The following is a 52,364-nucleotide window of genomic DNA, read 5'->3' on the forward strand; positions in this document are numbered from 1 at the left end:
TCCCTGATGTATTGTTATAAACTTCTAATTAGTCTCCTAGAATCCAATCTTTTTCTCCTCTCCAATCCAAAACAAATACTATTATAAAAAAAATCACAGGATAATTGTATGATTTTACATCTCACTTGTCTAAAGAACCTGACACAATGCAATTGTTATAAGCTAGCATAATAACTGTTGCTAACCATGACAACCTTGAGTTGAAAATGAAGGCTAAATATCTTCTATTCAAAAAAGAGAAGTATAAAGAACATTTTCAGGAAAAATAAGTATTTGAAATTTTTAACTTGGGAATAAGATTCAGTTTTCTCATGTATTCAGTTATATGAAATGTCACTTAAATGTTCTGCTTTCTATCCCAGGTTTCAATATAAGCTCCTTTGAGGACTGAGATTCTAAATTGTACATTATTGTATCCCTCACAGTGCCTGAGCATATAGGAAGAAAAATGTAATGGGTGGGACTCTATTCTCAGAATCTCATAACCAGTTGAAATTCTATTGTGGTTCAGTCATGTCTTTGTGACCCCATTTGATCTTTTCTTGGTAAAGATACTAGAGTAATTTGCCATTTCCTTTTCCAGCTCATTTTACAGATGAGGAAACTGAAGCAAATAGGATTAACCTACTTACCCAGGCTTACATAGTTAATAAAAAGTGGTATAGGAAGGATCTGAATCACATAGGTCCTTCAACTGTAAATCTAGCCCACTTTCTGTATTAGTTAAAATCATCAGTTCCTTAAATCAGTTTTTGCATAGCATGATATTGACTCTTACCACCATTCTGGTTATATCACTGTAGATGCCTGAAATAAATATAATATTCAAGATGTGTTCTAACTAGAGAAAGATTGCAATGAGATCTGTAAATACCACCTTACCCTTCGCCGTGGATACAGTATGTTTTGACTGCCTAAAATTCCATTAGCTTTTTTTGTTGTTAGATCTTGCTGTAGACTCATACTGAGCTTGCAAGGGACTTGTTTTCATGGCATATGAACTAGTTCCTGGTTGTGTCTCCCTCATCCTAATTTGTAGAATTGATTTTTTGAACACAAGCATAAGGATTTACAATTTTTCACTTTTAAATGTCTTCCAACTAGCTTCTATTGTTCTACCGTGATCAGGTTAGATCTTTAGGGATCTAGTTTTTTGTCATCCAAGTATAGACAGGTGGTCCAGAACACAGAATGGTGGGGCTAGAGTTAGGAAGAGCTGGGTTCAAAGCTTGCTCAGATATTTACTAGCTGTATGATCCTGGGCAAGGTTTCTCAGATAACTCAATTATAAAAGTAGATACAAATAGTACCTTGCCTAGTGATTGTAAGGATCAAATGGGATGGCATCAAGAAAGCACTTTAAACATAAAAGTACTATATACATGTTTTTTGTGATCCCTCTTAGTTTTTTGTGTTGTCCAGAAATTTGCTCATTCTGCTAAGTGACATAATAGATAGAGAACTGGTCCTGGAGTTAGGAAAAATTGAATTAAAATTATTCTTGAACACTTATTATGTGACCCTGTGCAAATTACTTACCCTCTATGTGTCTTAGTTTCCTCATCTGTAAAATGAGAATAATAACAGTATCTACTTCCCAGAGATGGTGTGATGATAAAATGGGATGTTTATAAAGTGCAAACATTAAAAAACACTACATAAATACCAACTATCCAAACAACATCGTCACATTATCAGCTATTCAAGTCGCTGGAAAAATTTTTGACCAGAATTAGAGAAAAGAAAAGGCTAGGAGTACCCTCCAAGTTGATTTTTGTTCTCTTATAAGAGCACTCTTTATGCTCAATCACTGGGGCAAAAGGTTTGCACAGTGGATAGAATGTCAGGTCTAGAGTGAGGAAGGTTCAAATCTGACCTCAAATGTGACCCTGGGCAAATCACTTAACCTTTTTTGCCTCAGCTTTTTCATCTGTAAAATGAACTAGGGAAGGAAAAAATTGCAAACTATTTCAGTATCTTTGCCAAGAAAACCTCAAATGCAGTCCTGAAGAATCACATTATTCAACAAGTTCAATCATTAAGCCAGACATTGTCAAATTTCAGCATCCCATATTCCCTGGATCTACCAGATCTATTTGTAATGAATGATGACTCAGAGTGACAGCAAATTTACTGGTCCATAATCTGAATTATCTGTCTTTCTTCCCCTTTGTGAAAATCAAGAATTTGCCTATCTCCAGTTCCTTGGTACTTTAAACTCTTTGTTTGGTTTACACAATAGCTGAACTATCCTTCTCTCTATTCATATGGTCACCATCCCAGTTCAGGCACACATCACCCTTTGCCAGATCTATTGAAATCACTGGACTCTTGTAACAAATTCTAATTAGTCTCCCAGTATCCATTCTTTTCCTATCTTATTCTCTACAACAAATACAATGATCAAAAATAAAATAAAATAAAAAATGTTTTATGATTTTTTTTTCAGAATCTCTACCAGTTTGGAAAGCTGGAGGTAAATCATTTATTGCCTAGAAGGAACTGCTTACATTGCCTGTATTCATCCCCTCACAAATATAAAATATTTTATGCTTTACCAGAATCTCCATCTGAGATTGGAAAGCTAGAGGTAAAAGTCACTTATTGCCTAGAAGGAGCAGCTTATATTTCCTATCATCCCCTTCTCCTATACCATTATGTCATTATAGACTAGAAATAAAGCATGGAAAAACATGGAATTGAAGTTTCTGGTATATGAAATTAACCTACACAGGTATATCTGTAATAATCTCCATTTCCCCCCTAATTCTTCTTTTTCTATCAAGAACTTAACAAACACCAAGAAACATAAATCTTTCGGACATGGGAATTATACTTGCAGTCCTGGATCCTCACCTCTGCTGAAACAATGAGAGAATTTCAGGCTCTCAGTTGGTTTTTCTGGTCTGGGAACCAGAGAAAGGCAGACACACATAGGCCAGAACTCCTGCTGTGAGATAGGAACATTTGAAAGGAAGTGACCCCCTCCTGGAACTCCCTAGTTTCAAGGCAGTAATAAATGTTGGCTGGTTGTGCTGTGTGAATAACTGTCCTTTGGGGGTGGGGGGATTTTAGCAACATAGAATTTGTCATTAAACCACAGAACCAACCCAGATATATGGTTGATTGGACCCATTTCTACTTGCCCCAATTCCCTTGAAGAAAAACAAAAGCTGTGGTATAACTCCCAGATACTTTTGGGAATGTTACCTCTACCATTTACTGGTTTGAAGATTCTCCAGGCAAAATAAATGGGAGTCTGAAGTACCCATTATCTATAGAATAAAGGATCTACAATGAGACCTGTACTTTATGAGTCCACAGAGAATAAACGCATTGGAAAAATAGAATGGTATAGTGGAGAGAACACTTGTTACAAGAGTCCAATTATTTCAACAGATCTGGCAAAGGGTGATGTGTACCTGAACTGGGATGGTGACCATATGAATATGATTAAGAATTGAAAGACCTCTATTCAAATTTCAATTCTGCCACTCGTGACTTGTGGCAACTTTAATACGTCACTTAAATTTTCTCTGGGTCTCAGTTTCTTCTTTTGCCAAAGATAGAATCAATAAAGGTCTATAAAAGGGCCGCTAGGTGGCGTGGTGGATAAAGCACCAGCCTTGGAGTCAGGAGTACCTGGGTTCAAAACTGGTCTCAGACACTTAATAATGACCTAGCTGTGTGGCCTTGGGCAAGCCACTTAACCCCATTTGCCTTGCAAAAAACCTAAAAAAAAAAAATAAAGGTCTATAAGGTTCTGTCCAGTAATAGATCCTATAGTCTTTTGAGTTGAATGTACCCACCTGAATTGGTTTGACTTCCTAGATTAGTGTGGTTTGTGCATTTTCCTCAAATATAGATATCTGGAATTTCAACAAGGCAGATTAAAAAGGAGTGATGCAGGGGTAGCTAGGTGGTGCAGTAGATAGAGCATCGACCCTGGAGTCAGGAGTACCTGAGCTCAAATGCTACCTCAGATACTTAATAATTACCTAGCTGTATGGCCTTGGGCAAACCACTTAAGCCCATTTGCCTTACAAAAAAAAAAAAAAACACAAACAAAAAAAAACAAAAAGAGGAGTGATACAGTAAGGAGACTTAGGTTCAAATCCCATCCCAGGATTGCATGGCCTTGACTAAACACTGAATTTTTCTGGACCTAATGGTCTAATCTATAAAATGAAAAGGGGCAACTAGGCAACTAGGTGACTTGCCTGGGGTCATACAGTAAATGCCTGAGGCTGGATTTGAAATCATAAAAGTAACATTTCCTGACTCTAATATCAGCATTCTATCCACTGAACCACTCAATTGTCCATCACCTGAGATATTATTTTACCTGACAGTAGAGTTAAACTCAGGTCTTCCTGACTGCAGGTCCAGTATTTTAACATTGTCAGCTAGCCGCCTCTGAAGGATTAAATTCAATGATTTCTGAGATTCATTCTAAAGTCTATGATCTTTGACCCTTCCATAAAAATCATGTCTTAATACTGAAGTATAGGTCCTATAGTACCTGTCCTATTTTTATGTCTCTAGACTCTCCTATCTGCTTGGGACACCAGCACCTTCCCATATGAAGTTATGATTCACCTAAGGCTCTTTGAAAGATAAAATTTCCCTTAGTCAAAATATATGAATATATGATTAAAATCCATGTTTCAGATAACATTATAAGGATTTCTGGCCTTTGTTGTTAAAGTATTTTTCTGTAAATATGGCATTCAGCTTATAACTTTAGTGTATTTATTCTATATATACTTATAAGTGTCCATGTTATCGTTCACATTAGAATGTAAGCTCCTTGAGGGGAAGACACTGGTATTTTTTTGTGTCTTTGCTTCCCCAGATCTCAGCCCTAGGTTTTAGACATCTTTGACATCAACAAGCATGTTGATGGATTGATTGTCATTCTTATGGAGATGTATTTTATAGGAAGATGTATAGGAAGATGCCGTCAAACAAAGCCATGAAAATAATATTCACTATGGTTATGATAATGATACCAGTAGAACTATTATCACAATAGAAATATGATTACTTTTTAATAAACCATCTCAGTTGTGAAGAACTGGGGATGACTCACATCCTCTTCACAGAGACTTAGCAGGTTAGGACTATGGAATATAGAATATATCTGTCAGGTAAGGTCTCTCAGGTCATTCATGATTGTTTTTACAAAAGAGGATTCGATGGTGAAGGGGTGTGTGTGGACATAGAAGTTAAGTGAGAATAATGATGTGAAAATAATCGACAACAATAAAATTAAGGAAATAATTAAAAACACAAAATGAAATAAAGCCAAATAAAACAAAGAGATAATTTACATGACATTCCTGTGTGGTGATTCTCTGTACAAAAGCCGCCAGTTCTAGTGCTTCAGAACTCAACATGGCCCTGTGGTCCATGAAATCTTTCACTGATCTAGATGGCACCTTTCATTGAGATTTCATTTTTTCCAAATGCCAAAAAGGACAGTCAAAAGGCTGTCAATAAATCAATCTATCAATGTTTATTAAGCACCCATCATTTGCCAAACACTGAACTAAGTGCTGAGTATGTTTTTGATTCTGTTAGTAAGAAACATGCTCATGAGTGGAATTAAATTCTGGAAATTTTAATGTGAATAATGTGCCTTAAAGTGAAAATCAGCTTCACCCAAAGTACAGAGATGTCAGGTTTTCAAATCATTGATTCAAAGTCGGTCTTTGGAATGAAATTAACTTAATTCCCTTTCTGGATCCTGCAGCCTCACCTAATGGCCAAGTATTGAATGAGGAAAGGGAGCCAAGTTGATAAAAGCAAGAACCATAAATAACACCCAGAAAAGGGCAAGTGCTTTTGTTTGTTTGTTTTTATTCAAGCCTTCAAAGAATCAATTCCCTTTCACACAGAAGATGGAAGCAGAGGTATTGTGGCAGTCTACATTATGTAATTCTGAACACAGACAACCTTGGAGTTCTATATGCCATAACGAGGGTTCTGTACCATTATTTGTTGAGCAGATATTGGCCCTGAGAAAATCACCAAGGTTGCTGCTATCTTTCCTCTTCATTCTCCAATAACTGGGTACGGTTCTGATGGGAACCAATTTTGAGGCACAGGTTAGTCAAATCAGAGTTCATAAGGTTTTTTGGTGAGAGGAAAAACAGAAAACTCTGGTAGGTTCCCTGAGATAAAAAAGCCTAATCACCTGGGCCATAGATCTAAGGGTAAGCTAAGTGGTCATCCCCCAGACTCCATAAGTAACCTCAGAGCTTGCTACCTGTAAGGACACTTCAGCAGAATGTAGTATAGGGGACAGATTTTGGGGATCCCAAGTTAGGGAATGTCAACTCTGGGACACTAGCACTAACAAGAATGCATTCTGGAAGACTAGGCAGTTTCCATAAATAAATGCAGGAGAAGTAGAAGGGTGGGGACAAGGAGAGAGAAATCCATAAAATATGGAGAGTTAGGCATATTACTTTGACACCATGAAAAGATCTCACACTTCCCCAAGAGAGAATGAAAATGCATGAGACAGAGTGGATTGACAACCTTAAACCAATTTACAGAGTAATACGTTTCTTGGTCCAGGCTGGTCAATCTCCAGGGCAAGGAAAGCCAATTTTGAAAGCAATGAATGAATCCCGCCCCGCCCCCCCCAATGTGATCAGCAAGAAGCTACCTCCTGAGACTGGTTGGTGTGGATACTGGGTCTTTTTTTTTCCTTTTCTGATTTGTTTTCTTTCTTTCTAAAGGGCACAATAGACCCATTGTGTTTCCTAGTAAGGGCTTTCCTTTTGAAATATAAACAGGCAGAGTTTTCCAGATCTGACCTAGATTCAACTGTGGGAGGGGGAATTGTTGCTAGGGTGGGGAGAGTGGGAAAGGAAGTTAGTATTGTAAGTCAGGCTTTAAGACTAGCATGAATAAGGAAGACATGGTAGTTCTCTGGAATAGAAGGAAAATAAGGCAAGGTTGACTTGGTGTCACTAGGACCTAAGCATGCAGTGGTCATTGTTCATGGAAAAGAAACTAAAGCTGCCTCCTATTTTTTTTTTTTGATTTTTTGGTTTTTTTGCAAGGTAGGTGGGGTTAAGAGGCTTGCCCAAGGCCACATAGCTAAGTTTGAATTCAGGTACTCCTGACTCCAGGGCTGGTGCTCTATCCACTGCACCACCTAGCTGCCCCTCCTATTTTCTTCTGGGATAGTTTCGACAGGCCTCCTGGATATCTTTCAAGAAGTTTGGAACACCATTCTGTGAAAGAAAATTAAACTCATCAGTTTTCCATTCTCATGCACAAGTTTATACAATTATTCTGATTTTTACAAGAGAGACCCAAAGTCTATGTAAGGCAAAAGTTCCCAGAGGGCCACCCCCCCCCCCCAGGGAGATTTCAATATATCATGACTACAGATTATAGCAAAAGCATAATGGAAAGAACATATGCTTGGAGTCAGAATATCTAGGTTCGAATCATTTCCTATTATGAGATGTCAGTGTAAACAAAAACTCTCACAGCTTTCATCTCCTCATTTTTAAAATGGTAAAGATGGGCTGGAAAACTTAGAAGGTGTCTTCCAGATCTAGGTTTATGACAACATGCACCTAAACTCTGGCAGACTGGTCTATAGTCAAGTATTATGAGAACTGCCCAACCTGCTTTGTTGGCATCAATATACTGGCTAAAGGAGTCGTTCAATTGCTTCTAATAGTAAATTTGAAAAGTATGAAATTTCCACCAAAATATCATAATTTTTGAATTAAATTGTATTATTTTCACTATTTGTTTTCCTGAAGTTGAATCACATTTCCCTACCTAGTTTAATTTTATTAGAGTAAGGTATTTTTTGTTTTGCTTGGGGGAGATTAGATATATAACTATAATCTTCTTACTAGAATTTTATTAAACATTGCTACCAAAAAAATCATCATTGATATTGCTCTATAAGCAGTGATTCTCAAAGTATATTCTAGGGACCCTGTTGGGACCCCCTCAAGAACCTTTCAGGATGACTGAAGTTAAAACCATTTTCATAATAATATGAAGAAGATTTAATTTTAAATATAGTAGCCATCAATGAATATAACCCACATAAAAAAGCTTTTAGGGTCCTCAATAATTTTTTGAAATGTAAATGAATCCTGAGTCCAAAAAGATTAAGAACCAGTGGTCTATAGTACTCTCTTTGCTTTAATATCTTCCAGGTTTAGCTAATAGGATCACAATTGTTTCATCAGAAGAAGGTGGGGTTATCACCAACTGGTGATTATTAGTACTTTTTCAGTTCCTGAGAATAAATATATGATAGAATTTACTTCTTAAAATATCTATACACTAGTTCTATTATGCCTCACTCTCCCCCACACCTTCTAGGTAGTTTATTTATGATTTAGTCAATTTCACTTTCTGAACTTGAGGGAGTTTAAGATCTCAGTTTCTGACTTTGTAAAATCTGAATTTTTTTCCATAAATTTGGTTTTATCAGCATACAATTATATAGAATTGATTCATTTATGATCTTTACTTTTTTTTGTTGTGATTTTTACCTGGCTAATTTTTTATTACTTAGATTTTCTTTTCTTTTTTGAATTAGGTTAGCTAAAGGTTTGTTGATTTTATTAGTATAAGTGTATATGCATACACATATGCACACACATTCACATATATGTGTATGTTAATTTTTAAATCAAAGTTATTTTAATCTGTCAAAATATTTTTTATATTTTGCTGTTACATTGCCTGACTTTCTCTTTATCCATTCTTGAGATTCATCCCACATAACAAATATTTTTAAATTAAAAAAAGAAGAGAAAGAAATCAGCAAAATAAATCAATGTATCAAAAAATTCTGAAAAACAAATGCTACCATAATATTTCAATGCATATGGAGATTTGCTTTTTTTTAATCTTTTACCTCCTTAAGTATATGCTTAGTAAAGGAATATCTAGGTCAAAATATGTATTTTAAATCACTTTTTTGCATAATGCAAAAGTGTTTCCAAAATGGCTCTACCTATTAACAATTTCATCAACAATACATTAGTATATTTATCTTCCCACAATCCATCCAACATTGTTATACTCATTTCATGTCATTTTTGACAGTTACTGAGTATGAGGTGTTGTTTTTTTAAATTTTAATTTCTTTTATTATTAATGATTTGGATCATTCTTTCTTATGCTATTTGATAACTTGCAATTCTTCTTTTGAGAGCTGCTTATATTCCTTGAAAGATTCTTTTGATACACACATACGTGTTTGTGTATGTGTGCAGCTTTATAGTTTCAAAATGAATATATGACTTTAATATTAAAGATCATAGCATAAAAATAAATAGTAGTGAAGCAGATCACATAACTTTCATGGTTATAAGTAGAAGCTGTATGCTTTTCTTTTCTTTTTGAGGATTTTGCAAGGCAAATGGGTTTAAGTGGCTTGCCCAAGGCCACACAGGTAGGTAATTATTATTAAGTGTCTGAGGTTGGATTTGAACTCAGGTTCTCCTGACTCCAGGGCCGGTGCTCTATCCACTGAGCCACCTAGCTGCCCCAGAAGCTGTATTCTTAACTAAATAAGAGAGGCAGATTCATTGCTGAATCTTGATCTCTGTGTTTTGTTAGTGCTCCCTAGGCTAATTAAATTTTTTTTTTTTTGCCAAGTATGTGGTTGCTCTTTCTCCCTTTTTACATTAATTTCCAGTATTATGTGCCATAATACATTTTGTAAGTGGTATTGAGAAAAACATATATTCTTCTGCTTTCCCATTTAGAAGATGCCATTAGTCATTTAGGTTTTTCCAGAAAATATGATGAATCCTAAATTTTCCCTTTTGCTTATTTTTTTTGTTTGGATTTGTCTAAGAGAGGGAAGAGAGAGAGGGGAGGGGAGGGGAGGGGAGGGAGAGGGAGAGGGAGAGGGAGAGGAGACAGAGGGAGAGAGAGAGATAAAGAGAGAGATGAAGAGAGAGAGAGGAAGGGAAAGACAGAATAAGAGAGAAAAGAAAACAGAAGGAAAGTGAGAGAGAGAAAGAGAAGAGAGAGGAGAGAAGCAAAGAGAGAGAAAGAGAAAGGGACAAGAAAAGGGAGAGACAACATGAGAGAAAGAAAGAGAGAGAGAGTCATCCTCTATTATTGTGTTGCTGTTTATATCTTTTGTAATTCAAAGTATTGTTACATTCCATGCTCCAGCCCTGAATACACCTCTTATTATTCCCTATATGAATTTACCCCTGATTCTGGTCTCACAAAAGCAGTAGCAGCAGCAGCAACAGGGACTGTCTTTTCCTTATTTGTAATCTTAGTCCTTATCATAGTGTCAGGCACACAGAAAGCATTTATTAAGTGGTTTTTTTTTATTGAATGGTATGTGACCTACTCTGGTGTAAACACAAACACATGCACACATACACACATACATATATATGTATATGTACATATACACTTCAGTATCATATATACACTCCAGTGGTCACCAACTTGTACTCTGATTCTAGTTACTCAAAAGGATAACTTCCCCAGAAAGGTCTCCCTGAGTTGAAGATGACCAGTTTTCTGAGATTTCAAAGACTGCTGTTGATTGTTGAACATGTTCTCTTCAGCAATTTGGAAACTTACCTTTGCTGCCCAGTTAATAAGCCAGGATGGAATCATGCCTTCAGGGTTATCATGGTAGAACATGGAAACTGGGGTGGGTGGGGGAGTAAAAAGAACAATTCAGAAAGGCAAGAAAAATAGAGGAAAGTATGGAAACAAAAATCTGTGAAATGACTCTCCAAAATGGATACTGATATTACAAAAGAAGGAAACATCCAGGGACAGAGATTACTCTCCAATAGTTTCTCCAAATTTAGTCCTTATATATGATCTCAGAGTCTGTAAGACCAAGTCTCACCTCTGACATACATTGGCATGTGGAGCTAGATAAATCATTTCATCTCTCCATTCTATTAGGCAACTCTGAGATTTTAAGTTGAAAAATTTAATAATAAAGAAATGTAGATCAATATTGGTAGAGGGGAAATTCTTCATGGAAAGGTCCCTTCACCAATAAAACCATAGTTTCAACCACCTCCTCCCCCCAAAAAACCCCAAAACAAACCTAAACCAAACACTTTTTAGTTAAATCTGGTTTAGACTTTTGATTTCATCAGTGAAATTTCTTAATCTGACCAACCAAAGTGATTTTTTTAATCTGACCAACAAGGCAACATTGTGTGATATCACCAATATGATAGAATTAACTTTTCTCAGCAATGCAGCCATCAAAGACAGTCCTAAAAGACCTGCAATGGAATATGTCAGCTATATCGAGAGAAAGAACTATTAAATCTGAATGCAAATGAAAGCATCTTATTTTCACCTTTTTAAAATTTGGTTGGACTCTTTTTTATTTGCTTTTTCCTTCTTGTGATTTTTTTTCCCTTTCACAGCATGACCAATATGGAAATATATGTAATACAATTGTAATGTACAAACTAAACCAGATTACTTGCTATCCTAGAATGGAGGAAGGAATGGGAGGGAGGAAGAAAGATTTACAAAAATGATTGTTGAAAATTATCTTTATATATAATTGGAAAATATTTAATTAAAAAAAAAGACATTTAAAACCCAGTCCTAGAGAGGTGCCTTGGCCACTAAGAGTGTAACGAATTTGTCTGGGCCAGTATGCATCAGATATAGAACTTAAACCCAATTCTCCCTTATATCAAGGCTAGCCCTCAAATCATGCATTTAAACATATATGCATATACACATACATAAAAATATAAATAGATGCCTACATAGATAAATATATAGATACATAGAAATAGAGAGAGATGTTTTTCAGACATTTCAATCATATTCAACTGTTTGTGACCCCATTTGGTGTTTTCTTGGCAAAGATACCAGAGTATCTAGCTCACTTTACAGATGAGGAAACTTAGACAAGGTTGAATGCCTTGCCCAGGTCACACACCTAGTGTCTGAGGTCAGATTTCAACACAGAAAGAAAATCTTCCTGACTCCAAGCTGTGCACTCTCACCATACCTGCCTGAGAAATAGATACAGAAAACTAGGTTTCAATAGAATTGATTTATTTTATAATCCTTTGGATTTTATTTTAAGCACTTAGAAACATCATATTGAGAAGGGATCTCGAAGCATTATTAGACAACAAAAAGGATGCATGATTCAATAAAAGGTTAAGAATCCTTATATTATACCATGCTGTAATCAGTGTTAAAATCAATCAGCATTTTGGACAAATTCAGCATAATCCTAATTCATATCCCCATATCTTCACTTTGAAAATTTAGCAATGAGGCCAGCAGAACTAGAAACAGTCCTAGCCTGCATTTTTAGGGTAGACCAAGCTGGAGCTAAACATCTGGTAGTGATGTGATATAGCAGGGGGGGAAAAAAAAGAAAAAGTAGATCTTGAGTCAGGGACCTGGGTCTGAATCCTAACAATACTATTTCCTGCTTATGTAAACGTGGGCAAATCACTTTACCTTTGTAGATCTTAGCTTCGTACACAGTATAAAGAAGGAGTTGGGATAGATCAGGTCTACCTGACTCAGACTTGGTGCTTTAAGCACTGGACCACCTAACTGACCCAAAATTCATCTTACTGAGTTCTAATGTGGTCTCAGATATTTACCAGTTGTGTCATCCTGGACAAATCATTTCACCCTATTTGCCTCAATTTCCTCATCTGTACAAAGGACATTAGAAGGGAATGCCAAACTAATCCTGTTTCTTTGCCAAGAAAACTCCAAATGGGAATCACAAAAGTCAGACATGTGAAAACAACTGAACAACAACAAAATTTTAAAGTAAAGCTTAGTTGCCAACTTTTAAAATTTAAGTTTGTTGAGTTTAAGGAATAAAAGTAATGTCCTTAATGGTTGACTATTCCATACATGTCTATGCTAAAAGAATAAAATAAAATAAAAATAAATTAAAACTTCTAATGAGTTGTATGATGCACATTTATAATGCTAGAAGATAGAAGAAGATGATAGACTAGACTACAGATTAAGACATACATTTTCAGATATAGTAATTGTGTTTATTTATTTGCTTTTTGCATCACTATACAATGGGAGGAAGAGACATGAGAGAGGGATGAAGGAAATTAATAAAATATATAAAATACACCATTTAAACAAAGACATTCCAAAGAGGTTATAAACATTAGTTTGTGGTTTTTTTAGGTTTTTTGCAAGGCAAATGGGGTTAAGTGGCTTGCCCAAGGCCACACAGCTAGATAATTATTAAGTGTCTGAGACTGGATTTGAACCCAGGTACTCCTGACTCCAGGGCCGGTGCTTTATCCTCTGCACCACCTAGCCACCCTTAAACACTAGTTTTTTACATTATATTTAATATGAACTTAAAACTAATAGGTACCAGAAGGTCACAGTTTTATCATAATCTAAATATCCATGCTTGTGACTAAGTTTATTTAAAAAAGAAAGAAAAAAAATTCAAAAGCAACAGAAATGGTCGGATCTAGTGTAAGAATCATAAAATGGTAATCTTCTGAAGCCAGAAGATAGTATGTTATAGAAGCTAAAGTGCCATTTCTAAAGATCAATTAGATCTAGGTTCAAATACTATTTGAAATGAGATAAACATATGCTCAGTGCTTTGTAAACCAGAGGGTGTTATATAAATTCTAGCTATGATCTTTGATGCTTAATAGCACCTCAAGCAACTCTAATACATATGTACTAAATTAGGAATGGGTAGAAATTCTTGGTATGAGAAGTTTCCACACCAAGGAAAAATCAGAGCTCATTGATATATTCAACTATTTATAAGAAGAGAATTTAACATTCCCAAGGGTTCAGAAACATTCTTGAATTTCTTAGGGATTGGTTCTTTTTCAAATATTATTTGCATTTGAAAGATGGCATGAAATGATTTATGGAAGACTAACTTCAGAGTCAGAAAGAGTTAGATCTGAGTCCTGATACATTATTAATAAGCATTTGAGAAATTAATAATGTGTGAAGTGGATACATGGATGAAACCTCTCAGTACCCACATCACTCTCTAAGACTCTATATTATAAATGACTGGGTCACTAAAGAGAATTCACTACACCAATGAAATCATAGTTTGAGATCAAACAAAAATGGTGTTTGGAAAGTACTGGAGTATTGAAAGAGTTTTGTTTTTCTTTTGTTTTCATTGGTGGTGCAGAGAGGAGGGAGAGAAGGCAAACTTTTGTTATATGAAAAAAAATAGTTTTAATAGAAAATCCACTAAGTTTTGCTCTACTTTAAGTTCATCACAAGAGTATAAGTAGAAAACAAATACCTTATTCTAACATTGACCAAGGCAGTTGCTGCTAATGAAAGACTTGCCTTTTTACCTTTGCACCCGTTTTTGCCATCACTTTCAATCACAAGACTTTGCCTATAATTGCTGACCCGGATGACACTGTCCTTCACTGGAATTTTAGACTTGGAGCAGCTCTTAGCTAATATCACATGGACTGTCTGCCCATTTAAATCCAGATCTCTACGGTCCCGAACAAACACATACTGTGTCTCAGGTTAAGGTAAAGCGTCCTCTCCAGTTTTGTAAATGCAAGAGAATGGAAAGTCAGTAGAGAAGAATCAGGTCATCTAAAATTCTATATATTATATCCAAATGGGCAGGAGATTATGTCACTAGAAAATCAGTCTTTATATCCTTCATTTTGTGCTTGTAAAGAAGGGACCTTAGAGACCAACCTAGTCCAACCACCTCATTTTTTTCATGTGACTTAGCAGAGACCTAGAGGGGCAAATATTTTGCCCAAGGACACATTGTTGATAAGTATGGAACTGAGATCTGAATCAAGATCTTTGGACTCCAAAGCTAGTACATTTTGATGTTCCTGGACATATTTTTACTTTTATAGCTTGTCTCCCCAAATAAAGTGTTAAGCTGTTTCAGTGCAAGGATGGTGTCTCAATTCTTTTTTCTTTATTTTTTTAAGTCCTTGTCTAGTTCTCTGCATTTAGCAGGTTTATTGTTAACTTATTTTTGAGTCAAGTCTAACTTTCTGTGACTCACCTTGGGGCTTTCTTGGCAAAGTGGTTTGCCATTTTCTTTTCCAAATTATAGGAAGGAAATGAAGGCAGACAGGTTTAAGTGGCTTGCTAATAATCCCACAGCTTTTAAGTGTCTGAAGTCAGATTTGAACCCATGAAGTTGAATCTTCCTATTTCCACCATACTACCTAGCCACCCAACATATAGCAGGTGCTCAATAATTATTACAGATATTATTTTTGATTATGGGTAGGATCTGGCATTAGGAAGAATTCCTTTCTCAGTATCATCAGATATTCTTCACTCTTACCTCACATATCCAATGTTGTAAATTTTTTATTTCTACAATATTTCTTACATAGATTTCCCCTCTTACATAAAGCCATACAGCTATCACCCTAATTCAGAGTTCTCTCTCACCTATTCTATCATGTAAGCCTTCTAATTCATTCTCCTCACCACTATATTCAATCCATTTCTCAGTTACCGAAGTGATTTTCTTAGAGCATAGTTTTGACTATGTCAACTCCACACCCACCACTCTCACACTCAATAAACTCCTGTGGTTTCCAGTTATCTCTATAATGAAAACAAAATCTTCTCTTGGCATTTAAAATCTTTCTCAAACTGGCTCCTTTCTACCTTTCTTAAACTTGATAGTGTATATGAGTCTTAACCTTTCTGAGATGACTCTAAGACTTACCTATGAAATTTGGAACAATCCGGCTCTAGAAGCATAGTTACTGTTCCTCATACATGATCCTTCAACTCCCATCTCCATGCATTAACTCTAGATATTTCCCATGATTGAAATGTTTTCCCTCTTCCTCATCTTCCAATTTCCTTGCTAACATTTAAGATTCAACTCAAATTTCAATTGTCACAAGAAGTCTTTCCCAAAGATCTCCCCACCCCTACCCCATATCTTTTCACTGAGGTTACAATATATAGATATATAAAAGTATGTAATATATAGATGTGTGTATATACATATGAAATGGATATATATGTCTTGCAAGCTACCTCCTTAGAATATAAGCTCCTTGAAGGTAGGACCTGTGACTTTGTCTTTCCTTGTAAACTTGGGATTTGGGACATAATAAGCACTTAATAATTGTGTGGTGACACCCTCCTCTAGGTAACACAGTGAATAAAGCACTGAACCTGGAGTCAGGAACACCTGAGTTCAAATCTTCCCTCAGACACTTATTAGCTCTGTGCTCTAGGCATGTCACTTAACCTAACTCCCTTGATTGTCCCAGTAATAAAATGAGAATCATAATTGTTGTAGTCACATTTCAGTAGTGTTTGGCTCTTCATGACCCCATTTGGGGTTTTCTTGGGAAAGATATTGGAGTGCTTTACCATTTCCTTTCCCAGTTCATTTTACAGATGAGGAAACTAAAGTAAACAGGTTAAGTGTCTTACCCAGGATTATATAGCTAGTAAGTGGCTGAGGTCATATTTGAACTTAGAAAAATGATACTTCCTGATGCCAGATCTAGCATTCTATCCAATGGACTACCTACTGCTCTACTAATCATAATAGCATCTCCCTAAAAAAATTGTTGTGAGGATCAAATGAAAAAGTATTTATAAAACACTAAGCATGGTCTCTGGCACTTATTAAGGATATAACAACTGCTTATTCCCCTCCTCTGTATCTTTCCAAAGCCTCAATCATCAGTGACTGAGCCTTCTTCCCAAAGAAAGGTTAATGAATGGAGAAAGAATTGATTTCTCTCTTCATTCCTTTTTTTTATTAACAAAAATGAGAATGCCTTTTGTAGAATAGTTTGCTACTGATGAAACTGAATCTCAGATCACACTCTTGTCCATTCTTTCATTCATGAAACTTTTTACTGAAGAACTGTCCTATCCATAAGGTTTTAGGGTAGGCACCAAGAGGTAGCTGTAATGCTTGCTTCACAAAGTCAAAATGAATGGAGTGAGATAATCAGTGTAAAAATCTTTGTAAGTTCTCAAGTGCTAAATAATACCAGCAGGACAGGGAGTGTCTAGTTTTTGTCTTTTTATCCTAGTACCTGGAACAATGCCTTGTCCATTGTAGATTTCAACTGTTTGTTGAATGGAATGATGATGAGAATAATATCTGCCCTCAAGAAGTTTATAGTTTATGCTAGGGAGACAAGACACACATACACATACAATTAATAGTAAACAATTTTACCTAGTGGCAGGAGGAACACTAAATTTGATATCAGAACACAGGTTTGAATAGCTCTCTGACTCCTTTTTTTTTTGATATGTGTCATCAGAAGAATCACCTTACCTCTTGGTGCCTCAATTTCCACATTTTTAAAATGAAATTACTCACCTAATAAAGATGTTGTGAGGATCAAATAGCGATAGTATATGTAAAGAGCTATCTATATAAGCTGAAAAGTTTAAGTAAATATCAGCTCTCATTCAGTTGGCCTTTAAAGCAATCACAGTCCGGTTCCAATCTACCCTCCCAGTCTGTGTGTGTGTGTGTGTGTGTGTGTGTGTGTGTGTGTGTGTGTGTGTGTGTGTGTGTGTATGTGTATATATATCTATATCTATCTAAATCTCTATCTATCTATCTATCTATCTACCTACCTATATAAAATTCCCTTGCATTCCCAGCCACACTAACCTGCTTGCTGTTCCTGAATTTGTCTCCCACCTCTATGACTTTATACAGGTTATCCCCCGTATCTGGGATGTGCTCCCTCTTTTCTTCCCTTCCTTTTCATGGAGTCCTTTAAAGCTCAGTTGAAGCACAATCGTTTTAAATGAAACTTTTCCTTTTCCCTTTAACTGCTGATGTCTTCCCCAAACCATAAGGGAAAATATAATTATTTTGAATGGATTTATATACTGATATAGCTATATACATATATATGAAGTTTCTAGACAAATGACTTATAACAATTTCAGCAGAGGCATTCTTAATACATCAAATGCAATGACAAACATTTATTAACTATCTACTATGTGAAAGAAGGTAGGTGGCTCAATAGATAAAACACTAGGCCTGGAATCAAGAAAAATCTGAGTTCAAATGCAGCCTTAGACATTTACTAGCTTGTGACTCTAGGCAACTCATTTAGCCTCTCTTTGTCTTTGAGGCAGCTAGATAGTTTAGTAAAGTCAGAAACATCTGAATTCAAATCTGAACTCACTTACAAAGATATGTGATTCTATGCAAGTCATTTAACCTCTGTTTGCCTTAATCCACTGGAGAAGGAAGTGGTAAATTATTCTACTATATTTGCCAAGAAAACCCCATGGACAGTAGGGCATTGTCCATGGGTTTATGAATAACAGGACAATAACAACAAATGCAAAAGGAAGCATTCTAGTTGCAAGGGATCATTTTTTTATTGTTCCCATCTGTTTAAGAATTTATAATCTCAGGGAACTGCCTTGGTGTACAGAGAGATTTAAATGACTTGCCCAATACCAACAGCCAGGATGGGGGTACTTGAATTCAAATCAACTCTCTACACACTTATCTATCTTTTGGGGCTATAGAAAGACAAAAACAAAAGTTTCTCTCTCCTAGGGTTTTAATATCTGTCTTTCAAGAAAGATGGAAATAAATATCATCTTTACATGAGAAATACACAAATTCATAACTGCAGCTGATGATTCCAAAAGAATTCATAAGCAACTCACAAATCAGACTGTTTGGCAGTTCTCTTTAAAAGGATACATCTCTGTTGGACATAGGAAAGGGATATTTCACTTCCCAGTAGACAACCAACTTCCCATGGATCTCTTTTTCATAGAGTTCTGTGAGATAAGAAAGGAAGAAAACAAGTTAAAATACTCTTTGGCTTCATTTACCAATTAGCAGATATAGAAAATTCATGAGATTATAAGGCTTAAGAACACAGTGACATTAGAAATCTCCTACTGTATGGTAGTACTGGTAGAATTCCAGATTCAAATGCAAGTCTTCTGACTCCAATGATAGTATATATCACATAGTATAATAAATAACAAAAGAGAAAATCATTCAAATATTGGGTCCACTTCCTGGAGAAGGTAGTACTAAAATCTATTTAAGTTTTTATTTAAGTTCTAGAGATCTCAAAGATCTCTTCCAGTATTAATTAATGATCTATGGCTGTGGAACTCTAGAAAGTACCAAATCAATTACACCACAAGAAAAGTCGCTTAAATAGAGAACAGGTGGCAATGAAGATGGGATGCAGTGACAGATGCCTAAAATCAAAGTATGTATATATATATATATATATATATATATATATATATATATATATATATATCTATATATATAGGTATATATATATATATATCATTTAATTTCTCAGTGTACAATATAGTTTCTCAGATTATAAGTGGTAGATGAATTTCTGATGTGGCTTAAAGAAGATATTAAATAAATGCTTATTGTTTGGCTGGCAGAGGGAATGTCCACACTGGGATTTCTCCATAAAAGTAAAATTACAGGTATAGACCATCTTCTCTGCCCTAGTCCTACTCCCACCCCCACCCTTTCCCCCTCCCAAAAAACAACAAGACCTGACCATCTTTGATGCTACACACCCACTCTTCAATTTGGGATATTGTTTCAGCTATGGAAAACTAAAATTGTATTTTGTTATTAAAGGGTTTTTTCCCCTGCTTGAAAAAAGAGTCATGATTTCCACCAGAGGTCACCAAAGCATCAGTGTTTTTTACTTTGGGGAGTTTTTCTTCCCTTCATTTTCAAACATTTCTTAACAATCTTTCACTTGTATATAAAGGCCTGCCATCCATTAGGGGAGAATAGTTAGTGAATATTTTTAAGTGGGCATATTCATAGGCAGTTTGGTTGTGCTGACAAAATAATAAGTGATTCTCCAGAAGTTGAAAGTTTGAGTTCAAAAAGTTTCAGAGAGATAAAGTCAGATAGATTTGAGCTGAAATTATAAAGAATTACATTCTAATGAGCAAAGCCTCAGAGACAGAAACATTGTCCCCATATTTCAAAAGACTGTAGATCCCACAAAAGTTGAAGTACAGAGGACTATGGAGAAAAGAGGCACAGTGGTGTTTATATTTATGCTTTTTATTTTTTAATCAAAGTTGAACTGTATTTCACTGCTCAAGTGGGAGATTAAGATGCCAAGTAATTCACATCCATTTGAGAATAGTAGTGATAATAAAAACTATAATAATAATCAACATTCTATAGCACTTAATATAAAACTGGCATGGTGCTAATTAAGAAATTTACATTTATCTTATTTGATCTTCAAAGCAACTCTTTGGGAAGAAGGTACTATTTTTATTCTCATTTTACAAATGAAGAAACTGAGGCAAATAGAAGTTAAAGTAACTTGCCCAGAGTCACACAGGTATTGTAAATAGTATTCATTAGAAAGATTAAACATGACCAACAGAATTTGATTACTCATTCAATAAGCATTTATTCAATACTTACTGTGAATAGAATACTGTGCTAAATAGTGGCTTTAGTGGGAGAAAGAGTAGGCAAAGAGACAAATATTAGATTATCTCAGGAGCTGACAATTTATTAAAGGAATATGGTCTAATCAGTAATGTTACATGGTAACATTGGGTTTTTTTATAGGATTAGATTTTTTGGTTTGTTTTTGTTTTTGTTTGAACAAAACCTGCAATTTTATTGGTGTACAGAACCATCCATTAGGAAATCTTTCTCTATCAATGTCGATCAATACCAGCTTTGCAATTAATAGTCTTTTTTAGGGAAGATTTTATTCATTTTTTTATTTACACATTACTAAAATATTCTTAAGAGTAAACATAATACTCCCTCCCCCATAAAAATATAAAACCTCATGAGAAATAAAGTAAAAGGGGGGGTGGCTAGGTGGTGCAGTGGATAGAGCACCAACCCTGGAGTCAGGAGTACCTGAGTCCAAATCTGGCCTCAGACACTTAATAATTACCTAGCTGTGTGGCCTTGGGCAAGCTACTTAACCCCATTGCCTAGCAAAAAACCGAAAGAAAGAAAGAAAGAAAGAAAGAAAGAAAGAAAGAAAGAAAGAAAGAAAGAAAGAAAGAAAGAAAGAAAGAAAGAAAGAAAGTAAAAGAAAGAGAAAAAATGTGTTTCAGTCTGTGTTCTGATGCCATCAACTCTGTCTTGGTGGGTCACATCCTTTATCATAAGTCATCATAGAAGTTACTCCCATATTTTTCCACAGTTGCTGTTGCTGATTGTAATTCTCTCCATCCATTCATCCCCAGCACCATCTATTATATTTTCTCTCTCCTTTCACTCTGTCCCTCTTCAAAAATGTGCTGTGGGGCAGCCAAGTGGTGCAGTGGACACAGCACCAGCCCTGGGACCAAGAGGCCCCAAGTCCATAACCCACCCCAGAGACCCAGCAACCAACCAGCCCTGTGGTCCCAGACAGGCCACCCAATCCCAGAACATTGCAAAAAATAAAAAAGATCTGACTATATCTGACTGTTGTCTCCTATGATCTACCCTCTCCTCTATTACCCACATCCCCCTTTACCCCTGTCCCCTTTCTTTCCTTTTTCTTCTAGATGCCCATACCCTATTGAGTGTGTATGCTGTTTCCTCTCTGGGCCATTTCTAATGAGAATGAAGGCTCCCTCAATCTTCCCTGCCTCCCCCCCCTCCATACCATTGCAAAAGCTACATGAAATATCTTAGCCTATTCTACTTCTCCTTTCTCTTTCTCCCAATACATTTGCCTTTCACCCATTGACTCCATTTTTACAATATATTATATCTTCAAATTCAGCTCTCTCCTGTGCTTCATCTATAAAAGATCCTTTTACCTGCTCTATTAAATGAGAGGGTTCATATGAGTATTATCAGTATCATCTTTCCATGAAGGAATACCTGTAGTTCATCATCATTAAATCCCTCATAATTTACCCTTCTTCACTCTCTCTGCTTCACCTGAGTCTTGTACTTGAAGGCCAAACTTTCTGTTCAGCTCTGGTCATTTCAACAGGAACATTTGAAAATTTCCTGTTCCATTGAAATGCCATCTTTTCCCTGGAAGAGGATGTTCAGTTTTGCTGGGTAGTTGATTCTTGGTTGCATTCCAAACTCCTTTGCCTTTCAGAATATTATTTTCCAAGCCCTATGGGCCCTTAATGTAGTTGCTGCTAAGTCCTGTGTGATCTTGACTGAAGCTCCATGATATTTGAATTGGGTCCTTCTGGCTGCTTGTAATATTTTCTCTTTGACTTGGCAGTTCTGGAACTTGGTTATAATATTCCTAGGGGTTGTTTTTTTATGGATCTCTTTCCAAGGGAGATCAGGCATTTTCTTAATTTCTATTTTGCCCTCTGCTTCTAGGATATCAGGGCAATTTTCCTGTAGAAATTCTTTAAAAATGAGGTCAAAGCTCTTTTCCTGATCATGAATTTATCCCAATACTTTTAAAAATATCTTTCCTGGACCTGTTTTCCAGATCAGTTGCTTTTTTCAACAAGATATTTCACATTTTCTTCTAATTTTTCATTCTTTTGGTGTTGAACTATTGTATCTTGATTTCTCAAGTCATCAGCTTCCTTTAGCTCCATTCTACATCAGAGAGCATTCTTATCTCCTTTTCCATCTGGCCAATTCTGCTTTTTAAAGCATTCTTCTCCTCAATAAGTTTTTGAACTGTTTTATCCATTTGACCTAAGATATTTTTTAATATGTTATTTTCTTCTGTATTTTTTTGGATCTTGACTAATCTGCTGACTTTGTTTTTGTGTTTTTCCTGCATCTCTCTCATTTCTTTTTCCCAATTTTTCTTCTGTCTTCCTTACTTGATTTTCAAAATCTTTTTTTGAGCTCTGTCATAGCCTGAGCCCAACTACTTCAAGATGGTGGCATTCAGGCAACAATCGATTCAAAGACAGAAAAACATAAAAACTCATTTGAGTATTGAAGTTTATTTTACCCAACAGGGAAGTAGGAGAGAAAGTGCATAAAAGAATGGGGGGAGGATGCAGACTGGGCAGATTAAGGGAGGCAGAGATCAGAAGCAAAAATCATTTTTGAGGAAGAACAGGACAAAAAGAGAAAGAAAAGGAAAGAGAGGGGAAAGACAGGGAAAGGAGAAAAATAGAATTGAGGGAAATATATAGTAATCATAAATGTAAATCTGAATGAGTTGAATTCACCCATAAAATGAAAGTGTGTAGCCGAATGGATTAAAACCAGAATGCAAGTATATATTGTTGACAAGAAACACACTTCAAATAGAGAGATATATACACAAAGCAAAAAATGAGAGGCTGATGCAGAATCAATTATCTTTCATCTGAGGCAAAAAAAAAGGCAAGGGTAACAATCATGATCTCAAACAAAAATAGACCCAATTAAAAGAGATAAGCAGGGAAACTATATTTTACTGCAAAGTTCCATAGGTAATAAAGTAATATCAATAACAAACATATATTTATCAAATACCAAAACATCCAATTCTTTTTTTTAGGTTTTTTTTTCAAGGTAATGGGGTTAAGTAGCTTGCCCAAGGCCACACAGCTAGGTAATTATTAAATGTCTGAGGTCTGATTTGAACTTGGGTCCTCCTGACTCCAGGGCCAGTGCTGTATCCACTGTGCCAGCTAGCTGCCCCATAATATCTAATTCTTAAAGAAAAAGTTAAAAAGAGTCACAGAAGGAAATACTATTTGGGGACCTCAATTTCCCCCTCTTATAATACTAAATAAATCTATCCAAAAATAAATTTAAAAGAAGTTAAATAGAGCAGAATTTTACAAAAGTCAGATATGATAGGTTTGGGGGAGAAAATTGTATACAAATAGAATATTATTTTCTCAGATGTATATGAAATGTTTACAAAATCTGACTGGGTATTAGAGTTTTAAAACTTCACAAACAAATACAGAAAATCAGAACCAGTAAATGTATCCTTTTCTGATCATAATGCAATAAAAATTAGATTCAATAAAGGGCCTTTGAAGTATAGATTAAAAATTCACTGTAAGGGAGTCAGGAGTACCTGGGTTCAAAACTGGTCTCAGACACTTAATAATTACCTAGCTGTGTGGCCTTGGGCAAGCCACTTAACCCCATTTGCCTTGCAAAAACCTAAAAAAAAAAACCCTTAGAAATTAACTGTAAACTAAATAATTCTAATTAATGAATGGGACAAAGTACAAATCATAGAAACAATCAATAATTTAATTAAAGAGGTAGATAAATGAGATAGTATACCAAAATTTGGGGGGATGCAGCCAAAGTAGTATTTATAGAAAAAGTTTTATTTCTGAATATTTACATCAATAAAATAAAGAAGAAGGAGATCAATGAATTGAGAGCAGTTTTAAAAGCTGGAAAATTCCCCAATTGAACAGCAAATTAAAAGTTCTAACAATTAAAAATAAACCTAATAAAACTAGGAGCTAGCTTTATTTTTTAAAAATCTCATAAAAATAAAAAAGGATCAAAATTGCAGGTGATCCCAGTATGCATGAAATATAGGATGGTTAATGATTATGGGATGCCATTTATCACCTATAATGATTTGCTTAAAAAGTTTTGTCAAAGATGCTGACCAGATAGGGATTAGGAAGAATGAAAGATAAGAGCTAGATAGCCAGGGCCATCTCTGTGTTATGTACAAAATTATTAAAGCTCCAATCATATATACTCTATGGAAAGGACATGACCAAGAATCATTTTGGATGAGAGGGCCTGGATAAGGTATACTCTTATGGAAGGAATATCCACCTCAGTGAGATCACAGTTCTATCAAAGTAATTTCATAAAAGCATAGGACCAAAGATTTAGAACTTTAAGGGATCCCCAGCACTTAGCACAAGGCATGTCACATCATAAATGTTCATTGATAAATGATTGTTGATTGAAATAGGTCTGGAAAGGAGTTTAGGCTATATTAAGAAGATCATACAGTCATTTGACAGATGAGAAAACTGAGGCACAAAATTACTGAGGACTTTCCCATACTCACAAAGTTAATATATTAGTATTTGATGTGGGATTTTCTTTCTTCCATTTCCATAGTTCTATCTATTGGTATGTTATCTATTTTCTTTTCCAAATGTGTCTGCATGCAAGAGGGAGGGAGAGAGGGAGGGAGGGAAAGAGAGGTGGGAGGGGGAGAGAGACAGAGACAGAGCTAGAGACACACACAGAGAGAAAGAAAGAGTCAGAGAGAGAAACACGGTGGGGGGAAGGAGGGAGGAGGTGGAGAGACAGAGACAGAGAGATGGAGAGAAAGAGATACAGAGAGACAGACAGAAAGAAACACAGAGTGGGAGAAGGAGGGAGGAGGTGGAGAGACAGAGGCAGAGAGATGGAGAGAAAGAGAGACAGACAAAGAAAGAAACAGAGTGGGGTAAGGAGGGAGGAGGTGGAGAGTGGGGAGAGAGAGAGAGAGAGAGAGAGAGAGAGAGAGAGAGAGAGAGAGAATGGATTTAGACAATCAGACAGACAAAAAGATTAAGCCCAGGAAGGAGGGAGAGAAGAGATAACTTCCAATTCTTAAATTGTGACCTAATGAAAAATACAAATCAAGAATTTGAGAAAAAAAAAGTTTAAGTTCTAAGGAATGTACTATGATTTAGGTTGAAATGTGTTAACTGAGCTAACAGCAAATCAACTTATCTGATCTAATGCCTTAAGATATTTCAAAACTGTTACCCCATCTCACAGTGACTCTTACAACTTGGGAGTCATGGAATAAGATCATACTTTTAAACTTTGCTATGTCTGGAAACTCACAAGCTATGGAAGAGGATACACCAAAACTTTATAGCATCCTTCCTGCCCTTGACTCTTCACTTTTTGGGAGAGTCACCTACACACTTGTTGAGCAATCCAATACTCACCCCAGGCCAACATTAAACAAATGGAGGGACCCTGGGTCAGGAGTATGGGCAATATACAAATATATTCTGCCTCTTTAGCAAATTTGCCAAATGAAAGTCCAGAATTGGGGAATCAAAGGGGACCTTTTTTGGTTTACAAGAAGTTCACTATGACTATCCTTTACATAAGAAGCTACCCATAGTCCCTAAAATTTAATTCAATTTATACACAAAAATAGTCCTGCTACAAAAAAGGAGGTATATCTATGTCCATAATTTCTAAGAAAGAAAGGAAAGGGAGGGGAAGGGAAAAGAAAGAAAAAAAGAGAAGAGAAAGGAGATGAGAAGAGGCATTATGAATGTGGAAACTTTTTCTGATTTCTTTTGTCTTTCAATTCCTAGTCCCATCACCCTATAGGTAGTAGGTACTCAAAAATACTTATTGAATTGAATTCACCTTGAAAACCCTCAAAAGTAATTTTTAAAACCATATTATAGCATGAAATAATTCTATTTTTCTCCTTAACTCCATGTCCTTTCTCTCTTCTTGCTTCCTAGATCTTAGCAACCATCATGCCCTCAGAGAAGACATACTTATTTTTAATATAAATTTGAGCCAAAGATAAAGATAAATCTATACCTCACTTCTCAAAAATCAAATATATTATATTTCTTGGGCAAACATACATAGTTCTTGGATTTACCTGCCATTATGGATTATATACAGAAAAGCTTGCTTCTATGGGTGTGATTGAAAGTAAACTATTTTTGGACCTTTTTGGGGTTTTTTTTTGCAAGACAATGGGATTAAGTGATTTGCCCAAGGTCACACAGCTAGCTAATTACTAAGGGTTTGAGGTCCTATTTAAACTCAGGTCCTCCAGATTCCAGGGTTGGTAGTTTTAAAGTAAACTGAATAGTCTACTCACCTTTAACATATGAGTCCCATTGCTTTCTATAGTCTAAGTCCATATAGACATCTATACACAGGGCTGGAGGGCAATCTTTAAAATTCCCAAAGGCTTTATATTCATAAAGTCCTGTTCTCTGTAAAAAAAAAAACCAAGGAAAATAAATGAGCATTAATAAAATGTTTTCTATCAGAGTCAGTGCCACACACCTCTGTTACTCAAGAAGGCTAATGCTAATGGATCACTTGGGTTCAGAAACAGAGCTCCATTATGGTAACCCCTCAGAAGCATTGGCTAGAGAAGAATATTGCTGGCAGGTGACTGAAGGGAGCAAACATCAGAAACAATCAGGTCAAATCCTGAGCAGTGGGACCAGACCTGTGAGGGGCCAAAGAACATCTATCCTCAGTGAAATAGGGGAAAATCTAGGAGGGGAAATCTTGGGCGGGAGGGGGGTCCCAAACCCAGTGATCAACCTTCTAGCTTGATAGGAAGCAATTTGAATAATGTAAATGTAAAGCAAATGAGACCCTTTCTTTATTTTACAAGACCTCAAACCCCACAATTCTACATCATCTTCTCTGGATTTCTAGATGTATTGTCTGACACTAAGGTCCAAAATGTCATGTTCAAACACTTGAACTGGTTTTGTTATTAAGAGAGTTTAGAGTATCAATATTTTATATTCTTTGGGGCAACAATTAACAAATTAATCAATAAACATTAAGTGCCTGCTAGGTATTAGGCATTAACGTTAAATGCTGAGGATTCAAAAAGAAGCAAAAAACAGTCCCAGTCATCAAAGAACTTATAATTTAAGGTGAGGAGAAGCTAGAATTTATTTAGTACTTACTATGTGTCACTGTGCCGAAATACTTTAAAATATAGTCTTATTTAATTCTCAAAGTTCTGGACAATTGGTGCTAAAACTATTTTAATTTTATACCTGAGAAAACTGAGGCAAATAAAGGTTAAGTGACTTGCTCAGGGTCATACAGCTGAGTCTAAAACTACATTTGAACTCAGAACTTCCTGACTCTAGTCCCAAAGTTCCACCTAGCTACTCTGGGTGGGAAAAAAAAAGTCTTCAGTATTCCTATACTTATACATGGTGTTTTGGGAATTGTATCTGTCAATGGTCAAGTCCTTAGCTATTGAGCATATTGTACTTTCTATTCAATATCCTAAAATTCCCAATCTCTCCCTTGCTGACATCCTTTTGGGTTTACATTTCTAATATATACAAATCTAATCTCCATGAAATGGCACATATTAATCAATAGGCCATGGTTGCTTGCAGATGCTGACATTTTAGTGGGTGAAGTAGAGAGAAACAGGTAATTGAACTCTTTCAATAAGAACAATAGTGTGGGAAGTTCTAACAAATAACTTTGGAGCCTGGGTAACTCTCTTTTGGAGTTCCAATTTCTTTCTTTCTTTTTTTTTTTAATGAGGGGATTGGGTCTAATGCAGTGATTCTCAATCTGCAAATAGTGGACCCCTGTGAGATTTCAGAATTATTATAACAGGCCTTTAAAGCCATTTGTAGCACCCTTTTTCTGACTTGCCTTACCAAACTAGAATGCTCAAACTCTATGAATGAATTTACCTTTAATAGTTAAGAAGATGTAATCAGCTAAAAAACAAACAAACCATGAATTAGAAATAGAGTAGCAAGAAAAGAAGCTAAAAAACATCTCTGTGAAGCTGGGGGTGCCAACTCCCTCAAATACTAATTTTCATTGATGGTGGAAATACCTCATGAGTATCCCAGTTATAATGAAGCTACATGAGAATAGGGATTATTTCTTCCATTTTATTTGTAAAACAGTAACTAGCAGATTGCTTAGAACCTAAGTATTTCAAAAATATTTGTTATTTTTTGAGTGAATGAGAGCTCCTCATATGAATGAAATCACAAATCTGATACAATTTTTTAAATTTTTGTAAAGTATATTATATGAATTACAGCATTTGAACCTCACCAGAACCCTGAAAAGTAGGTATTACTATCATTGCATCTGACATATGAAGAAACTGAGACTCTGAATGGTTGAGTAACTGAACCACAGTTGATCAGTGTCTCAGATAGGATTTGGCCTAAAGACTTCTCTAAAGTTTTGTCTGCCAACCTACTTCTTAAGATAAGCCCTTGCCTATCAGAATACAAAATACAATCAAGAGATAGATATATGAGTGGGGAAGAGATTTAAAAAATTTTAGATATATATATATGCACATATATATACATATTACATGTATCACATGTATATAATATATTTATAGTTTCATATCTACATGTAAGTCTAGCTCAATATAAATATTGATATTATAGATTATAAACATATACATGTATAATAAGCAATAAAGAGTCCAGAAGAATTTCAATTATTCTACCACTGAGTCAGAAGAAACTCTCTTTAGAACAGTGGTTCCCAACTTATTGGGGTACTGACCACTCCCCTTCAGAATACACACACATACACACACACACACACACACACACACACACACACACCATTCAGGCTTCTTGTGAAGGATCAGAGAAACCATCTGTGCATCAAGCATTTGTCACTACATACTTCTCCATGAATGGAGACTTACTATTCAACTATTGGGGGGGGGGGGAGGAATAAAGATCTCTGAAGTTTTTGCTGCTTAAAAAGCATGTTTACCCTTCAAAGACCTCTGCTCCAGAAAATATGTTCTTAATAAGGGAACATTCTTCAATCTTACATTTATTACCTCCTGGATATGTCTCTGACTTTCTAGATCACCCTGGAATATCCTTCTGCTGTACCCACCTCCTTTCCCTTTAGCCATCACTGAACTCTTCCTTTGGTTCTATTTTGGGGAAGGGCCTACCTTCATTCCCTCTGAGTAGACTTTTCAGACTTCAACACCATGTACCACTCCCTAGTTAACTTCACCCTCACCCTCCCTTCACCACCATGTCCTTTACAACTCCTTTTCATAGGTTGTCTTCCCCCCCTTAAAATGTAAGCTCCTTGAAGACAAAGACCTTTTTTGTACTTATTTCTCCTGTACTTAGCATAGTGTTGGGCCACTAGTAAATGTTTGTTACCTGCCTTTAATACCTCCAAAGGACCTTTACACAATCATAAACTACATTATCTTTACAATGTAGAAGGGTGTTGGTGGTGAGTAATCAAGAGTGTGGATGAGAACAGGAAGAAATAAATGCCCTTCGGGTTCAATAGGGAATTTTTGATGCTGAGAAGACAAGAGGACCATATAGCTAACAGGGGACATTGCCATATTGATATCCCACCCCCTCTGCTTATTCCTTCTCTCTCTTCCCACTACCAATAACTAAATGTTTCCCAAATGGTCAGATCCACTATCACTTTTTCGACCTGTCTAGGAAGATTACTAACAATAACTAATATTAATATAACAATTTAGGGTTTATAAGGAGCACTGCTTTATTTATTTGATTCTTACAATATTGTGAGGTGGAGGCTACTCTTAACCCTCATTTTGCAAATGAGGAAATAAAGGCTGATAGTGATAAAGTAACATGTATAAGGTCACACAGTAAATATCAAAGGCAGGATTTTAACTCAGGGTCATTCTGACTTCAAGTACAATTTTATCAATTTTATTTATCAATTTTATCACTTGACTGCCTCTATTTTCTCCTACATTCCTCTAGACCACAAGTGAATGATTAAAAAAAATAAGGATTTTATAGGCTATATCTCCTTTGGTTGGTGGAGAAAGAGGCTATCAGGGTTAAGTAAATTGCCTAGGGTCACTCGGCTATTAAATTAAATTTTAAGCAGTATACTATGCTTATTTATAGTTAAGTTTCCAAACATAAACAGTAAGAAATCATTTTTGATTGTTACTTTAAACATACATAGGCCAAAACTTATATCCTGATCTCTGGCATCAGGCTCCACTATTCTAGGTATGAATTGTCCAAGAGCCCTAAAACTGAAGGAGGAGCTCATTAGAGACTTGAGGTTTCTTTCAACTGGAATCCTATGGAATCCTCTGTATTTTTCAGTTTAATAACAAGTAGAAAATGAATCCTTAAGGACAGAGATGATTTTTAATTTTAATCTTTATATTTCCAAAAGCCTTACAAGGTATCTAGAATATAGTAAGCACTTCATAATCATGTCCTCAGTCTCAGTTTATTCATCTGCAAAACAAAGACAATGATATACTACCCACTTCATAAGGTTATTATGAGGTCCAAATGAGAAAATATAAGGAATAGTGTTGTCTGTTTTGTTTAGGCATTTTTTCAGTCATGTATAACTCGTCATTACTCCATTTGGGATTTTCTTGGAAAATATACTGAAGTGATTTGACATTTCCTTCTTCAGTTCATTTTACAGATGAGGATACTGAGGCAAACAGGGTTAAGTGACTTATCCAGGGTCACATAGCTAGTAAGTGTCTAAGGTCAGATTTGAATTTAGGAAGCTGACTCCTCTAGATCCCAAGTTCTTGTGCTCTGTTCACCACACCACCTAACTATCCAGTGCTTAAAATTCTTAATTTTAAACTTAGGGACAGGGTCAAGATCTGTGACTGAATTGGCATAAGGAACTTCCAGATGAGAAAACACTCTCCTCAGATCTGAAAGGAAGTCTCTTTGTCTCACTTACAGTCTTAGAAAGTTGCCTGGGACACAGAGATTAAATGAATTAAAGATCCAGTGCAGAATGGTGGCTAAAGAGCAAAGCTCAGTTAGAAAAGCCTAGGTTCCAAAGCATTAATTAAGAGAGTTGCCCACAGTCACACAGCCAAGATAAGTCAACCTAGGTATGTGAACCCCAGTCTTTTTTGGCTCATTAGATCACCATACTTCTCAATTTAAAAAAATTGTCTCCATTTACCTGTCTTTAGGCAAAATGGAACCTGACACAAATGAAGCATATTTAAAAATCATTCAGTGAATAGACCATCAGACCTGGAGTCAGGAGGACCTGAGTTCAAATCTTACCTCAGATTTTAATAGTTCTGTGATGCCTTAAAAATACATTTTTGGGGTGAAGTGAAAAACTCTTATTCTGTCTAAACCTCTAAAAGACAATACTATGTGCTTCATTTGTAATGGTGACTTAATTACTTAGAGAAATTTTCTTGCTCAATTTACACATGATAATTCTAAAAGGGAGTCAATTCAGGGAAAAGCTGACACTTTCTTCTAAATGTATTTTGGTTTGGCTTTGGCATTCACAAATCCTACCCCCCTTATCAAATAATTCTTTGAAGCTCCCAGAAAAGTCAAAATCATTGCTGATTTCCTTCCATTTCAATGGTTTATCTGTATTTATGTTAGTTCTCTAATCCTACTAATAATCCAGAAAATCTTAATTGAATTCCCTTTGTCTTAGAAGAACTCATTTCTATTCCACTAACAGGACAGAAGTCATCTACATTATTCTCTTCCTAAACTTTTCCAGTTTCTAGAGACCTGGATAAGTAAAAGATATGAACAGCAAGTTAAGCGTCTCTGAGTTGAGAAGAAGCAGCTCTAAATAAGTACCTTAATCCAGTCCCTGCCATTGAGTGATTAGTCTCAAACTTCAATATCTACTTAAACCCAATTCAGTATTTGGAAACTACAAATACCTTCATGTTTGTTCTGTCTCTAAGGAGTGTCAGCTAAAAAGGATCTTCTACCTCAATATTTCCATCCCCCACACAATTTTATAAAACCTTGGCAAAGAACTGAAAATTGTACAGATGCCCATCAATTGGGGAATGGCTGAACAAGTTGTGGTCTATGATTGTTATGGAATAGTACCATACCAGAAATAAAAATGAGTTCAATGATTTTAGAAAAATATGGGAAGACTTGTACAATATAATGAAGAAATGAGCAGAACCGAGAGAACATTGCATACAATGACAGCAATATTCTTTGAACAAATAAGTCATTTTATCTATTATAAATACCCAAATTAACTATAAAGATATAAAAACACTCTGCATTCAGAGAAAGAATTGCTAGATAGCAATATGTATAGAATAATTTTACATAAATATGTGGGTGGATTATATACATATAGATATAAATACAGATATATACCTGTTTGTGTCTAATAGTAGTTATCTCTGGCAGGAAGGAAAAAAGGGGAAAATTTACATGATTATCATATATTTAAAAGGAATAATATGTTGTAAATAATAGATTTGCAGTTTCACATACAATCATCTTTTTTATTATGTTATGATATGGAAATTCTTGTTTTATTCCATGAATTTAAAAACTGATTAATATTTTAAAAAATAAAACCATGTATAAGAGCAACAGGGTTGTACCTTATATTAGTATACCTTCCCTGATACCTAGTATCAAAAACCAAGATATTTAATAGGTCTTTGTTGAATGAATGAATAAATGAACAAATGAATATAGCAATGGCACAATTATCCAACAAATTAATAAAATCAAAGACGTATGGCTGGGAAGAAGGTGTATAGTCCAATGGAGAGTATGCTGCCTTTGGAATCAGAGGACCTGAGTTCAAATCCTGATTCTGTCACTTACTACCTGAGTTATCATGGGCGAGTTGCTCAATCTCTCCTTGCAACTGAGAAATGGATATGAGCTAGGTACAAAACCCATCATTTTCCATTGTCTGACTTTTTGAAACTCACTTCTACTATTCTATTTCACCTAAATAAAAAAGAATGAATGTCATAGAGGGCAAAGAAGGGAGACTATATGAAAGCAAATCATATGAGGCCTCAGAGAGAGATAGAGAGTGAAACCCTTATCTGATAACATTATCTTTTACTGAATGTCATCACTGAAGAAGCAATAGCCAAGATCCATTAAGAGAGAGAATTACCAAAGAGAATAACCAAAGCTCTGGTCACTTAATGTCCTGCTCACTCAATCAAAAAACTTCCCATTCACCATGTGGTTGACCAAAGGGATCCAGGTCTGGAAGATTCATCTTTGCTTCAAAATGTCTCCAAAGTACATGTGTTACCATTAAGACTCTCTCAGAACAGGGAAATAGTATTCTAAGTAATCTGACATGTCAGCCCCCCATTTCACTTCTAGAGGATCCATATTGCTTATTTTGTCATTTTTATAAAATATTGAATTGTTAGCTACCTTTTCATGGCAGTCCCAAAGTAATGAATATTCACTCTTTAAAATGTTTTAAACCAATCAACAAATTAAAACTTTTAGAAATGTGATGCTAACATTAATATAGTGCCCACTTTGTGTCAAGCACATTGTGCTGAGTGTTTTATAAATATCATTTCATTTGATCCTTAAAACAACCCTGGGAGATCATTATCCCCATTTTACACATGAGGATATTGAGGCAAACAGAAGTTAAGTGACTTGCCCACAGTTAGTCCCATGACTAGTAGGTGTCTGAGGTGGGATTTTAACTCAGATCTTCTTGACTCTAGTACAAGAGCTCTTTCTACCATTTCATCAAGATGCATTTACCAGTGATACTTTACTCATCTATAAAGTGAGGATAATGAATGGGGTAACAGGAGGCAGAATAAAAGATCAGCTTTGGAGTTAGAAGGAACTGAGTTCAAATCCCAAGTCCTACCTTTGATAGACTAGCTGTGTCATCCTGGGCAAGTAACTTAATTTCCCAGTATCTTAAGCAATATTCTAGGACTATCACTTCAGTTGACTTAACTGATTTGTATTGGTTGAAGGAGTTTCTAAACAATTACAACAAAAAGAAAACAACAATAACAAAAACATTTTAAATATCTTAACATTATTTTTTCTCCTTATTTTAGTTTATTATGAATTTATAAGAAAAACAAGCACTTCCATAACATAGTATAATGAAAAAGATGATTGCATATGAAACTTCAAATCTACAATGTATAACCTGCAATTCCTTTTTTTTTAGGTTTTTTTGCAAGGGAAATGGGGTTAAGTGGCTTGCCCAAGGCCACACAGCTAGGTAATTATTAAGTGTCTCAGGCCAGATTTGAACTCAGGTACTCCTGACTCCAGGGCTCATGCTCTATCCACTGTACCACCTAGCTGCCTCCTGAAATTCCTTTTAAATATATAACAAAGTTTTACTTTTTCTTTTTTTCATTTTTCTTTCCTCCCTCCCACCCTAGAGATGGCCACCATTAGAAAAATATATACATATGTAAAATTATTCCAAACATATTTCAATTTATCCATTTTTTTTCTCTGGATGCAGAAAGTATCTTTCTTCATATGTACTTCAAAGTTAATTTGTGCATTTTTAGTAGCCAAAAAACTTATTTGATCAAAGTCATTTTTAAAATAACATAGCTATTTCTGTTTAGAGTATTCTTTTGAATCTTCTCCTTTTGCTTTTCATTATTTTGTGCAAGTGTTCCCATGTTTTTCTAACATCACTGAGTTCACCATTTTTTACAGCACAGTACTATTCCATCACAACCTTACACAACAACTTATTCTAATTATTTTCCAATTCAAGGGCATTCCTTCAATTGCCAATTCTTTACCACCACAAAAATATTGATATAAATATTTTATATTATAATATATAGTTATATATGTATAATATATATTTATATAGAACCCTTTTCCTTTTCTTTGATCTCTTTGGCATATAGACAGTAGTGGTATTGTTTGGGTCAAAGTTTATGAACAGGTTTATAGACCTTTGGGTATAGTTCTAAATTACTCTCCAAAATGGAAGATTCAATTCACAACCAAGAGTTGTACATAAGTGTTCCAATTTTTCCATGTCCCTTTCAACATTTGTCATTTTCTTTTCTGTTATATTAGTCACTCTGATAGGTTTCAGGTGGTATCTTAGAGAACAAAAAATTAAAACACCAAAAAAAACAGATATATATATCACAGGATCAGTCCTGAGGATTGATTAAAATAACCAAATAAAGTGCTTGGAAAATCCTAATGAACACTATAAATTCTAATAAGCTAGAATTGTTATTTATTCAAATGATCAAGGACATATTTACAGAGAATTTCCTTTCCCTTAAACTAACCCTTTCTCACTTCTCTGAAGGGGGGCAGGGGGGCAGGGATTTCTTCTGTTGAAATGATTGTTCACAATGACTAGAAAGACTGAACAATCTAAACCTGAAATCAGCAGTTAAATGACTGGTTGTCCAAGAGCCCCCATGTCACCCCTCATCTCATACTCATTGTTTCCACTAGTTCACCTCCACCAGCACCCTCAGTCTGCATTATGAGAACTGATCTCTATCCTGCTATGCCTGCTTGCCAGTCTTTCCAAATCTATAAATCAGTGGGAATGCATCAGCAAAATGACCAACTCTAGACACACACACACACACACACACACACACACACACACAGACACACACACACACACAAACACACATGCATATGGAGAGAAATCTTCCTACCCACTCCATTTTATCCCAATGTCACCTTTCCCACAAACCTGACTGAACAAGTTGTCATTTTAATTTTATTCCTCACAGGAAAGACAATTTTGGAGGAAATGGAACCTCTTCAGATAAGAGCAAAAGTGGGAAGGAAAATGATTTAATCTGAGAAAACAGACTGTTCACCATCATCCAGGCTAATGAAGGGACACTAGCTGTAAATAATGAAAGAACAATAAATAATCTACAAATCATTCCTAGCTGTCTTTAGAATGCACTACATTGTAGAGTAAGGGCAAGTATATCTTTATTAAAAATCTTTATATATTTTCTACGTAAATTAATGCTCATCAAGAATCTTAATGCATAGAGAGCTTACCTAGAAGACTGGAATACTGGGTCTCAAAACTTGTTTCTGAAAAATAATGACTTAGTAACCCTAGAAAAGTCACAACTTCCTTATTCTAGGCATCTCTCTAAGACTATAAGTCCCAGGAAACATGTCCTGGACAAGGACATTTCTCTTCTTAGGAATTCCAAGGTTTATTATTTAATCCTATTCCTATCCCTAAAAGTTAATCAAAGCAAGGAAGGTCAAAAAAAGACTTGGTATGGAAGAAAAAAGCCAAGATGAGCTTAAACACATCCATTAGGTGGTTAATCCATGTTGAGAAAACTGAGAGCTGGTGAACAGCAGATGTTATACTTAAATGACCAAAAAAATGACAGTTTTATCTGCAAAAGAGCAAACTACATCTTTATACAACTTTTTCTACTCTGGATTCTACTGCTCCAAAATTTATCTTTGCAATAGCCTCATCATTTGAAATACTAACAAGATACAAATGCAAGTGGTTTTCCTCCTGAATATTTTTCTCCTCAGTGTCCTTGAATGTTTAGACCAACTTCATGGGAGAGAGATAGAACCAGTCCCAGAAGAAAAGTTATTTTCTCCCTTGTGTCTTGGATTAAAGGAATAAAAAAGGATGAAAACAGGATTTAGTCAGTCTGCATGGACACCAGACAGCTAAATTTCTTAAAAAGGCAAAAATCCAAACTTTATTCACATATTTCACAAAAGACAACATCCAATATTTCCTAAACAGAAAAGGCAAATTAGTAGATTGAATTTTTAGCTTTTCATGGAAATAACTATTTTAATATTAATGCAACCTAAAACCATGGTCAAAGTTTTTACTGCAACACATAGAGCCCATTCTAATTCATTCTTTTTCTTCTCTTCCAGGGAAAATTGCCACCTCAACTCTCTGAAATAGCAACTAATTGAGAGCATAGGAAACTGAACTTGAAAGAATGAGGGCATTTCTGATTTCAAATACTATTATTTCTTCAAATGCTTCTTCTTGCTTGCCTTTAAGATTTTTTTTAATTAACGCACATTTTCTTTCTCTCACTTCCCCAGCTACATTAAAAAAACCCCCCAACAAATCTGTAAATCTCTTGAAATATCTTTGCTTCCTTTTCAGTCTAATAAACTCAGAATTCAGCTCTACATAATCCCAAAAGGAGTTTTTTTTTTTAATATCCTGAGTCAACTAGATTCAGTACTGAGTTGGGTCAAATAATTAGCAACTGCTTCAAAAATGACAACCAAGTACTCCTGAAGTCTGAGAGTACTTAGTAGTCTAAGAGTACAATAAGCATTTCAGAAGTTATAAATCAGACAGCTCAGTGGTGAAATACCCTTTTAATCCAAAGATTACTAATAAGAAAGAGGATTGACTTAGATTAGACTTTGAGGAAAAAAGAAAATCTTAATTATATGCATATATGTAATACATATATACTTGTTTGTATACAAATATGTTACACATACACCGAGACTGATCACAATATATGGGGGGCTGTATGTGAAATTGGGACTAGACCTGAGATTAGGATGTATACATACACACACACACACACACACACACACACACACACATATATGCATGCTCACACACACATGCATATATTTTTCTATATCTACATATGTATGAGTATAAATACATAATGTATCCAATATAGTTGTCCTGTTCCCATGTGTATACACATATACATGCATGTGTATATCCATATCCATACACACACACACACACACATATATATGTATGTGGAATAGAGACAAAACCTGGGATTTCATTGATATCAGGTGTTCCCAGGTAAGGAAACTCCTTCTACCAAATCAGGATGGTATCTTTTCTCTGTAACTTTTATTCTTTTTAAAAAATTTTAATAACCATTTGTTTATATTTATATAGCTATATTTTTATTTGTTTGTTTGTTTAACCATGCAAAGATGGTTTTCAACAGTCATTTTTTGGTAAGATTTTGAGTTCCATATTTTTTCCTCCCTTCCTCCCTTTCCTCCCCCTCCCCTTAACAATGTGTACTATAATGTAGGTTATGCATATATATGTTATAACAATAGTAAATATATTTCTATATTAATCATGTTGTGGGAGAAGAATCAGAACAAAAGGAAAAAAAACATGAGAGGAGAAAACCCATAAAACATAAAACAAATTTTTAAAATTGAAAATAATAGACTGGTTTATATTCAGACTCTATAATTCCTTCTCTGGATGTGGATGTTTTCCATCACAAATTCTTTAGAATTGTCTTTGATCATTGCACTGCTGAGAAGAGCAAGTCCATCATAGTTGATCATCACACAATGTTGCTGTTAATGTATACAATGTTCTTCTGGTTCTACTCTACTTAGCTCAGTGCAACTTTTATTCTTAAAGACTCCTCTAGAGCACTGAGAGGTCAAGTAACTTGCCAAAGTTTACACTATCTTCTGGTAAATTAAGTGATCTATCTCCCTTTTATGTTAATAATCAGTAAATTAACTAACAAGATTTGGGTGGAGTGTACTGCATAAACTGCTTAATTTGGGCATTTGTTGCCAAGATGAAATGTATCAATACATTTTTTAAAATCACACACCCCAAACAAAAATGTAATATTTAAATAACTGAATAACTATCAACTATTCTTAATGCATTTCAATTAATCAATCAATAAGCATTAAGCACCTACTATCTGACAGGAACTAAGGACTTGGGTGGGGATACAAAAAGATGCAAAAGATAGTCCTCTTCCCCTCAAGAAGTTTATGATCTAATGGAGGAGACAGTGCAAATATATAAACAGCAAGCTTATATACAGGAAATAATTAAAAGAGTTGGAATTAAGAAGAGTTAGGGAAAGCTTCCTTTAGAAGGTAAGGTTTTAGTTGGGATTTACAAGAAGGCAGAGAGGTCAGTAATCTGAGCTAGGGAGTGAAAGCCTTCCAGGCACAGGAGGCAGTCAGAGATAAAGATAAGAGACAAGGGATGGAACATCTTGTTTTTTGAAACAGGCAGAAGACAAAAATCATTGAATCAAAGAGTACAAGTTGGGGAGTAGGGTGTAAGAAAACTGGAAAGGCAGAAAGGGATGAGTTATGTAGAATTTTAAATGCCAAACAAAACATGTTGTAATTGTTCCCGGAGGCAATAGGAAGACTTTGAAGTTTATTGTAAGGAGTAGGGGGATGGATGTTTGACAATATTGGATTTGCATTTGGGGCAAATCTCTTCAGTAGCTGAATGAAGAATGGGATTGAATTGGGGAGTGTCTTGAAACAGGAAGACCCACCAGCAGGTCTTTGCAATAATCAAGACATAAGGTGAAGAGGATAAGTGTTTTATATATATACCCACATTAGAGTGGTGTCCAGTCAAAAGAGAGAAGGGAAAATAATCGAGTAATGTTGCAAAGGTGAAATCAGCAGTCCTTGGCAACAACTCGAATATGGGCGAGGGGGGCACAAAGATGAGAGACAGTGAGGAATCCAGGATGACTCATAGGTTGCAAGTCTGAGGGACTGAGAAGATGATGTTCCTTTCAATTATAAATTATTCTATTGGTGGAAAGATGAGTTCTGTTTTGGACATAGTGAGTTTAAGATTCTACTGGACATTAGTTTGAAGATATCTGAAAGGCAGCTGGAAATGTAAGATTAGAAATCAGCAGAAAGATTGGGGCAGGCAAGTTAGACTTGAGAATCAACACAGAGATAGTAATTAAATACATTGAAGCCAATGAAATCATCAAATTAAATACTATAGAGGGAGAAGAGAAAGGAGCCCAGGAAAGAATCCTGGGAGACATTACCTATGGCAAATACATCTAATGATAACTGAAATTCTACCAGTTCTTCTTTGCATTGCAATAAATGAACAAATATGTTTTATATACTTCCCTTGGTCAAAACACTTTGTTATAACTTTGGAAAAGTTACAATGTTTAGTGAAATACTGTTAATCACTGTCCTGAAGGCACATAGAATGTGGTGGAGAAGGTAAAGCATGAACAGGCTATGTTCATTCCTCCTCTTTATATGGATTGGATTTTAAAAGTTCATTTGCAAATTGGCTGCATGAAAAAGAGTATCACATACAATGGCTGGGTTCTCAAACTAACTCAAAAAAATCTTTCTTAACTTATAGTTGAGATAAAGAAACTATACAATAGGAAAAAGAATAGAAAATAATTCAATTTGGTAAATGTGTATTAAGTGCCTACTAAGTGTGTTGGAAAAAGGGATAGGAACTAATCTATGATTTTATGGACACAGGAACCATGAACCACCAATATGGATCAATGCCTTTCCTGTAATTTAAGTATTGAGAGCAACCTGGCATATTTCATAAAAACCTGGAAAACTTACATAAACTGATACAAAATGAAATGAACAGAACCAGGAAAACATTGTACACAATATCAGAACATTGTGTGATGATCAACTATGATTGACTTAGCTCTTCTCAAGAGAAGTCCAAAAGATTCATGATGGAAAATGCTATGCACCCCTATAAAAAGAACTCATTGCTGTCTCAATGTAGATTAAAGCATATTATTCTCACTTTATTTTCTTCCTAGGTTTCCCTTTTGTTCTGTTTCTTCTTTCACAACCTGACTAATATGAAAATATGCTTAACATAATTGTACATGGAGAGGTGAGCAAAGGAAGGGATGGAGAAAAATATGGAACTCAAATTTTATTTTAAAAAAATGTTAAAAAGTCTTTATATGTAATTGAAAAAAATAAAATATTTTTTAAAATGATAGGCTTAACTCTTTCTCAACAATATGGTGATCAAAGATAATCCCAAAAGACTTGTGATGGAAAATGCCATCTACACCCAAAGAAAGAACTATAGAGTCTGAATGTGGACCAAACTATTTTCACTTTTTAAATTTATTTTTTGTTTTTCTTTCTGTTGATTTTCCCCCTTATGTTCTAATTCTTCTTTCACAACATGACTAAAATAGAAATACATTTAACATGATTATACATGTATAACCTATATCAGATACTTGCTGTCCTGGGGAGAGGGGATAGAAGAAAGAGGGGGAGAAAAATGTGGTATTCAAAATCTTAGAAAAATAATAGTTGAAACTAGAGCTCTAAGACTTGCCCAGAGACATAAGACTAGTATGTTTCAGAGGTGGACCTAGAACCCAGATTCAACCCTTTACATTACACAAGGAAAACTATGAATATAAAAAGTAAGCCTTATTCTAGAGGACATTTAAGTTGATTTTGCATTTTATATGAGAGATGATTGGGAATCACTGAAGAAAATTTTTGAATGGGAGACAAAGGTGAAGTCAGTCCAATGATAGTCATGGAGAACTGGAGAGCATTCCCAACAATTGCCTCAGGTACTACTTAAGGGAACATAGAGATCCAGACACTATAATGTCTGGGAAGAACCTGATGAGCTCTTCTAACTCCTCCATTTTACAAATAAGCTGAGTAAAGATCAAAGAAGTGAAGTCTTTGAACTAAGACAGTGTTCTATGCATCCCATCATAATTTCTAGCTCTCACAGAGATAGACCACAGAGAATAAGGATGTTCTAGCAACACTTTATTAAAAAGCCATGGCAATCTATTTATAATTAATGGCATTTATTTGAAGGGGCAGGTAGGTGGTACAATGGATTGAGTGATAGACCTGGAATCAGAAAGACCTGAGTTCAAATTTTACCTCAGACACTTAATAGTTGTGTGACCATGCAAGTCATTTAACTGTCATTGCTACAGTTAGTTTCCTCATCTATAAAATGAGCTAAAGATAGAAATGACAGATGCCAAGAAAACCCCAAATGAGGTTTTGAAGAGTTGGACACAACTGAGCAAAAACTTTTATTTGAAATAAAATTCTGGGTTTGTTTTTTACATTTTGAACTAGATTTTATTGATTGTCTCAATTTCTCCCTTACAACAAAGAATTTTCAAAAGAAAAGGTAAGAGTCAGGAAAAATAAACAATATGTTGAAAAAAATGACATTATATGCAATGTTCCATATTTGTGAATTCCCACCTCTGAAAAGCAGTGGGAAGACAGGTCTTCTCTGATCTTTCTTTGGAGTCAAGCTTGCTTCTTTATGATTTTACAACATTCAGTTTTGTTTTTGTAGGATTTTTGTTATTTTATAATAGTTGTTCTTTCTCTTTACATTGCTGTCACTGTGTCTATGTCCCCCAAAGTTGTAAAAGAAGTATTTATTTCTACTCATATCATCATAGGTTCTTAAATAAAAACAATATTCTGTGAAGCAAAATTATATTCTACCAAAAAATCATTCATTATCTCTGACAACTGGACCTTATAAAAGGCTTGTATTGCAGTCTTATCGCATTACTCTCCTTAGTACACACTTTCCGTTCCTTAATCAAACTAAATATCCTTTATCTCCTAAAAAGTCTTTCCTATCTCTGAGAAACAACTTATACTGTCTATACTCCTCCAATCTATAATGCCTCTAACTATTGAAAACTTACCTGCCCTACAAGAATTATCTCACCTAGCTTTTTATTCTTTTTTGATAGTTCCATGAAACTTTCCCTAGCAGAAAAGTTCTAGAGTACTTTTTTCATAAAGGAGTTTGTGTTAACCTATTAAAGTTTAAAACTTATTTCAACAAAGATAATATAATCTACCACTGCTGGTGGGGATTGAGTAAATATAACATTTGATGATGATGCTAACCAATGGAGGTAATGATTCAATAGGATAAAGAACCACATTTCATGACTTAGATATGACAATGTCCCAAGGAATAAGAAAATCCCCTAAAAGGAATTAGAGTGAAGAGTAACAGGTAAATCTAGTTATAGTATAGTATAGTAAAATTAAGAGAAATAAAATTTTCCTAAAAATGGAAATGGGCCAGGAATCTTGACTTTCATTTCTAGTAAAATCATAAACCATATAACAATATTAAAGTGATGATGAATGAACATTAGAAAAGTATATAATTTATATATATATAATTTATATATATAATATATATATGATTTATATATATAATTTATATCTAAAATGACAGGAATGTCATGCCAGCCTAACTCTTTTTTTATTTGTTCATTTTCTCAAACTTGTGTGCCCCTCTGCCTTGGAAGTACAGTTGCCATTCAAAGGCCAAATCCCAATAATATTCAGCAGGAAGCAGGTTAAAGCTTCCACTTTCCATAAAGCTCGTTGCCTTCTGCTTCAAAAGATTCACCATATTAATGATAAACAGTGCAGATATCTTATTGACTTATTGAACTGTTGCAATTCAGAATTCCTACAATCAAGTAATCCACTAGCCTCCCCAGAAGCAAGGACTAAATGCATATACTATGGCACTGCTCCTTTCCATTTTTTACAACTTCACATTTCTGGTAAATACTGTAGATATTACTTACTGAGATTTTAGTGGCAAAATCTTTCCATCTACATTGGTTTATAGGATAGAAAGATATGAACAGAGGAATAATACATTTTAAATACAGATAAGTGAATTTGGAAGTGGTGAAACCACCATAAAATTCAAAGAACAATCATTAGTCAATCAATGAGTGCTTCAAGGATTTGTATTTGACCTGGGGATGTTTCACAAAACCGATGGCAACAAGCATACTTATCACTTTTACAGAAAATATTAAGCAAAATGAAATAGCTGGCACACCAGATTAGAGTCAGGATCCAAAAGTATCTTGACAAACTTCCAGGGAATTGGGTTAAATCTAGAAAGGAGAAATTTAATATATGTAAGTTTAAAGTCTCATTCTTGGGTTTTTAAAAAAATGAATTTCAGGGACTGCTAGGTGGCACAGTTGATAGAGCACCAGTCCTGGAGTCAGGAGGACCTGAGTTCAAATTCGACCTCAAACACTTAATAATTACCTAGCTGTGTGACCTTGGGCAAGTCACTTAACCCCATTGCCTTGCCCACAAAAAAATAAATTTCACATGTACAATATGGAGATGGCTAGAGAGCAATTAACTGAAAAACATCTGGGAGGTTTAGAAGACTACATAAGTTCAACAGGAATCAAAAGTGTGATATGATAGCCAAGAAAGTTCATTCAGTCTTACACTGTGGTAGTCAAGATATGCCATCCTGAACAATTAATGATCCACTGTGCTTTGTTATAACCATACCTTATCTGGAATACATAGTGTAGGCATTGCAACTCAAGTCTCAAAGAAAATAAATAGAATTTGACTATATTGAAGGGGCATTGCCATTTTATAAATTAGAAAACTGAGACCCAGAGGGATGAAGTCCTATACTCAAAATCACACAAGTAGCAAGTGGCAGAGCTGGGACTTGGACCCAGGTTATACACACACACACACACACACATATACATTTGTACATATATATGTATATATAAAATGTATATATAATTGTATAATTTTTTAAAGTCAAATTTCTGACTTATTGTATTTTTTCATTTTTAGCTTATTTGTGTTTATTTGGTTCAGTTGGGCAGATGTGGAGTTCTTTTCTAATTTTTCTTCTCTAGAATATTCTGAATATACTTAAGCACAGAAAGGAATTAAGATCCCCCCATAATTTTCATTGTTTTATTATAATGTTGGTGACATCTTTTGTTCTGAAGTTATCGTCTGGTTCTTGTCAACTGGAAAAAATGAATAGAAATAGCTAAAAGCACTTTTGGTAAAAAAAAAATTGAAAGCATCTATCAACAAATTCATACTTATCTGAATAAACTGCACTTTCAAGTAAAACTTATTTCATGAATAAAACAAATAGGTAACGCATGTTTTCTGTTTTTTTCTGAACAAAGTTTAATACTTTACCTTAGGTCTGTAATAGTTTATTGTACACTTTCCCTAAAATGAAGATGATTTTTGTCCTTTGTTCTTGAAGAAGACCATGACATCAGGGAGGTGATGCCATGACAAGCACATGAATAAGATTTTAGGGAGGTGGAAGCAACCTCAAAGACTATTTATTTACTGTCCTAATTAATTTTACAGATAAGAAATCTGTCGTAGGTACTGCTTTTGGATTTTGATCAAGGTTGATGGTTTCTTGGGATGATGGAACACTGAAAATTAAAATTAAAAAAATAAAGCTTTTTTGTTGGTGTCTTAGGCATTATTATTAATCTTATTTGCAACTGTAGGACATTAATGGTGATCAGTATAAATTGGTGAATATTACTTTTATTCTGTTTGGAATTGGAAATATTACTTTAACTTTATTTGGAATTAGAATTGGAAATATTAATTTTACCCAATTTGGTCCTGGAATTGGAAATATTACCTTTTCCTTATTTAGAATTGGAAATATTACTTTTACCTTATTTGGAATTGGAATTAATTCAGTATTATAGATGTGCTATAATTTAAATAGATTCCAGTCTGATCACTAGCTGAGTTAACTGTACCTCCCAGAGTAAATGGTTGTTTCTGAGTTATTTAATGACATAAAAAGTCCTTAAATAATAACATTTTAATAACCCTTAAATCATAGCCTTGAACAGCTTTTAAATGATAATATTACCATTTTTTGATAAAGAAATTGAGTATCAGAGATGTCTGTCCACAGAATCTATGTATATATTAGTCAGTATCTGAGCCTGGATTTGAATATAGGTCTCCTGACACCAACTCTGACTCATGTTCCATTACACTATGCATCATATCTCACATACCATGTTCCATTACACTATGCCTCTCATTTGTATTTATCATATGGTAGTCCAAAAAGGTCTTAAAATGTTATCTCATTTGTTGCTCAAGACACCTTGTGATCTACCTATTAATATCCCATTAGAATTCAAGTCAAGTCAAAACTGCAAAGTATATATTAAAAGCTTACTATGTGATCCAAGAATGGTAGAATTGTTTTCAATTCATTATTCTTATTTCCCAAATAATTTTTGAACTTAATCTATCCCTTCCAGTATTTCCTTTCCCAAGGGAGCAAATTTAAAAAAAAAGAAAAATGCAAAATAAGAAATTGCTCAGTATGTATCTACATAGTCTGAAAAAAAGTTCTGATCAAAAATGTTAAGTTGAACCCCTTCTAGCAAATCAGAGGTATAATCTATCTATCTTCATTCATTCTTTCAGAAGGTTTTTCAAAGGTGTTTTACTTTTTAATGTTGTTATTACATAAATTGCTCTCCGAGCACTGCTCACTTTTTCAGCATCAATTAATACAAATCTTCTGTTTCCTCTGAAGTTTCACATTTCATCATTAAGGCACAATAATATTCTATTACATTTATATAGAATTCATTTTCCAATAAGAGGCTACCTCTTTTTTATCCAATTTTTAATTATCCTGAAAGGAGTTGCTATAAATATATTTGAACATATAGATTTTTTTTCTTCTTTCATTGATCTTGCTGTGGTAAAAGGCTACTACTGATATGCTGAACTTGAGTCAAAGGATACAACAGAGATTGTTAATTTCTGATTTAATTCCAAATTGCTTTTCCAGAAGGGCTGTTCCAGTTCAGAGCTTTATCAACAGTGCATTAGCAAAGTACCTGTTTCAATTGCAAAGGATCTTGAATGTAGATATAATTTTACATTCTAATTTTATAGATGAGAGGAGATGGAAAGAAGAGATGAGAGATGTCTTATTTAAGATCGTAGAGGTAAATGATTAGCACAGCTGGGACCTCAGCCTTCTGATTCTCTACACTACACCCCCTGCCTTTTCCAATTCTACTCTTCCTCTCTCCATCCAATCAGCTAATCTCTACCTAAACTTCAGAAATACCAAGCAAGAACCAAGGGCTACTACTAGAGCTATGAGGGACCTTTAGGATCGTAAATGATTTGGTCTCTTTCGTTTTATGGAAGAGGAAGGTGCAGCCCCGGGAAGGGAAATGATTTGCCTAAGGTCACAAAGATGGTTAGTGAGCGTCTTTACTAGGAGAGAGGAATAGACCATATATTCCATCGCTCCGGCTCCTGACCTCTTCCTCTGAATCTCCAATTTCGTCAGTCTCCACTCCAACACACACACACACACACACACACACACACACACACACACACACACACACACACACTTCTGCCGCCCCACCCCCAACTAGAGTCACCTCTTTCTCTTCACAGTTTATGCCAAATCCATATATAACTGTCATATCTCCCTGCCCACTCAGTTCCCGTCGCCCCTTTCTTTATCAAGTTCTTACACACACCGCCTTGGTTAAGCTGGCCCCTGTCAAGATAGCAGCTGAGTCCTGTTTCACTGACCAATCAGCGCTCGCCCTCCACTCCCCTCTGGGGACCAAAGTTAGGGTCCCTGACTCACCCAGCCCCGGTCCCTACCTCTTCTAGCCGCCGGTAGATCTCAAAGCCCTCTGACTCCACCAATGACTCCCAGCCTCTGCCTGCGGGAGCCGAGGCCTTCAGGTCCAAGCAGGCCTCCCGGAACTCCTCCTCCGAGAAGTCGTCCTCCATGGAATCCTAGTGCAGCTGAAGCCCCAGGTGGGTGGGAAGCTGAAGGGAGAGATCTGGAGCCGGAGGGAAGGAGGCAGAGAGCTGAGCGAGCCTGTGCGACTCAGGGGCGGAGCTGAGAAGGGGAGAGCGGAGAAGAGAGCAAGGGGAGGGCTTAGGGAGGGCTTAGGGAGGAACCTGGGAGGGACCGAAAAGACCAGGGGATGGGTCCAAAAGGAAGGAAGGACCTAAATTGAATAGAAGTGGGAGGGACAGAGAAAAGGAAATTACCGGGAGGGAGGAATAATATTAATAACAATAATAATACAACCAGTATTTATATGGTGTTTTAAGGATTGGGAAGCATTTTACAAATGTTATGTCATTTTATCCTCACAAGAACCATGGGCATTATTTCCATTTTCCAGATAAGGAAACTGAAGTCATTAGACTGAGTTGAGCATAGTTACATTCAACTAATATCTGAGGCTAAATTTGAACTCAGGTCTCACTGATTTCTAGGTCTAATGTTCTATCCACTATGCTACATATAAAAGAAAAGGATGGAGAGACAGAGAGAGAGGGAGAGGGCTAGAGGGAAAGAGGAAGAGGAAGAACTATGAGCCAGAAAAAGAGAAAAAAAAGGGGAGAAGACAAAGCTAGGGAAAGGAGAGAGAATGTACAGAAAGGAAATGGATGAAGAAGGTAGACCTAATAGGAGAAGACTGGAATGAAGAATGGATAAAAGGAAGGAGAAGGAATGAGGAAAGTGAAAGGAGGAGTAGAGAAAGAATGACAAATGCGGAAGCAAGGTCAGAGAAGGAGGGATAAAGAGAACGAGGTGGGGCAGGGTCAAGGAATAGGGAGAAAAAGTTAAAGATTGGGGTGGAGGGGCGGCTAGGTATCCCAGTGGATAAAGCACCGGCCCTGGAGTCAGGAGTACCTGAGTTCAAATCCGGCCTCAGACACTTAATATTTACCTGGCTGTGTGGCCTTGGGCAAGCCATTTAACCCCATTGCCTTGCAAAAAAAATCTGAAAAAAAAGAGATCTGGGTGGAAGTAAAAGAGGAAGCAGCTGAGAAAGAAAAGTAGGAGAAAAAAGGATGGCAGGGGAAAGAGAGTAAAATGGAAAAAGGAGAGGAACAGGGAAGAGGAGCTGGAGCCAAAAAGAAAGGGAACACTGAAAGAGGAAGTAGAATTTACAAAAGAATTTTGTATTTTTTTGTCTTGCGTTCTTTTTTTTCCTTTTAAAGAATTTATTTATTTTGAGTTTTACAATTTTTCCCCTAATCTTACTTCCCTCCCCCACCCCCCAACAGAAGGCAATTTGCTAGTGTTTACATTGTTTCCATGGTATACATTGATACAAATTGAATGTGAAGAGAGAGAAATCATTTCCTTTAGGAAGAAAAATAAAGTATAAGAGATAGCAAGATTACATAATAAGATAATAAATTTTTTTTCTAAATAAAAGGTAATAGTCCTTGGTATTTGTTTAAATTCCACAATTCTTTCTCTGGTTACAGATAGTATTCTCTATCGCAGATAGCCCCCAAATCGTCCCTGATTTTTGCACTGATGGAATGAGCAAAGCCATGAAGTTTGATCATCACCCCCATGTTGCTGTTAGGGTATACAGTGTTTTTCTGGTTCTGCTCATCTCATTCAACATCAGTTCATGCAAATTCCTCCAGGTTTCCCTGAATTCCCATCCCTCCCGGTTTCTAATAGAACAATAGTGTTCCATGACATACATATACCACAGTTTGCTGAGCCATTCCCCAATTGAAGGACATTTACTTGATTTCTAATTCTTTGCCACCACAAACAGGGCTGCTATAAATACTTTTGTACAAGTGATGTTTTTACCCTTTTTCATCATCTCTTCAGGGTAAAGACCCAGTAGTGGTATTGCTGGATCAAAGGGTATACACATTTTTGTTGCCCTATGGGCATAAGAATTTTGTATATTTTAAAGGCATAGAAGTTGTGCATTGTAGTTTTGTAGTTTTCATGTACAATCTTTTTTTTATTAAACTGCTAAGGAAATATTTGTTTTGTTCACTAAATTAGAAAAAGAGAAAGTAACTAAATATTCATTTGGTTTGAATCAGAGATTTGTCCCATTGTCCTTCCCTCATAAAATATAAACATAAGAAAGGCCACAGATGCAGCAAAATATTTATGGGAACACTTTTTACTAGAAAAAACTGGAAACAACAAATAAGTCCATTGATCAGGGAAAAACTTACCAAATTATGAGATATATATATATATATGCAATTGAATATTTTGGCATTATAAAGAATCAATGATTATACAGGATTTAAAGAAGTATGGGAAAATTTATATGAATTGCTACAGAAAGATATAAGTATACATTGTCAGATATGGGCACTCTTTATTGATTAAGTATTTTTCTTTATCCAAATGAGAATTCAGTTGTGAGAGGGGATATGTGGAAATAACTGATATAAAGTCTAAAGTCGCCAATAAAATATATTTGAAAAAAAAATCAAATCATTGTTCCAAGTATCCATCACTAAGTTTGCCCTTAATTTTAGAAAAGGACCAATGTCATCACAGGGTGATGTCTTAATTGATGTATGATTTGAATTAATTGAAGCAGAATTGCACAAAATGATCAGTGTCACTCTCTTCAACAGTTATCAAAGTCCAGTGGCAGGACAAAAGTCAAAATGACTGTCAATGGCCCAGGGTACTGTGGATGACCTTGATATTTTCAATGTCTTACCAAGTTCTAAGTACTCCAACAGCATCTGCTTTAGCCACTTTTATTCATGATTTTTGAAACAAATTTTTCTCATATACCCATTCTACCTGGAGGAGTCTTCTCTTGCTTGGGGTAGATATCCTCCTGATTCAACAACAGATTTGATATCAATTGGTTACCCTCAACCAAGGTTGGCCCATCTGTCCACATATTTTACTGCTATGCTAAAACTTCTTGGAACAATAATAATAATAATAATAATAATGTTTTTATCTTTCATTTTTGAAGAAGATAATAACATCAAGGAGATGATGCCATGAAAAGCACATTAATTGGATTTGAGCAAAGAGGTGTAGCTCAATGTCACAAGGCTCACTGTCTCCTCCAGTCATCTGGGTCCAGTGGTCAGATATGAATCAGGACAAATGAAGATAACCCTGGATTTGAAGCAACCAGGGTTAAGTGACTTGCCCAAGGTCACATGGCTAGTAAGAGTCAAGTGTTGAGATTGGATTTGAATTTCTGTCCTCCTGATTTAAAGGCCACTAAGCTGCTCAAAGGTAGATGAACAGCTCAGAGTTGGTAAACTCTCACACCAAAAGTGTTAATCCTCCTGAACATTCCATAAACCCCAGATCACTAAGTACAAAAGTAAAGATAGATACTTTTGGAAAGCAAAGTAGTTTAAGAAGAAAAGGGGCCAATAAAATACTTTAAAAAAACCCCAAAAGTCCATTTTAATTTTCTATTAAAAACAAAGTAATCACACATAGTTCAGGGAGGTAGAAAAGCTTAGGTTCTCTGAGCATTACCAGAAGATAACCAATAAGATAAGGAAAGAAGTAAAAGGATGAGATGAAAAATATTTCAACTTTTGATCAGTGTTTCTCCTATCTGCAAAGACTCTTTCTTTGATGAATTATTGCTATATTTCTGTATTTTCTGATATTTATTTCTACTTTTTCAATGAAAAAGTTCATGTAAATCAAAGAAATAAGCACAGAATCTTTTTAAAATTTATTGAAGGCAGTGGGGTTAAGTGATTTGCCCAAGGTCACACATCTAGGTAATAATGGTCAGAGATCACATTTGAACTCAGATCTTCCTGACTCCAGGACCAGAATCTTAGGAAAAAAAACATTAAAAATAAAAAACAAAAGATCAAAAGTGCTGAATAATTTTAAATTTGTTCCTTGTACCAAAATAGAATACATCAAAACAAACATACCAAAAAATAAAGTGACTAATTCTAATTTTACGATGATTAACAAGAAACTTTAGACTCTTATGGAGAGTCCTTAAGTACCAATAGCCTTGGGAGAAGATTTTGGGAATATTGGCAACAATCTGTTCCTCTCCAGGATGTATTTCCAACTCACCAAAACTTTCTTTATTATATCTCAATAACCTCTTCAACCTGGAAGCTCACTTTATCCCTTCAGTCCTCTAATTTCTCCCTGATTATGTTTCCTCCCAGAAGTTCCATTTTAAGGAACAGACCCATGCCAATCAAATCTTTGCTCCTCTCCTGGTTCTCCAGGACTTTCTTTATAATGTCCTTCCATGACTTTTCAGCTTCTTTTTATGTGTTGTCTTCATTAGAATATAAGCTCTTTGAAGGTGCACCCCTTAGCTGTCCTAACACATAATGCTAAGTAACTGAATAGGGCTCAGAGATAGTATGGGTTGGGTAAATATAAAAATCCACAAACTCCCTAGACAACAGTAGAGCAGTCTCACAGAGAGGGGAGG

General features: G+C 35.4%; 1 protein-coding gene across 3 annotated transcripts; it reads right to left on the bottom strand.

Moving 5' to 3' along the window:
- Positions 1-5,842: 5,842 nt before the first annotated feature.
- Positions 5,843-48,041, bottom strand: PCTP (phosphatidylcholine transfer protein). Of its 3 annotated transcripts, none has more exons than XM_074223669.1 (6): positions 47,770-48,041; positions 26,775-26,892; positions 18,731-18,810; positions 14,356-14,535; positions 10,612-10,679; positions 5,843-7,250 (listed from the first exon to the last, which is right to left on the bottom strand). In XM_074223669.1, exons 1-5 carry the CDS (start codon positions 47,899-47,901, stop codon positions 10,644-10,646), a joined length of 546 nt encoding a protein of 181 aa, XP_074079770.1. In that variant the 5' UTR covers positions 47,902-48,041; the 3' UTR covers positions 5,843-7,250; positions 10,612-10,643. The 3 variants fall into 3 exon arrangements, with proteins under 3 accessions (XP_074079770.1, XP_074079769.1, XP_074079771.1); XM_074223668.1 differs by having other exon boundaries at positions 14,364-14,535; positions 47,770-48,039; XM_074223670.1 differs by lacking the exon at positions 47,770-48,041 and adding an exon at positions 44,132-44,181 and having other exon boundaries at positions 14,364-14,535.
- Positions 48,042-52,364: the final 4,323 nt, after the last annotated feature.

This window comes from Macrotis lagotis, chromosome 2, assembly GCF_037893015.1.
Source record: "Macrotis lagotis isolate mMagLag1 chromosome 2, bilby.v1.9.chrom.fasta, whole genome shotgun sequence".
In the NCBI taxonomy this organism is placed as follows: Eukaryota; Metazoa; Chordata; class Mammalia; order Peramelemorphia; family Peramelidae; genus Macrotis; species Macrotis lagotis.

Excerpts from the sequence above, each read along its gene's own strand:
- PCTP (XM_074223668.1), bottom strand. The coding sequence starts at position 47,901 with ATGGAGGACGACTTCTCGGAGGAGGAGTTCCGGGAGGCCTGCTTGGAC. Across the intron at positions 26,893-47,769 it reads TCTACCGGCGGCTAGAAGAG|AGAACAGGACTTTATGAATA; the intron begins GTAGGGACCGGG and ends TTTTTTTTACAG. Across the intron at positions 7,251-10,611 it reads TTATTAACTGGGCAGCAAAG|AATGGTGTTCCAAACTTCTT; the intron begins GTAAGTTTCCAA and ends TTTCTTTCACAG.